Genomic DNA, 72,089 nt, shown 5'->3' with positions numbered 1-72,089 from the left:
CTCTACACTAAAGTGCCCAACTGAGGTAAGTATCTCTGAGATGGCGGAAGGTGTTAGAGACAGCTGTGACAGGAAATCTGTGTCAGCCCCAGACTCGAAATCCAGGGTGGCATGTGTCTCGGATTGTTGGCTCCCGCCTATGTCAGTATCCTTGTCGCTGCTCGGCACCCGGGACTCTGGCTCTGGACGGCGGTGGGGGACACCAGAAGGGCCCATCCCATCACCAGCTGGTCCTGCATGATACAAGGCATGGCGCATGATTAAACTGCGGGCCAGGTGGGGGAGTGGGGCTGGTGGGGGTGTGTGGAGCAGGGGTGAGGGTGGTGTGGGGGTGACGATGGTGTGAGGGTGGTATTGGGGTGATGGTGCTGTGGTGGTGAGGGTGGTGTGAGGGTGGTGTGGGGGTGAGGGTGGTGTGGTGGTGAGGGTGGTGTGGTGGTGTGGGTGGTATTGGGGTGAGGGTGGTGTGAGGGTGGTGTGAGGGTGCTGTGGTGGTGAGGGTGGTGTGAGGGTTGTGTGGGGATGAGGGTGGTGTGAGGGTGGCGTGGTGGTGAGGGTGGTGTGGTGGTGAGGGTGGTGTGGTGGTGAGGGTGGTATTGGGGTGAGGGTGGTGTGAGGGTGCTGTGGTGAGGGTGGTGTGAGGGTGGTGTGGGGGTGAGGGTGGTGTGAGGGTGGTGTGGTGGTGAGGGTGGTGTGGTGGTGAGGGTGGTGTGGTGTGGTGGTGAGGGTGGTGTAAGGGTGGTGTTGGGGTAAGGGTGGTGTGAGGGTGCTGTGGTGGTGAGGGTGGTGTGAGGGTGGTGTGGGGGTGAGGGTGGTGTGAGGGTGGTGTGGTGGTGAGGGTGGTGTGGTGGTGAGGGTGGTGTGAGGGTGGTGAGGTGGTGAGGGTGGTGTTGGGGTGGTGTTGGGGTGAGTGTGAGGGTGGTATGGAAGTAAGGGTGGGGTGAGGACGGTGTGAGGGTGGTGTTGGGGTGAGGGTGGTGTGGTGGTGAGGGTGGTGTGGTGGTGAGGGTGGTGTTGGGGTGAGGGTGGTGTGGGTGGTGTGGTGGTGAGGGTGGTGTGAGGGTGGTGTTGGGGTGAGGGTGGTGTGGGGGTGAGGGTGGTGTGGAAGTAAGGGTGGGCTGAGAACGGTGTGGGGGTGAGGGTGGTGTTGGGGTGAGGGTAGTGTGAGGGTGGTGTGGGGGTGAGGGTGCTATGGAAGTAAGGGTAGGGTGAGGACGGTGTGAGGGTGGTGTTGGGGTGAGGGTGGTGTGAGGATGGTGTGGGGGTGAGGGTGGCGTTGGGGTGAGGGTGGGGTGAGGACGGTGTGGGGGTGACACATGTGTCACGGGCAACTGGAACTCAGCGGGATCTCACTTCCTCGCCCGTCGCCGATCTCCTTCCCGGCGACTGCCCCTTCCTCAGGCCCACCGACCACATCGAGGGCCTGCTGCTCTGCTGCGGTGAGGGGCCTCAGGTCCTGTGACCCCCTTCAGTCTTCTCCCGCTCCCGGCCGTTATGGGCGCCCTTCTCCGGGGGTGGGGGGTAAACAGGCAACGCACAGTGTTCGACAGTCTGATGCAAGCAACCCAAGAGCACCCAGCCATGGCAGCCGGTATGGGTGTCGACATGTGGTGTAGGACGGGGGTTCAGCCGCCTTCCGGATGGGGGGATAGTTTTACGGGTGTGTGGGATAAAGGTTAGTGTCAGGGGCACAGTGCTGCCTCCTCACCCTGCTTGCCTTGAGGAGGTCATGTAGTTTTTCCTGCACTGCTGGCCGGTCCGGATGGCGTTGCTGATGGCGCTGACGGCCTCTGCCATCTGTGCCCAGGCACGGCGGAAGGCGGCAGCTGGCACCCTCCTTCCCAGGCCGGGATACAGGGTTGTCCGCCTCTCCACCTCGGCATCCAGCAGCGCCTTAAGCTCGTGTCTGTGAACCTTGGTGCCACTCTCCTCGCAGCCATCTTGCTGACTGGGATGGTGTGTGTGGGGAGTGAAGTGTGTTTCTGCGGCTGCAGCTTGTCAGCCTCCTGAGTATCAATCGCAAATCCGGAGAATCCGGCACCGTTTTGAAATCGATTGTGTTCCACGTGGAAGCTCGTGAGTGCTAGCACTTCAACGGTCGCTGAATTGGCCCAAATGCGATGCAGTTTTGCTCTCGTAGGAGTCTGCGAACCTGCCCCGGCAGCAACACTTAGTCTCAGGCACGGAGAATAATTCCACAGCGAATTTCTCCCTCCTCGAATTCATTCCTGGCATTATGCTGCTGATTGTGGGCAAAGAGAATGCTGATTGTGAAAGGCTGCCCCATTGACACATTTAATGTCAAGGAAGAGTTTGCAGAGGTACTGAGGATTCTGCCAGGTACAGGTTATGTGACAATCTCTCATTTCACTCTGGGTCTCAGGGAGTGGGATATAGAACAGTGAAATGGTGGGATCGAGCTGTTAATTTATGAAAGTGCATGTGATATTTTGTGAGCGTTCGTCCTTTTAATGACTTACACTGTTAAGGCACAATGGTTACAGAAGTGAATCATGCAAGATGTGCATGGATAATCGTGGCTTCACGAGCATTGATCGCACTCATCAGATCATTGAATTGATCCAGTTCTATCTGTGGTATCATCCTGGTGGAACTGGCAAGCTGCAAGAATTCTCCCAGAATGCCTGCACCAGGGGTCTGCCCTCTACCCAACCTCCTCACTACTATATTATTACACCAAGGCATTTGAAAATCAAGTGCTCTTCCCATGCAGATGCCTCAGTGCTGTTCCTCCATCTGCTAACTCAAACTGCTTTTTCTCATTTGTATGTTCAATATTTTATTTCTCTCGTTAGTTTTCTCTCTCACACAGACGAGGAGCTGCAGCTTTTCAAATGCTGCCACTGAAGGACAATTTCTTGACTGACAGCAACAGTAAATTGGTCAGGGATGGAAATAGTGCAGGAAAAGCATGCTGCACAGGCGATGAGTGCCAACTCATGATTTAACTGAGTCACATTCTAACTCTAACTCTAACTCTGTATCTGTACTTGCAATCCAAAAGAACGCTCAGCTTGTCAAAATGCAACATCTTCATTGAAAAAATCATTTTGAAAACATAGAGGGCACAATTTTCCCATAAATGACAGAGTGTAATTTCCGGCCTGAAAATCCGTGCGGTTCCCGTTGGCTGCGGCGGCGCGATCTGGATTGCAATCTTCAGGCGCTGAGAAAGAAGTTTTTTTCCACACATGAAAAACACCTCACCTGAGGTGTAAAGCATCCAATTCGGCCACACTGGGGGGTCATTGGAGCACTACATTTAAATGGCTCCACAACACTTACTCTCATTCAAGCCAGGAGGGAGGCAACTAGATTTTCCCATATTTTTGGAGGGGCTTTCAGTCGATTGCTGAATGCCATGGAGGAGAGATGGGCCACAATCTACCTATGGTTTGGTAGGAGATCCTTCAACAAGGTCACCAATCCCATCTGGGAGTCGGTGGCAGCACTGGTCAGTACCAGTTACCTGACCAAGAGGACGAGGGTAGAATATCGAAAACAAATGACCTAGAATGATCTGCAAGGGTATGTGCCCCCGTCTCTCCATTCCATCAACCCCCAAAATGTCATGTTGAACCAACATGTTGCTACTCGCAGGGCCCCAGCACACAACCTTTCAGCATCAACCCAAATCCAGCACCTCTCGCCGCCACCTCCCCCCCCACCACCCCCCCCCCCCCCCCCCACCCCCACCCCCGCCGCACCCCTGATCAGAACTCCATCCTGCATAAGCACATTGCCCACACGTGCCAGTTGTCATTGACCTCCGTCCCCCCGGCACCTGGTTCACAATATCTCCTTTTGTGTACCTGCAGAAGAAGATTGGCCACCACCGGAGAGAGAGAGAGAAGACAGGCAGAGGACTGCCCAAAATAAGGATCCTGACTCGTTTTGAAGAGAGGGCCATAGACACACAGGGGAGGACCTGCACAGAGAGTAAGTTTGGCCTGCAACAGAAAAGTGAGAATCCTCTGCACCTTCATCCAGATGACCAGTCTCAAGTGAGTTCTTTGTTGTCCAAAACCTTCACCAGGCCATATGATAAAACCATATCCCTTGCCTTGCAGGAACATCAACTGATGAGCCATGGCAATGCCACGCACCCCCCTCCCCCACTGGCTCCAGAACAGCACTTCAGAGGAGATTTCCGAGGAGGACATGGTTGGTGCATCACAGGTATCGCCTGGACCATCCACCATTGCCATCTTGGTGGGCACACTTAGCAGCCAGTCTTCTGGGTCACTTTCTGGTAAGCACTGCACTGTTTCTGATGCACATCAGGTGGAGACCGGAATGTCCCAGGGATTGGACAGTCGGAGTTCTGCTGGATCCCAGGACTCAGCTGTGCCCCAGCCAGGTGCTGTGCCTCTGGATATGATTGTCCCTCAGTGGCTTGAGATGCAAATACAGAGCTGGGTGTACCAGGAGGGGCTATCAGTGACACTCCTGTGACTGCAAAGGCCGAAAGGAGGCGTTTCAAAGCCTTCAGCCTCAGGAGATGTTGCTGGCGATGCATGGCATCCAGGCCAACACTTGCGTCCGCATTGCAAAGCCTGGGGCAAGATGTCACAGCCATGAATGGAGAACGCCAAAGCATGGCTCAGTCCCTGAGGACCATTGCAGAGGCATTTAACACCATGGTGCAGACGTTGAAATGACTCCAGGACTGGCAGCACCAGATGATGTTGAAGCTTCTGGAGCTTGCTCCAGTTGACTCTCCATCCCATGGAGTAATCCACAGGCCCACTAGCACCTGGCGGGAGAAGGGAGCACTGGATCACATCCCAGGACCTTCCACCCATAAGAACCTGGGAGTCCCCCCTTCCTGAGACCGGTATTTCTCAGGAGCAGCAGCCAGAACAGGGTGATGCGGCAACATCAGTGCCACCCGAGAGGACTCAGCCCTCCAAAGGACGCCTGCCAAGGGCATCTCAGGCAATGGGACGTGGAAAGTAGCAGGCCATCTCCACTCCTGATGTGCCGACTGGTGACACACCGAGGTATTGTGGCTTGGTTTGCAAGAGTAAGAGTTGTAGAGGCACAGAGTGGGCATGAGTGGAGTTAGTCACAGATAGTTGGGGGTCAAAATCAAATTGCATATGTCACCTTATTAAAACCTCTTTTTGTTCACAACCTTAAGGCCTCACTCTCAGTAACCCTCCTCCACTGGGATAGGTCTTCACCCCATCTGGGCACAGCTTTTCTCACAGGCACTCAAGGTAAGGAAAATGGTTAGGCTAACTCCAACGGAGCATAACATATATCCTAGATGGAGGCCGGCACTGATCAATGCCCCTAGTTCCCCTCTAGTGCTAAAGGACAAAGGGATGTAGGCCCGACTCTCACTCACTGGGGAGTCAGCATGCTGGCAGAAGACAGACATGAGTCAGGCATAAGCAAAAGCTGAGGACCATCAGAGCTCTCCTCACTTTGAGTAATTCTCACCCTCCTGCATTGATGGGCTAAGCAGGTACAAGGCTCATCAAGTCCAGAATCTTGATGACATGGTTTATATATGGACCTCCTCCCTTGGTCAGGGAAGGGTCACAAAAGATCTTGGGAATTAGGGGGAAGGAGATGTCAGACAACATGATGGTCCCAGTGTGTGAAACTAGAAGTGATAAGAATATCACCGGTCCTCCTGACCAAGCGATTCCTCACCCCGCATGGTCTTCTTCCTGCAGCTCCTCTTTGGCCTCTCCCTCTATTCCCTCCTGGACAGGCTCCTCATCAGAGGAGGTGTTCTACCTCCACTTGGTTTTCAGCATCGAGGACATTGTCCAGCTGGTGCGCTAAGGGCACAGCAGACAACCACAATGCAGGAGTCCCTCTGGGGACTGTACTGTAGGACCCTACCAGACCTGTCGAGGCAGAGGAAGTGCATCTTAAGCGGCCCGATGCACAGATCAATCACAGACTGAGTGGCATTGTGCGCCTCGTTGTAATGGACCTCTGCTTCGGTCTCCGGCCTCCGCATTGGCATCATCAGCCAAGACCTCAAGGGTAGCCCTTGTCCCGAGGAAGACATCCCTGCAACCTGGGGTAAACCTCGAATATTCACAGATTTGAGATTGCCCAAGGATGAAGCTATCATGCTCACTACCTGGAAAATGTGCACACATTTGCATGATCTTCATCGGGTGGCCACACAACAGTTGCACATTAAGGGAGAGGAACCCCTTCCTATTAATATGTGGGAATTCCTGATCCCATGGGCCGTGTAGGGGCACCTGAGTGCCATCGATGACTCCTTGCACCTGTGGCAGAACAGTGATGGTGATGAATCCTGCAACCCTCTTTTCTTGATAGGCCTGGTCCAGATCAAAATTAACGTAGTCCGATGCCCTGGCACAGATTGCATCTGTGACCTCACCGGTCAACCGTTGAGCCCTGGACCAATCTCATGGCATAGAAGCTGAGGGCTCCCATGATCTTCATGGCCACAGGGAGTGGGTGCCCCACCTCCACCTGGCATCAAGTAGAAAAGAATGGGCACGATTTAACGGGACAGAAACAGAGTCCCGGTTTGGGTGTGTTTAGCTGGATGTTTCTCAGTGTCCACAGCGCCAAGAAAGACCCCGCTAATTAATGGCTTTGGCAAGGAACGCCCCGCTGAGGCTGCACTTGCATAATTTCCTGCACTGATGAGCTCAGCTCGCCAGTACAGGAAGGGTATTCATGGTTTGGGGCATCAGTTTTAAATGCCGCCCCTATCTTTAGATCCCTCTTAGCCACCCCACGCGGCCTCCAGAAGCCCCACTGCACCCAACTTACCTCTTTTGGGGTCCTTGAATCTCCCCTTCGCCCCATCTCTTCAGTGGAAGGCACCCCCAGGCCCGATCCCTGGCATGGGAAACCTGGCACCCAGGCACCTTGGCACCACCAGCCTGGTGGTGCCAACCCCGACACTGCCAGGGTGCATAGGTGGCACTGCCAAGGTGCCAAGCTGGCAGTGTCAAGGAGCCCGGGTATCAATGGGAGTGCAATGGCACCACACTGCCCAGAGCCTGACCACTGAGAGGTCTCTAATGGTCTGGGGGACCGCCCTCCCCCCCACCGCAGAGAGCGCAAGATCCAGATAGCGACATCTTGTGTGATTCCGTTCAATCTCCCGAGACATTTCGAGCATCAGGAATCTCACGAGCGGCCTCTCTTGAGATTAAACAGTCTCATCTTGTCCCCAAGTCGGGCATGAGGGGGCCATTAAATAGCGCCCATGTCACAAGGGCATCCCCTGAATCCAACATTTGATCTTTGTTACCTGAGTTATCACCCATACCCTTTACTTTGAGACTGTGGGCAGCTGACATTGTTCTGGGTTAACCCATGAAGGTCAATTAGCTTGATGAGCAGGAGTCTCAAGAATGTTACTGGGCACAATTATTCTCTGAATCAGAGATAGACAAGACTGTGGTGCACCGTTCTTACTCCGGCTGCTTCATTCCGAGGTGTCATTGCTGTCACACCTTTACATTTAAAACTCTTGGACAGGCACACCATGATCTCTAAATGCTAAAGACCTGAAGATTCGACTTTAAGCTTGCTGTTGATACTGAAATGCATTCAAATTCATTCAAATCAGGTTCTCGCCCTTCCTGGGCATGAACCTGATCTCATCATCGGGGAAGGCCTGTGAACATTGCATTCTGAAATCTCCCTGGTGCAAATCCCGTTTTTGACCTCTTGCGATATTTAGCTGCCATTATGGAATTTGCGCCGGTGGCTATAAGACCTACAAAATCGTGCTCATAGGGTCAACATTGTACCCATTTTGCCAACACAAAATGGAGGCTAAATATGGCATTATATTGAAAGGCAGCTTCCATCTAATCTGTCCCAGTGTTAAATTCTTGGAGCCTTCTATTAAACATCCAGTGGACACGTAAAAAAGGCATTAATAAAACTAGAAATGTGTAAGTTAATGGCTTAATGGTTGTTGACGGAACCGCTGGTGAAATTAGCCATCTGTGAACAGAGAAAGTGTCAGGCCTGCACCGCTTAAGATTCTTCAGCAGTCCCCATGCCTGCGAACTCCAGTTAAGCTGAAAAAGAATCATTATTGTGGAGCCAGGGGGAGCATGAGCGCTTCTCCAACTCAGTGGGTGGTAATGACAATAGCCTATTCCAATTCCCCGCTCCCAGAACTTACCTGAGGATCACTGGAACCTTAATGTGTTTGTTTGGGCAAGCTGCCTGTGGTGGCACGACCAACACTGGCAGCTCACTTGGAGTACACTGATGAGGATCCATCAGTACCCTGGTCTCTTCGCTCGGGTGCATACTTTTCACAATGCAGCAAAATGATGCCCAAACTATAATCTACCCCATAAACAGCATGTTTTTGGATCCTGCCAAGTGAGCATGTTTATTAAAGTAATTTAAGACCGTAATTTGCTCACTATACCCAGTAACGTCACTGCTAATTTTTCAGATTTGCCATTTCTCAGGAGCAATGACCCATGACTAATATATTCAGCATCGTACAGCTGATGAAGCCTGAGCTTTTGAGTATTACATTGTCTGTGAAACCTCAGGTGCCTTTACTTACGAGCAAGGAATGGTGCCACCACTGGAGACTATTACGTTTCACAATAAACACAGTAGGAGTGGTAACTAAATTAAATTTAGCAACTTTACCAACCTCCAGCTTGTTGCTCAGCCACTGTGTTTTATTTAGTGATGGTTTTCAATAAATATGCCACTGGACCTTTGACCATCGTTCAAGATGCCGCACTGCCTTTCCCAGTCATTAATCATTTCAGTAGCAGGATATAAGTGACAAACATCACCATAAAAATAGTGGATTAATTTTAATGAGTAGTCCATTTAATTGCTAATCACTATGCAGCTGGGTGCACAGCTGGACACTCAGAAATGATGCTTCTCATTCAGACTTAAAGCAATTGTGAATAGTTAAACTAAAACAATGTGCTGATATTAGAGCATTCCACACAGTGAAGATAATGGGCGTGGTTAATAAGTCTGTCACCAGTAACTGTTAACAATTTAAAAAAACAATAATTGGCCAGAAGTTCCTTATTACATTACATTTATCTCATGGGTCATCTCATAAAGCCATATGCTTTTGGAAGAATGCACAGAGGAAATTCTATGCAAATGCGTTTCGACCACTCTAAACATACAGATATAAATCCGGGATTCTCCCCTACCCGGCGGGGCGGGGGGCCCTGAAGGGATGGAGTGGCGTGAACCACTCTGGCGTCGGGCCACCCCAAAGGAGCGGAGAATCCGCACCTTTAGGGGCCAAACCCTCACCTTGAGGGGCTAGGTCCACGCCGGAGTGGATGGCGTGCCTCCGGACGGCGGGAAAGGCCTTTGGCACCACGCCAGTCGCGACCGAAGGAACCCCGCCGGTCGGTGGAAGTCCGTGCATGCGCGGGAGCACAGCGGCTGCTGACGTCATCCCCACGCACGCACAGGGAGGGGGAGGTCACTTCCGCATCGGCCATCGCGGAGGCTGTGGCCGAGATGGAAGGAAAAGAGTGCCCCCACGGCACAGGCCTGCCCGCAGATTGGTGGGCCCCGATCGCGGGCCAGGCCACTGTGGCGGCACCCCCCGGGGCCAGATCACCCCGCCAGGGCCTCGGAGCCCGCCCGCACCGCCAGTCCCGCCGGTAAGGTAGGTGGTTTGATTCACATCGGCGGGACTGGCATGACAGCAGTGGGACTTCGGCCCATCGCGGGCCGGAGAATCGCCGGGGGCGGCACGCCGACCGGCGCGGCGCGATTCCCGCCCCCGCCGAATTTTCGGTGCTGGAGAATTCGGCGGCCGGCGGGGGCGGTCTTCACGCCGCCCCCCAGCGATTCTCCGACCCGGCGGGGGGTCGGAGAATCCTGCCCTCTCAAGAAATCTCTTGCACCATGGTATACAAAAGATCAATTGGCCATTTATCTCATCCGATGTTTGTGCACAAATTAACTTGCTGGGTTTGTCTACATAAATAAAGTAACTAAATTCCTAGAATAACTAATACATTGTGGGCTGCAGAGGATGTTATAAGTCTCTAAACAATGAACATTCTTTCTTTATGAAACCCATATCGATATGAGACTTCTAAATTTTTACAAATAACATAACAAAAGGAGCAACGAACAATGCAAAACAGGTCCAGAACAAAACAAGAATTGTTGTGAATGTAGGAAAAGGCAAACAACATAAACTTCCTCCACCTAAAATCCCGAACAACTGAGTGTGCAGAAAAGGAGAGAAACGGCTGCCATCTCAGGTAAAATCTCTTGACAGAACCCCGATAGTAATTTACATTTTTTCCAAAGGCAAAAAGGACATTAAATCCCCGACCCAGCCAGAGGCACTAGGCGAAGTGGGAGACCTCCAGCCCAGCAGTATCCGCCTCCGGGCTATCAGTGAGGCAAAGGCATCCGCCTCTGCTCCAGAGTGAACTGCCAGAGAGTCTGGGCAAGACTTGTCCATCATAGCCTTGCTTTTTTCTTAGCATATTTGTATTGCCACTATTTATTGTCTCCCTAAACTCCCAAGCCCATATTTTTAAACGGCCCATAGTACACATGTGGTTAGGTGGATATCTACACAGCACAGCACTAATCCTTCTGGCGTTTCCAAGGTCAGCTTAATTATAACATTGTGATTGTTTTCCAAGCATTGTGAACACTATTGTGAGTTCACCCATTTGGGGTGAAACATGCCATGCTTTTGCAGCATTTAAATACCTTGTTTTACTTAGACTTAGGGCGAGTAATGGGAGTTGGGAAATCTTCCAGCTCGGCATGCTCACCTCTGGAGAAACCGCCTGCAAAAAAAGTGCCTGCAAACGTGTGGTTGGGGAGGGGCGGGTGCAGAGGTGTGTGGAGTCAGACCTACCATCCCTTGGAATGCTTTCGAAGGCAGCCTCAGGGACTGCCGGGTGCCGATCTCAGTAGTACTTTGAATCTGTTGGAAAATGTCACTTCCACTAGCCACTTGGGAGCAGAGGCTAAAGAATTGGTATTGAAAGACACCTTGGGTGGGATTCTCCGTTCCTGCGGCCAAGTGCTGGCTCAAATGGAGAATCTGCAGGAGGTTTACCTAAAAGAAAATCGGCACGCCCCCTCATCAATTCCAGTACCGGTGAGAAGCTAGCACCGCCGCTGACCAAAACTCCCACCTCCCGCGCCAAAAACGGCCGGAGAATGGCCAGGTCCCGGGCCGCGGATGCGCACGGCTAACGACTTGCAGCGGTTGCACCATACAACAACATGGCGGCGGCCGTGTGCAGACCCGACCCACCATCCGCGGCCCCACAGCCCACCTCCCAGTCCCCACAGCCCTTGCAGAAGCACCCCCTCCCGGCCAACGGCATGGATCCCGGCCGGGTGTGGTGGTGCTGGACACAGCCCACAGCCGCCACGCCGGGCTCACGATTTGTGTCAGCACACATGTCCCACACCGACGGGAAATCGGTCCATCGGGGGCGGAGCATCGCGAGTGGACCGGTTGATGAGGCGCCAACAGCATTGCGACTGACGCGGTGTGCGTCATCATGATGCCATTTCGGAAGGGGCGGAGAATCACAAACTGCTATTAAACAGGCTTTGCTCCTAATTCCGGTGTTGGAATCGATTCTCCGCCCGATCACCGATTGCGGCATCGGCGTCGGGCAACAGAGAATCCCGCCTGTTCGGTTTTTCAGGTCGCAATGGAGGCTCTGTTGAACCAATGAGGTCCTGTTTGAAATGGAGTGGCAAAGTCCCAAAGGCATTTACTCAGATCTGAAACGACCAGAACAATGACTTCCAAATCCATGTATTGCAATGTATTTACTCTGTGCTACAAAAAGGTTTACTGACCGTACCAAATGATGCAAGGTAATCAAAGCCAGCCATACCTTTCAGAAATGTATTATAGTCAGCGTGTCTGCTACCTACAACCAACTTGCTCTCTGGCCTCTTCTTTCTCTCTAAAGTTTGCCACCTCAATGCCTCACAATTACACTCCCAACTCATTCACCACTTCTGCTTCAAGATAATCTACTGTAGTTTCCGTCCTAAATTCAGACTGCACAGTTCAAGTTACTCTGTGACTTTGACCATGGTTCTTTATATTTCTTTAACTTCCTTACATTTCCTTAACGTCTCTCCTCCAAAGTCCATCTCTGTGGTGCACCTTGCTCATTACAACATCAACTGCGAAGATATTAAGGTCCATTTTTTCTTTCAGTCAGTGGTAAACTGGTGACGGGAATAACTCACCCTTTATGGAACTCACTTGATTTTTCTTTCTACTGATTTCAATGTGTATGAACATCAGAATTGTTCTATAATGGGCTTCACCAATTTCCTGCCAAAGCAATGAAGGAAAACATTACTCTCAATACATCACTTCAAATGTTTTTCTCCATCTGTCTGTGATCAACAAAACTTCAGATTATTGTTCTTCCTTTAGCAACATAATTTAGAGACATGGGGTGGGATTTTCCCAAAAAATGGCAAGTGTCAATTTTGGCACTAAAACCGGTGCAATTCCCAGCGGCTCGGCTGTGCGATCTGGACTGCAATTTTTTGGCACTTTGAGAAAACAAATTTTCTCCATGTGTAAAACAACACGCCTGAGGTGCAAAGCATTGGAGTGATCCATTCCGGGGTCCTCTCAGCACTTTAATCAAGGGGGAGCTGCATTTAAACAGCTCCACAGCACTTGCACCCATTCAAATCAGGAGGATGGCAGCGTGGAAGCCAGCTCCATGCTTCATGGAGGCTTCCCTCACCTATATGTTGGATGCCGTGGAGGAGAATTGGGCTCAAATATACTCTTGGGTTGGCAGGAGACCTGTCAGCAGGATAACGAACCCCACCTGGGTTACAATCACAGCACTGGTCTGTGCCAGCAGCCTGACCAAGAGTAGGAGGGTGCAATGGTGCAAGAAGATGAAGGGCCTATTCCATTTTGCCAGGGTGAGTGCTCCCTGTCTCCTATTAGCACTCCACCTTGCCGCCACCATTCGGAATATCACCTGGACCTCACACACCACCATCTAGCAGAGACCCAGCACTCGATCTCCCACTAGCTTCCTCATACCCCCTGGCACCCGCCTTCAGAACCCCTTGCTGGTTACACACGGTGCCTGCACATGCCAGGGATTAGCGACATCTGACCCGCCAAACGGTCAGCTCACACCATCCCCATTTATGTTCCTGCAGGGTATGCTTGCTCACAATCACCATGAGTGCGAGAAGATGGGCAGTGGGATGCCCAAGCTGAAGAACCTGACTCCCTTTAAGGAAAGAGGTCTGGAGTTTGCAGGGGAGGGGCGAGAGTGGGCATGCACTGAGAGCAAGGTGGGCCTGCAAGAGAAAAGTGAAGAGTCACTGCACATTCCAATAGCAGTGTCCCATAGCCCACCCTCGACATGGAGGAGATGTCAGAGAAGGGTAGCGAAGAATTGTCATGGCTATCACCCTTTGCATCCAGCAGCGCAAATACACACACCTTGGTGAGCGTTCTTGGCAGGCAGGTTTCTGGGTCACTATCTGGCGAGCACCACACTGCCTCTGATGCACATCAGGTGGAGGCAGGAATGTCCCAGGGATTGGACAAGCGGGGCTCTGCTGGATCCCAGGACTCAGCTGTGCCCCAGCCAGGTGCCGTGCCTCTGGACATGTTCATCCCTCAGCTGCTTGAGATGCAAAGTCAGAGCCAGGAGTATCAAGGGCGATTGTCAGCAACACCCCTGCAGCTGCAGGCCGAATGGAAGAGTCTAAATCTTCCACCGCAGGAGATGGTGCCATCAATAAGTGACACCCTAGGCTAACACTGTAAGGGTGGCATCTACAATGGAAAGCCTGGAGGTCAGATCCATGGTGGGAGAACCCCAAAGCGTGGCGCAGTCGCTGAGGACCATGAACTGCATAGTTCAGACAATAATAGGCCTCCAGGACTGGCATCACCAGACGATGGTGAGGCTTCTGGAGCTCATTCCAGCTGCCTCTTGTGGTAATTTAAAATCATACTGCAGTCAAACCTCAGGACGTCTGTCGTTCGTAGCTCAGATTTAGCCAGACTTTCTGTCACCAAGAGTATTTACTGTTACCTTATATGGGACTAGGTCATGTGCAGCCAACACCATCAGATATGGGACACCTGGAGTGAGCTCAGGTGGCCTGTCAAACGGTCATCAGCCGACCATTGTCTGCTGGGACCCCCTCCCGAGACCTCATTGGCTGGAAGCCAGAGAAGTTTCTGGAAAAGCGAATTGAGGGGGCTAAAAGTAGGTATCTCAGAGACACCAGAAGCAGAGGAAGCAGAAGAGAAGAAGACAAGCAGAAGACTAGCTAAAGACTCAAAGCAAAGACTCAAAGCTTGGTGTGTGAAGTGACCCTGACCAGACCAGAAGGAAGCAAGCAGGCAAAAAAACAGCCTGCGAGAATCACCTTTGCAAAGAGGAACCAGAGGGACTCAGGGATCGGATCTACAACTTACCAAACCACCTTTGCGGTAGTATAGTCGAATCCTGGGTGTTTCTTGCATGTATAGTGGGCAATTTACGGGTTAACTATATTTAATAAAGTGTTGCATTGTATCCGTGTCCGTACTTTGTTCTACTCATAAATAAAGACATTTGGGAAAACGTTAATTAAGGAGCTGGTTGAAGTATCTGAATTGGACAGATACAACACTCTTCATACAATGGAGTAACCCAGGGGCCCACGAGCACCCGGAGGGAGGAGGATCCACTGGAGCATGGCCCGGTGTTTTACATCCAGGAGGCCCGGGGCATGCCCAGCCAACCTGAATCCCCTCTTCCCGAGACCGGTGCAGCAGACACAGCGGGTAGAACCGGGTAACGTTACAACACAAGTGCCACCCGGAAATAGGCCCGGGCCCCTGAGGACCCGGCTCTCCCGAGGACACCCAGCATGGGAATCTTCGGCAACGGGCATGGAAGGCAACTGACCGCTTCCACCTCGGATGTGCATCCTGGGGACACACCTAGACATAGTGAGGGGGGGATGCAAGGCTAAGGAGTGGTAGGGGCACAGCATGGGCACGTGCAAAGTTAGGCACTAGTAGTTGGGGGACATTGTTACTTGTCACATTGTTGAATGTCACAAAATTACATGTTATTGTTGTTCATCACTTTATCACCTCAGAATCTTTAACCCATCTCACAGTGGCATGGCACTTAACCCCATTGAGATTCAGGCTTTCTCAGTGGGCCTCTGTGCCCACCAGATGGTTCGGCCCTCTAAGAGGGCAGCACGGTAGCCAGTGGTTAGCACAGTTGCTTCACAGTTCCAGGGTCTCAGGTTGATTCCTGGCTTGGGGCACTGTCTGTGCGGAGTCTGCACATTCTCCCCGTGTCTGCGTGGGTTTCCTCCGGGTGCTCCGGTTTCCTCCCACAGTCCAAAGATGTGCAGGTTAGGTGGATTGGCCATGATAAATTGCCCTTAGTGCCCAAAAAAGGTTAAGTAGGTTTACAGGGATAGGGTGGAGGTGTGGGCTTAGGTAGGGTGCTACCTGTAGACTCGATGGGCCGAATGGCCTCCTTCTGCACTGTACATTCTATGATCTATGAAGAGTGAATGTTTAATTTGCAGTGATAGTACTCAGACATAATTCAATGAACCCTAGATACTCGCCGCTAATCCCGGTCTAGAGCAAAGGAGAAAGGAATATAGTGCAGAACCTCACTCAAATATGAGCCAGAGAATCAGCATGCTGGCAGCAGACAGACAGGAGTCAGACATAAGCAGTAGCTTAGGGGCATCACAAACCATTCCTCACTAAGAGTCGTCATCACCTTCCTGCAGTAACTGGGCAGCAGGCAGTCACAGACTCCTAGCCCCAGCACCCTGATGATCAATATCTCAGCCTACTTCATCCCGTGTCACAGAGGGGTCATGATGTCCTGAGGGGCCCCCCTGAGTGGGGATGGTAATGCTGTAGGACAGCGGCTAAGTCTTCCTCCAAGAAGCGGGAGGTGACGGGGGTGTCTCGACTGCTCCTGCCCATGTACACCCTCGCCCCCATCCTCATACTCCTCAGTGGGCTCTTCCTCAGGCAAACGCACCTCGTCCGAGGACCCATTTTGCTCCTCGAGGTCATCTTCAGGAAGCTCCTCGCCCCACTGCAGAGCCAGGTTGTGGAGGGCGCAGCAGACCACAACAATGCGGGAGACACTCTGGGGGCTGTATTGTGGGGCCTCACCGGATGTGTCAAGGCACCAGAACTGTACCTTCAACAGACCTAAGACAGCTTGATGACAGCTTGAGTTGCACTGTGTGCCTCATTGTACCTGGTTTCTGCAGCGGTTTGTGGTCTCCACACTGGCGTGATCAACCACAACCTGAAGGTATTCTTTGTCTCCAAGAAGCCATCTCTATTGCCTGGGGTGTCCTTTGAAGGTTTCAGGGATCTGCGACTGGCCGAGGATGTAGCTGTCATGCACACTCCCTGGAAAACCGGCACACATGAAACGCATTTGATGGTTGCAATCCAGCTGGACATTGAAGAAGTGGAACCCCTTCTGGTTGATGAAGGGAACTCCCTGGTTCCACGGGACATGGAGATCAATATGGGTGCAGCCTATAGGCCCCAGCAACTATTGCAGATCAGCTGTGTATCCAAACCCCATAGCCCTCTCATCCTCCTGGGCTTGGTCCAGGTCAAAGTAGATGTAGCCCAGTGCTTGTGCATACTGTTATGACACCCTGGGCAAGTGCGCAGTCAATTCCAGCTCCACCTGTCCCGGAGTCACAACACAAGTAAATTAACCAATATTACTCATATAAATTCCCGAAGTCTTTGACCATTAGCTGCCAGTAATTACAGTCAATGGGTTTGTAAGTTGAAGCACAATTACTGTTTATTTAAAACAGGAATAATGATGAAATGTACAGTACATACAATGGGATAACAACAAGCTGGCCCACTACCCACTTTTATTGTCACATCCTCTACCCATAACACAAGACAGACAAACATAGAGAAGGGGGGAAGGGTAAAAATAATAAGGTTGAAATGGTGAATCCTCAACACGCTTTGCTCACAGGACACTGGTTAATCAAAGACCTTGGGCTGGATTCTGCACACCCTCACGCCAAAATCGTGGCCAGCTCAGGGGCGGAGAATCCATGTTCCCGCAAGAAATTGCCACTCGCGTGGCGGTTGCGGACTCAGTCCGCGGCTGCTCTGGTCGGGGGCGGGCGGATCGGAGGACAGGGGGGCCTTTATGGCGGCCGGGGAATGTTCGTGTGGGGATTGAGGGTCGGGCGCACGGCCGATCGGGGGCGTCTACTTTGTGCGTCTAGCTCCACGGTCCAAGTCCGCCATGGAGCACGTGCGGCCGCCACCGTACACATGTACAGCCTCTGGAGGTGCGGGGGCCCATATCTGCAGCAAAAGCTGCGAGATCTACTTTGATCCAGCATTTTCAGGAGTAAAACTCTACCATTTTGACGCCAGTGTGGGGACATAGTCCCAATAATGGAGAACCAAGCCCCTTGTTTTACAGCCTGTAATGATCTTTTCTGTCATTTCAAAATGTACCACTCACTTTTCCTGGGGAGGACGCTTTGCTTTACATCAACTCTGCTTTCAGTTTGTGGTTTATTTCCAGGCCTCTGCCTTTTCTGGAGAGAGAGTGGGTTGGTTCTCCCCTGCTTGCACAGCCTCGCCTACTTCTAATAATAATAATCGTTATTAGTGTCACAAGTAGGCTTACATTAACACAGCAATGAAGTTACTGTGAAAATCCCCTAGTTGCCACACTCCGGCACCTGTTCGGGTGCACTGAGTGAGAATTCAGAATGTCCAATTCATCTAACAGGACGTCTTTTGGGACTTGTGGGAGGAAACAGGAGCACCCGGAGGAAACCCATGCAGACACGGGCCGACATGCAGACTCCATACAGACATTGACCCAAGCCGGGAATCTGGGACCCTGGCACTGTGAAGCAACAGTGTTAACCACTGTGATACCATGCCGCCCATACATAGAGTCTCCTGTACATAGATTCAACCAGGCTCCTTGCCAGTTCAGAAACACAGCCTTTTGGGAGAAAACGGAGAGGGGAGAGGACAGCAGTCCTTCCTCTGAGGTGCCAGGAAACAAACTGAAATGAACAACTCCCCCCTTGAAGCTCTAACACAGTCCAGTGGGATTAGATCCAATCACCACCTGTTACTGGGCAGAGCAGAGCCTTTCGGACCAATTCATTGGCCACCAGCCAAATCAATCAAACCGAGTCATAGAACATAGGACATACAGTGCAGAAGGAGGCCATTCGGCCCATCGAGTCTGCACCGACCCGCTTAAGCCCTCACTTCCATCCTATCCCCGTAACCCAATAGCCCCATCTCACTTTTTTGGTCACTAAGGGCAATTTAGCATGGCCAATCCACCTAACCTGCACATCTTTGGACTTTGGGAGGAAACCGGAGCACCAGGAGGAAACCCACGCAGACACAGGGAGAACGTGCAGACTCCGCACAGACAGTGACCCAGCAGGAATCGAACCTGGGACCCTGGCGTTGTGAAGCCACAATGCCAATCACTTGTGCTACCGTGCTGCCCAAGTCATCACTGATGTCAGCCAATCTCTGTCATTAGTGCCAGGCCATCTGCGTTCACCAATTTAAATCAGTACAGCCTTCTCATAGAATCATACAGTCCTGACAGTGCCGAAGGAGACCATTCGTCACATCAAGTCTGCACTGACGTCCTCTAAAAGAGGACCCCGTCCAAGCCAAATCCCCCCCGCTTTTTCCTGCAACCCCACGATTGAGGGACAACTTAGCATATCCAATCAACCTAACCTGCACATCTTTGAAGTGTGGGAAGAAATCGTAGCACCTGAAGGAAACCCACGCAGACATGGGAAGAATGTGCAAACTCCACACGGACAGTCGTCCGAGGTTGGATTCGAACTTAGGATCCTGCAGCTGTGAGGCAGCAGTGCTAGCCACTGTGCTACCATGCCACCCATAATCCTGGATTCACTGTTTGAATTAAAGGTACAGGCTGCTTACAGTCTGCTTTGCCTTAAAGTCACAGGTCCATTAAATATCCATGGATCAAAAATGTAACTGGAAAAATAAAAGAAAGGGGAAATAAGAGATTAAGCAGGAACAAACAGGAAAGACCCTTACAGTACAGTGCATTCATCACCTCAGGGTAGATTAGATGCCGTGCAGTAATGAGTGGACGCCTGTGAAATACCACAGAGGTCTGCCGTGGTATTGAAATTGAGGACTGCCGTGATCTTGTCGGCTACAGGGGGAAGATATCCTCCATCACCATGTTGCACCAAGATCAAATGGCACATATGCCACACAGTCTTCTTCATCAGGCGGCGTCAGTGCCTTCATGCTCGCTGCACTGCTCTTTCAGCCTTCGGCCCTGGATCCTGCCCTGTGGCCCCTGGTTTTGTTCTGTAAGCTCTTCCCTCTGTGCCGCTGGACGCTGCTGTTGGGGTTTGTACTCTTAAAGATCGGTGATTAGTAAGATAGCCAGCTCCACTGGCTCCAAACCGATATCGCTCGGAATCCTGCGAGGGATGACAGACAGGGAGTCAGGTTGGTGTTGGAGCTGCTCACCATCGTTATCTCCCCTTGACCCATTGGCCTTCCTGACAGGGAAGCAGCCAGTCCCAGAGTATTGCCAGCAGCGATCGCACACTCACAGCTCAGGTGCCCTTCCATCTCCAGAACATAACTGGTCCGGCCTATTCCCTCGTTTACTTAGACTCACCTCTCGTGTTCAGTCTGGGTTTTCTCTCCCTTAAACTCACTACCACTGGGGTTCTTGCAGGAGGTTCCTGTGCTCCCTCATGCTGACTGGCAAAGGTCAACTGGACGATTGACCATTTTGAGGGAGCTGCTGGATCCTGACTGATGGTGTTGGGGGTCCTGAGAGAGAGGTGACGCCATGTCCTCTTGATCCAGTGCCACCAAGCTTTGAGCCTGAAACCTGAAGATTCATCCCAGTCATTGCTGGGGTTAATTCTTGATGAGCAATTTGAATCATGAGCATGAGCCTGGGGAATGTAACATGGCCCAATTACTTTCTGCTCCAGTGAGAGTCAGAGCGAATGGGCACCCTTCTTAGTCAGGCTGCCTAATTCAGAAAGCTCATTGCTGTCATGCCAGAACACTTAGGCCTCCTGGACAGCTATTCCAGAGGTTGTTCACTTTGACACGTTTGCATTATCGTGCCGGCACAGGGCGCGAGCTTCATTCCTGTCACCAGTGGGGGACCGGAGCACTGGAACGGGATTGGCGCCCGACAATGCTGGATCCTCAGCAGTATTGCGAACTCCGCTACCAGTGGTGGGCGGAGGACAATCCAGCCCAAGGTCTTGACAGGGTGGATGCGGAGAGGGTGTTTCCTCTTCTGGGAGAATCTAGAGCTTGGGGTTACTATTTACAATCAAGGGGTCACGCATTTAAAGTGGAGGTGAGGCAAAAAAATTTGAGTCATGAGTCGTTGGAATGCTCTTCCTGAAAATTGGGCAGTGGAAGCAGAACCTTTGAATATTTTTAAGGCAGAGGTGGATGGATATGCAACGGGGTGATAGGTTATCGGGAGTAGGCAGAGTTTGAAGTTACTATCAGATCCGTCATCAACTTATTATTGAATGGTGGAGCAGGCTCAAACAGTCGAATGGCCTACTCCCTCCTTGTTTGTATATTTTTTTGTCTGAAGACTTGGTAAACTGCTTGATCCCATGTTGCACAAACCTTTCCAAACTTGACCCGTTACAAAGACTGCTTTCTTTCATTTTAACCTCCAACACATTGCCAACCCTTACCTGCATCTCTCGCACAATGGTCAAAATCCTTCCAAGCTTTCAGTAGGCTGATACTCACTTTACCGTGCTCTCCTTGAGCTTTTCCAAAATCTACAAGTCTTTCTGCATGGTGCAGAGCATTCTGTCCTGCAGTGTCTCACATTCTTGACTCTCTCATCCTTGTCAAACTGCCATGCCCCAGTGGCTTAATGTTATGACCATTGTCGTCATTTTGAAATCCCTGCGCAGTCTTGCCTCACCCTAGCCCAGTTCTGTCCTCCAGCTGTGCAATCCTGCATGCATCCCCTGTTCCTCCAACACCAGATTAGTCCTGGTTTCTCTCTTTTTCCACTCTGCTAACGGTGGCCATTTTCTCAATCATAATGCCCGCGTCTTTTGAAATGATGGGCCTTTATGCTATGGTGAAAGCAGAAGAAATCGGTGTAGAATTATCAAATGTACTAATTGTTGAAAATCATGAGAGTATTCTAAAATACATAATGAACAATTATGAGATTGTTAAAGAATATTAAAGAAGCAGGTGAATGTTCTGTGGAGAAGTTGTTGATCTGGTATGAACCAAAATTGAAATACGATTCCATGTTACTGGCATTCTCTTGGTTGAAGAAGGACAATTGTACAAATGTTCTCAGGGAGACTTTCCATTACAGCATAAGGAATGTTTTGTGTTGCATAGATTACAGCACAGAAACAGACCACTTAGCCAAGCTGCTCTCTGCTGGTGTTTATGTTCCACATGAACCTCCTCCCACTTTACTTCACCTAACCTTATGTGAAAGCTGGATTAATGTAGGTCTGCTGCATAATGTTCCTTTTATTAATAAGTGATCCATTAACTAAAAAGATAGTGGTACACAGAGGGGTAACAGAGGGATATTGCACTGAAACATGACATGGTATGTTGAAGTAACAAATTAGATGTAGATTATTGAAGAACAAAAATTAGAATTTACAAACTTAGCAAAAGCAATCAGGGAAAGAATACACCAGAGCAAAAAATAAAGCATGAGCTAACAACCTTATAAATCTTGGTAAGCATATGTTTCTGCCCAAAGGGCACTGGGAGATAGCTGATAACCTGTATTTTAAGAGGCAGGGAGATGAGGTTAACTGTCTGTGCCAATTGCTATTGTACAATTATAGTGATTAAGACAGCACTGAACTTTCTGAATTCTGTCTGCTTAGAGAAATCAGAGTAGCAAAAAGCCTTAGGATATAAGATGCAATTTCTAGACTTTACAAATATGCTTAATTGTTGACTGACAAGTCAGTGTTGATGAAAACCTCTCAGTACTTTGCCAGGTTTAGTCTGAGGGGTACTGTTCATTAAAGATCTTTGTATCGCTCTTGCACTAACTGAACTTTTAAAGTCATTATAACAACTATTTATTGGACTGACTCCCTTTTATGTGCCTTTTATTCATTGAAAGTACAATCAATAAAACTTCACACTTGTTTGGGAAAGAAGGAAAATAGCAGTGCTGTTAATTATAGGTTAACACTCTGCTAGAGGCACTTTTTTCCAGACATAATGCATATATGATTTTGTTCAGACATATTTCCTATCTCTTTCTCTGTCTGGAGTTCATTGAAATGTAACATTTCACTGGACAAAAATGATATTTATGTAACAGAAATTTCAACGTAGAATAATGCACCATGCTTACATTGGATTTGCATAAACACATTTGACCATATAAACACTGACATTTGAATAAATTAAATTCTAGCAGATTTGTATGCTTGCATTTCCTCCATTTAAAATGGCGAAGATGCCAAATATCATTAGTGTGAATCGATGCCTGTTGGCATTTGATTGTGACAGTAAGACTTGTACAGTCATATGATTATATCAGAGTTAAGTTCTGAGAATTTATTCCAGTTCAATTAGAATAGGTTTTAACAGCAGCATATAAGGATTTTGTTCAGCTCTAGTCAGTTAACAAGAAGAATCAGCAATGTTTGTTGTATATGCTTCGAATTGGCTACAGGAGCTGGATTTGATATCTAATTCTTATCTGGCCTGCCCTTCTGGTTAGTGCTCCTTGTACTTTATTATGTTAGTCATACTGTGAGTAAAGCAGATCCAAAAAATGCATCATGCCGACACTGAACTGAACATGTACTGTAGATCCAATTCCCATATATGTGTCAGCTTTATATTTAGAGCTCTATTTGGGAAAAGTGATAAGGACTATTTCTTCACATTCTGCTTTTCCCTAAACCTCACTTGCTCTGTCTGTTAAGGAACAGGCCCTGCCTGAGCACAGATGTCTGAGATTAAATTGTATCACAGTCCTTACAGCACTCAGCACTAGACAAACTGCCAAAAAGCCCGTAGGCAAGAACTAAATTGCTTTGGTTTCAGTACACAGTGAAGTTGGCTCAGACTACCCCAATCAGTACATTAAATGTGAATCCCTCGCAGATTTGAAAGCTGCCTTTAGCACAGTTATTGACTGTGAGTGATGATTTTGTCTAATTGGAGGAGACTTTTGCTACCTGTAGCTCAGCTGGAGTCCACCGGACCCATAGTGAGATGCAGTGTCTTAATTCAATGTTTCAGCAAAAGAAGTGATTGCCCCTAAATCCTGAAGTGTGTACATGGGCAATAAACTTTAATAAACTGAGACGCTCAGTACTGAGCCTCAGCAAATATGACTCAATTTTTTAAAACCAGGAAATGAGACGAGCCAACAAGTGTATTCGGCACTGATAATGTGTAAATTCATTCAATGCGGAAATGGAGCTACACTTGAATTAGAAAAGAAATACAGCTGCAAATCATATGAGTGTCAACTCCTCGCCCTTGTCGTTAGTGGAACAAGGTACTGCATACTGATATGATCAATGCCAACGGTGTATCACTTGCCGATCTCTGTGCTTCATCAGAAAAGCCTGTATTAAATACTCTGTGGGACCACCGTCCTGATTTAAAAAGAAAGAAGCCTAGTGCAGCAGGTTTAAAAAAAAGGTGATATTAAAAAAGCAATGATTCATTTTCAGGAGATGAGGAATTGATGGAAGGTGAAAGTTTGCTTACTATGCCAGGGATACACATAGCCTTACGTTGTGCGGCTTTTATTTCTTGCATTTTACCGAGCAAATGAACTTGACAGATGGCTGTGTCACCCAAACCTCTACCAACCTGATTATGCAGAAAACAATACAATAGAAAAGAAAAGGAACACTTCTATTCCACCGAGGACTGAATGATGCAGAGGAGCAAAATTACAGTTGTGAAATTGAACAGCTAGAATGCGTTTAACATAAAGTGGGCTACGGCAAAGCAATCAGTCATGGCATAAGCTATTGTCTGGACTTGCTTGCATGGTGTATGAAGTAATCTGTCATCTCTCACTGTACCAACATTCGGTTTATCGTAGAAAACTGTGGAAGTTTCACAAGAGCATGCTTTCAACACAATAAACCTGCCTGCTGTTCGAACCATCTCAAACTAATTGGACAGACTCAATCAAATTATATCATCAGCTGTCCCTTGATTCCAGGCTAACGTTTACTTGGCATTGTGATTTTATGCCATGGGTCCTCATGAGCCTGAATAGGCCAATTCTCCACCGGCAGATTTTTGGGAATGCGGGGCATGAGTCCCTGTGAGGTAATGGGATCTGGAGCGCAGGATTTGCTTCCTTTTCTTTCCTTCTCTGTCACCACAGGGCCTTCTCATTAAGTTGTTGTGATTTAAGGTATGATGCAACTTGACGGACAAGTTGACGCCAATCTGAATGACTGGCAGCAAGCTCCTCCCAGTCATTAATGTCAATGCTGCCATGATTCAAGGAGGGTAAATCAAGTAAAGCAAGAGGTCCAAAGTGTGTAAAATAGAACTTGCAAAAATAAATAACTGCATTTAACCAGTCTCTTTTGGATCAACAGTAATTTTAAAATAAAATCAGGATACTCTGGCTGTCAAAGAGTTTAAAAAAGTACACCACAGAAAACTTATCAAACATAGATGTCAGCTGACAGATTCTTGTTTATGGTATTGTGCAGATACTGAAAGGATTGGCATCTGCCATCTGTGACAATATGTATATTGTATGCTTCCAACCACTAGATGGTGATCAAGAGCACACTCATGGACCACGTGATACCTTGATTCTGGGAGTAGGTGATTAGGCGGGATAGAGAGCAGTTGTGTTTTCAGAAGCTCTGTAGATAGAATCATAGTTAAGTTAATTTATCATCCTTTGTATCTTAGTAAGAAATTCAAATCTATTTAGTTGTAGTATTAATAAATAAGCTTTGTTAAAAACATAGCTTGATGTTCTTTGTAAGACACGACACATCAAAGGCATCCTCACCCAGAAAGCAAAGAACATCACACCATCTTGTTCTTGCTTCCACGGTAACAATAAAGTCTGGGTTAGGCAAACCATCTTCGGGAACATTCATTTTGAAAGGCCCTAATTCACGAAGCTACTAGCCATCCATCAGAATGTGTAATTGCAAATTTGCCAAGTAATTTTCTTGCAAAAACTGCAGAAATGTCAAATTAGGTGTGGAGCTTTTTTTTGCTGAACAACATTATTCAACATTACAGTGGAGCCATGCTCCCTTTGATTAGTATCCCTGTGTGGTTCACTAAACTGCGCTGCAGTGCAATTTCCATTTTGTGGTCAGTGGAATTACAGGGTGTCTTACACTGCTGTTAGTTGCCTCAAAGCAGATAAAGTAACAACCTGCATTGTTATTGTTCACAAAGTAGGAAATTATCATGTTGACCTACTCACTTCATCCTAGACAGAGGTTTGATCTCAGAACAACCTTCGAGAACTGTTGGAGCCCCTTCACCATCAGAAAGCATAGACCAAGTAACCAAATGCTGCTGGACCTCTGGTCTGAGCAGGAATCCATTTACCACAATTTAAATTCAAGGAAGTTGGCACTATCTCTGCTACATGTATGTCAGGAAACATAAACTCCTGATATATGATCATTAAAACGACTAATTTGGAGCCCGCTCCATTTACAGCACATTCTGAAAACATCTTGCATTTATCCCAAAAATGCAATTGCTGCTTGAACTCCACAATTTTGCAGAAAAGAAAGGCCAACAGGCAATAAGCAACTGCTTTAGGAGTGGAAAACAAATCATTTGTTGCAATTCATTCGCCAAAAATTTCATCTCCAGACATCGGTTTCCTGGGTCAACACAATAACAAGATCAGTCAAATTAAGATTTTATCAAATGAAATATTCTGCCCCCAGCGTAATTCATTGGACATATGTGAATATAGGTCTGACGATCCCACAATGAGAATACATTCAGAATATCTGGGGTGACAAGGCCATGAGATTCTGGAAGGGGTATCAGTGACATTCCAGCACATGCATAGCTGATTGGAGGAATACCAAAGGCTAAGGGCACAGGGGATGCTGCTGGCAAAGCCTGGCACCGAAGCCAACACTGCTAGAGAGGAAGGCGTGCAGCACAATGTCAGCGCCATGAGTAGTGGTGTCCAAGGTGTGGCTCAGTCTACGACGACCATGGCTGAGGGCCACAAAGCATGTCCCAACCACTGGGTGACGTGTCCAGACACAGGTGGACATCACTCAGGCCATGTAGAGCATGTCCCCAGACACAAGTGGACATCACCTGGGCACTGCAGATCATGTCCCAGTCACTAAGTAGCATAGCTGAGGGCGTCGACACGATACCGCAGACAACAGGGAGGCCCTGGGGCCGGCTGGGCTGGATGAAGCAGGGGTCACTGGATCTCACTCCAGCCACCCCTCAGTCCCATGGTAAACCCCAGTGCCCCACAGACACCATCCGGGAGGAGGGAGCCGGATGTGCACAATAAAAACTTGTTTAACACGATACATGCAATGCCTCTATCATGTTAATCCATATGGTGGGCCAACAACACCCCGTTACCCTCTCTCAATCCCTCCCCCCGCCCCTGTAAGCAGTGGACCACGTTGAGGAACCCTCAATGTAGACCGAGCACAGATGATGGGTGTGAGCATGATCACAGCAGACAGACAGGAGTCAGACTTTGGCATAGACTGAGGAGCACCAGAGCTCACCTCATTGTAGGTTATCATCACTCTCCTGCCTTGTATATTGATCTGCATACAGTGCCAACCCAGGTCCATCACCCTGGGCTGACGTTACATATACCCTGGGAGGGTGGAGCAGGGTGGGTCAGTGTGCTGAGAGGTTGAGGGAAAGTTCTGGAGTAGCAGCAGATGGGTGGGACGGACAGGAGTGTGGGTATGGGGTAGTCAGTGATGGATGGGAGTGATGGGCGGAATGTGGGGTGGCAGTGGAGGTGGGTCCGGGGACGAGGTAAGGATGATGATGATGGACGAAGCCTCATCGTATGGGAAATGTGCAAAGTTGAAGACGTCCTCGGCCCTCCGAGCATGCCAGACCCTCGCCGCCTGTCCTCCCTCCTGCGGGTCTCCTCGAGCTCATCCGTCTCCTCCTGCTCTGGCTCATCCTCATTGTCCTCAAACAAGGCCGCATGTCCCTCCTTCTCCTCCAACATGTCACCCCGTTGCTGTGCCAGATTGTGAAGGGCACAGCAGACCTCCACAAAGTGCATAACGCTCTGGGGGTGCACTGCAGGGCACCACTGGAGTGTCCAGGCGTCGAAACCGCAATTTGAGCATTCAATGCACCACTCAATGACAGCACTTGTGGGCTGTGGCATGGGAAACACCGCACAAGTCACAGAGTTACGGAATAATACAGTGCAGAAGAGGCCCTTCGGCCCATCAAGTCTGCACCGTTGCATGAAACACACCTGACCTGTCTACCTAATCCCATTTGCCAGCACTTGGCCCATAGACTTGAATGTTATGACGTGTCAAGTGCTAATCCAGGTACTTTTTAAAGCGAGGCAACCCACCTCGATCACCCTCCCAGGCAATGCACTACAGACCGTCACCATCTTCAGGATAAAAACGTTTTTCCTCAAATCCCCCTTAATCCTCCTACCCCTCACCTTGAACTTGTCTCCCCTAATAACTGACCCTTCAACTAAGGGCAACAGCTGTTCCCTATCCATCTTGTCCATGCCCCTCATAATCTTGTACACCTCCATCAGGTTGTCCCTATGTTTTCTCTGCTCCAGTGAAAACAACCCAAGCCTCTCTTCATAACTTACATGTTCTCCAGTTCTTGAAAGTGCATGACATGCGAGCTGATGTTTGGGGGTTGGTGGGAGGATGGGATCGTTGTTATTGTTATGGGGATTGACATATCTGTTGCTGATTATTGTTTATTGTTGATGGGTGTAAATGCGAGAGAAAATGTGAAAAAGGAGGAGAATAAAAATATTTATTTAAAAAAACACCAAAACTTGAATGTTCCATCCAAGGCACCATCGCCCGTCCCCGAGTACCGGAGGAATAGGTGCGGGATCCCCAACGCGGTGACGCGCGACTCCATCGCTGGGGCGCGACTCGTTGCAGTATAGAAATCGCCAGATTCCCGCAACTACATGTAAATGGCGGCCCCGGATCCGAAACGGCACCCGTTTTTAAGAGCCACACGCATTAGGATGGGATCGTTGTTATTGTTATGGGGATTGACATATCTGTTGCTGATTATTGTTTATTGTTGATGGGTGTAAATGCGAGAGAAAATGTGAAAAAGGAGGAGAATAAAAATATTTATTTAAAAAAACACCAAAACTTGAATGTTCCATCCAAGGCACCATCCTGCACCCACTCCAGTGCAATCACATCCTTCCTATAATGTGACGTACTTCAGCTGGGGCCTCACCAGAGTTCTAAACAACTCCAACAAGACCTCCCTGCTTTTGTAATCTTTGCTCGATGGATAAAGGCAAGTGTCCCATAAACCTTTTTCACCTCCCTATTAACCTGCCCTTCTGCCTTCAGAGATCTATGAACAAACACTCCAAGGTCCCTTTATTCCTCGGAACTTTCCAACGTCTGGCCATTCATTGAATACTTCCTTGTCACATTACTCCTTCCAAAGTGCATTACCTCACACTTTTCAGGGTTAAATTCCATCTGCCACTTTTCTGCCCATTTGACCATCCCATCTAGATCTTCCTGTAACCCAAAACACTCAATCTCCCTGTTAACCACCCAGCCAATCTTTGTGTCATCCGCAAACGTACTGATCCTAACCCCCACATAGTCATTTATATAAATGACAAACATGAGGGGGCCCAGCAAAGATCCCTGTGGAATGCCATTGGACACTGGCTTCCAGTCACTAAAGCAGCCATATGTCATCACCCTCTGTCTCCTACAGCTAAGCCAATTTTGAATCCACCTTATCAAGTTACCCTGTATCCCATGTGCATTTGACTTCTTTATAATCTCCCATGTGGGACCTTGTAAAAGGTTTTGCTGAAATCCATGTAAACTACATCAACTACCCTCATCTACACACCTGGTCACATGTTCAAAAAATTAAATCAAATATTTTAGGCATGACCTCCCTCTGACAAAGCCATGCTGACTATTCCTGATCAAACCCTGTCCCTCCAAATGGAGGTAGATTCTCTCCTTCAGGATTTCCTCCAATAGTTTCCCTACCACTGACGTGAGACACACTGGTCTGTAGTTCCCTGGCTTATCTCTACAACCTTTTTTAAATTGTGGGACCACATTAGCTGTTCTCCAATCCTCTGGCACTCCCCTCGTGGCCAGAGAGGAAATAGGTAAAGTCACCATTGTGCCAGATGACCATAGGCTGCTTTCCCCTTTTGACGAGGGCAAGGTTGAGAAGGTGGGGCCTTCATAAATAACCCCCGCTCATGAAGTCCCCACTCGGGCCCTGGAATGATCCCGAAGCATAAAGGTTCAGGACTGCGGTGACCTTCACGGCCACCGGGCGCAGGTGTCCTCCTCCTCCATGTGGTGCCTGTTATATTACACTTTGCTGTAATATGTCGTTATTCTTTGCCTTGAGATCCAGAATGGTTTGATGAGTAGATGATAAAGAAACCAGAAACCTTTAGATTGAAGCAAAACGAATTTATTGAATAATGATTAAATTAAATAGAGTTTGCACACTCTGCAGAGCTATAACTATTAATACAGTAATCTATAATCAAATATTAACTAATGATGTACTCGTGATACTTCTCTCGAATCTAAATTACTCCCTGAGCTGTGATCTCCTCTGCTAACACTTAACTGACTACCCAGCATTCCCTGAGGCCTAATATTTATACTGGGAACTGATAGTGCCCTCTAGTGTTTGAGTTACACTGAGATGTAATAATTAGCCCTCCACCGGTATACCTATATTCATATCATTACAGTGCCAAGTCTACAACGACATGGCACAGGTGCTACACAGTCTCCTTGTTGAGACACAGCCTCCTGCAGCACATGTTGTCCAACATCGTGGGATGTGGATGTTACTAGCAGGCGCAGCATTTATTGACCAAACTGCCCTTGAGAAGGTGGAGATGAGGGCTTCTTGAACCGCTTTGGTCTTTGTAGTGTAGGTACACTCACTGTTAGCGAGAGAGTTCCAGAATTTTGATCTAGTGCTGATGGAGGAATAGCTGTATATTCCATATCAGCATGTTGCACAACTTGGAGGTGACAGTGTTTCCATCCAACCGCTGTCCTTGTCCTTTTAGTTGGTTGAGGTTGCGTGTTTGGTGAATGTTGCTGAAGGAACCTTGCCAATTGCGGCACAGTGGCAAAGTGGTTAGCACTGCTGCCTCATAGCTCCAGTACCTGGGTTCAATTCGGGCCTCACTCAGGTGACTGTGTGGAGTTTGCACGTTCACCCCGTGTCTACGTAGATTTTCTCCGTGTGCCCCGGTTTCCTCCCACAGTACACAAATGTGCAGGTTAGGTGGATTGGCCATGCTGAATTGCTCCTTCGTGTTCAAAAGGTTGCTGGGAATACTGGGTTATGGGGATAGGGTGGAGGTGTGGGCTTAAGTAGAGTGCTGTTTCTAAGGGTCGGTATAGACCTGATGGGCCAAATGGCCTCCTTCTGCACTGTAAATTTTATGGTTCTATGAATCTATGAAGGGCCACTGACTCCTATACATCTTGGCTGTGGTCGGCACAACATCGAGGGCCGAAGGGCCTGTACTGCGCTGTAATGTTCTATAGACGAGATTAACGAGACCTTTGCGACATTCTACCAGGGTCTGTACACCTCCGAACCTCCGGAGGGGGACTTGACGATGAAGCGGTTCCTCAACGGACTGGACATGCCAGTCGTGGGAAGGAAAGGAGATGCTAGAGCTGAGGGAAGTGATGGAGAGTATAAATTCCGTGCAGGCAGGGAATGCGCCGGAGCCGCATGGATTTATGGTGGATACCTACAAAAGATTTGCGCCAGCACTGGTCCCGAACCTGCAGGAAATGTTCATTGACTCGCTATAAAGGGGAACCCTGCCACTAACAGACTCAGGCGTCGGTATCACTGCTCCCTAAAAAGGAAAAGGACCTAACAGAGTGTGGATCATAGAGACCAATCCCACTTCGAAACACTGACGTCAAAATCCTGGCGAAGGCCCTAGCGAGGCGGTTGGAGAACTGCGTACCAGAGTTGGTTGCGGAGGATAAGAGGGCTTTGTCAAGGGCAGACAACTAACAGCAAACCAGGCGCCTGCTGAACATGATTATGACCCCACCCAGGGAGAGAACACCAGAGGTGATCATCTCCCTGGACACAGAGAAGGCCTTTGACAGAGTCGAATGGAAGTACCTCCTGGAGGTTCTGGAACGGTTTGGGTTTGGGCCAGAGCTCACCTCGTGGGTGAAACTACTGTAGAGTGCTCCCATGCCGAGCATATGGACAAATACCACCAGCTCTAAATACTTTGGCTGCACAGAGGCACAAGGCATCGATGCCCTCTAGCCCTGCTACAATTTAAAAGGCTTTCGGAGGGGAGACAGAGAGCATAGAGTCTCACTCTGCATAGATGACCTGCTTCTCTACATGTCAAACCCCCCAGCCAGCATGGAAGGAATAATGGAACTCCTGAGGGAGTTTGATGCCTTCTCTGGGAGAGGGAGATGGAGCAGAGCTGGGGAGGTTGTCTTTCAAGCTGGCCCAGATCAAATTTCGATACCTGGGGATCCAAATATCCAAATTGCCCACGACTGGACACAGATCCACTAATTGAACCTGAAGAGTCTGGTGGAAGAAATAAAAAAGGACCTGCAGAGGTGGGACTCGCTCCTGCTCTCCCTAGCAGGGAAAGTGCAGACGATTAAGATGAACGTATTGCCCAGGTTCCTTTTTCTGTTCATATTTTTAATAATAATAATCTTTATTGTCACAAGTAGGCGTATATTAACACTGCAATGAAGTTACTGTTAAAAGACGCGAGTCGCCACATTCCGGCGCCTGTTCGGGTACACTGAGGGAGAATTCAGAATGTCCAAATTATCTAACAGCACGTCTTTCGGGACTTGTGGGAGGAAACCGGAGCACCCGGAGGAAACCCACACAGACACAGGGAGAATGTGTAGACTCCGCACAGACCATGACCGGGAAACGAACCTGCGAATCTGGAGCTGTGAAGCAACAGTGTTAACCACTGTGCTACCGTGCCGCCCATACCCCTCCCGATCTTCATCTCCAAGCCTTCTTCACCAAAGTTGATCAGCTAATCATGCTGTTTGTAGGGGGGGGGGGGGGGTGACTTGGGAGGCCTGGCCCTCCCGAACCTCCAATTCTTCCACTGGGCAGCTACCACAGAAAGGGTGCGGGGATGGATCAAGGAACCGGGAGAAGAATAGGTCAGAATGGACAAGAGTTCCTGTCTGGGGATATCCCTCCAGCCACTGGCCATGACCACACTCCCATTCCCCCAGCCAGATGCTCAAAAAGCCCAGTGGTAGTAGCCACGCTGAGAACGTGAAACCAACTGCGACACCACTTGGGTCTGACCGGGATGTCCACAATGGCCTCCATCTGCAAAACCCACAAATTCACCCCTGCAATAATGGACGCCCCCTTCAAATTGTGGAGCCTGGACGAAGGGAACTGATGGTAGGAGAAATGTACGTAGAAGATAGAAAGTTGGAAGAAGACCAACGACAGACACCAAGCTACAAGGGTAAGTTACCACCTTTCTCCTGGCATCAGTTCCACCTGCCACCCCTCAAGTTCACAATACCGCCCCCCCCCCCCCACCCCACCCACAAAATCACTGGCTGACACCTTGCACCCTCCCCACGTCCAGTTTTAGTGCTTGATCCTCAACACCCCCTGGCACCCACCAGTATAACCCCTTCACATCTATTTGAGGTGCCCACGCATGCCACCTGCCATTGACCACCCCCCCCCCGACCCATCAAGTGTGCAACTCACTGTGCCCTCTCTCTGTGCCAGTCGGATAAGTTGGCCCATAATAGGCTTGAAAGGGCCAAGATGGGTGGCGGAGTAGCAGAGTCAAGAGTCCTCATCCCACTATGAGGAACGGGCCCTGGAGATCACGGGGTTCACTGGGGAGAGAACAGTCACCAACAGTGAAGTCAGCCTATGCTGCAGAGGTGTGGATCCACTGGCCCTCCACCCAGATGACCTGTCTCAAGTGAGTTGTTCACATCAGACAAATAGATCCTTCCCTCTCACTGACCACATGTCCATTCTCTCGCATGATCTCCATCTGATGGGACTGGGCCACCCGGAACCACCCCTCCCCCCCTGTCCACCCAAGAGACCACCTCAGAAGAGAGCTCCAAAGAGACCACAATCGAGGTTCCACAGCTATCACCCCCACCTTCCACCAGCGCAGAGACACACACCTCGGTGGGTGGCATCATGGATAGGCTTCTGGGGCACATTCTGGTGAGCACCACACAGTTGCTGATGCACATCAGGTGGAGGCAGGAACATCCAAGGGAATTAGCAGTCTAAGGTCTGCTGGATCCCAGGACACAGCTGAGTTCCAGCCAGATGCCGAACCTCTGGACAGGGTTATCTCAGAGCCGATGCAGATGATAGGACAAGGCCATGAGATTCAGGAGGGGGTGTCAGTGACACTCTGGTGAGTACACAGCCGATTGGAGGAGTCCTAAAGGCTACAAGCCCAGGAGATGATGCCGACAATACGTGGCACCAAGGCACCAAGGCCAACACTGCTAGGGTGGTGACCACAGTGGAAGGCCTGGAGCACGCCATCCGCATCTTGTGTGGCATCCAAGGTATGGCTCAGTCTATGATGACCATGGCTGAGGACCTTGACATCATGTCCCAGTCGATGAGGGTCATGTCCCGGATGCAGGTGGACATTGCCGAGGCACTGCAGAGCATGACCGAATCATAGAGGGGCATCGCTGATTATGATGTCCAGAGAACACTTGGAGTGGCAGAGTTGGATAATGCAGAGACTCCTGGAGCTCACTTCATCCCATGGTGACTCCCAGGGCCCTAGGGAAGAGGAAACACTGGAGGCCAACCTGGTGCCTGCCACCGGGGAGACGACTGCAGTCTCTTGTTCCACCGATTTCCCCCTCTTGACACAGGCACATCTCAAGGGCAGCAGCCAGAACAGGGTGACACCGGGGTCCTCCGGATCCAGGTCCTCCAGAGTTCATCCACCAAGGGCATCAAAGGCCAGGCAAGCTGCATCCACCTCTGATGTGCACCCTGGGGACACACCTAGACGTAGCAGTAGATCGCATAAGATCAAGAAGATTGAAGATCACTGTGCAGGCACTGGGTGGGGTGGGGAGTCACAATCTGTAGCTAAGATGAATGGAAATGTCCAACGTTGACTATTGTATCAGGTTACACCTGATACATGTGAAGCTTTTGTCACGTTCATCTTCACAGCGGACCTGCCTGCACCCCCACGCCCTGTTGCCCACCGCTGCCCCTACACCCCCCCCCCCCCAAACCCCCTGCTAGGCACAGTGGTCCAGGCTCAAATGCCTCCAATGCAGGCCCTGTTCAAAGGATGGGTGTAAGCGCACTGTCAGCATAAAGACAGGAGTTAGACTTTGGCATAATCTGAGGAGCATCAGAGCTTTCCTCACAGTGCGTTATTATCACATTCCTGCCTTGTATATTGACCCGCTGACACTACTGACACAGGCCCATCACCATTGGATAGTGGAATACGGTAGTCAGGGGATGAGGGGGAGGGGGAAGGAAGCAGATTGGGGAAGGGCTGAGCTGACAACAAGCCTCGTCCTATGAGAAGTGGGTGAGGATAAGAGGTCCTCCTGGCATGCTGGACCCTTGTCACTGCCTGTCCTCCACCTTCCTGCTCCTCCTGTGGCTCCTCCCACTGCTCACCCACTATCCCCTCCTAGTTTGCCTCCTCCTCCTCAGACGAGGTTTCACGTCCCTCCTCCTCCAGCATGTCGCCCATGCTACTGTGCCAAGGTACTGTACTGTGGTGGGCACAGCAGACTACCACAAAGCAGGAGACCCTCTGGAGATGTAGTGCAGCGCACCACTAGAACGGTCGAAGCACCGGAGCTGCATTGAATAGTCCAATGCACCGCTCAATAACAGCACGGATGGTAACATTGTCCTTGTTATATTGGATCTCCGCCTCTGTCTCCGGCCTCCACACTGGTGTCATCAGCCAGGACGTCAGTGGGTACTCCTTATCCCTCAAGAGCCAACCCATCATCCTAGGGTGGTCCTCAAAGACGTTGGGGATCTCCAAGTGTCCCAGGATGTAGCTGTCCTGCGCGCTCCCTGGGAAGCGTGCAGACACGTGCATGATCCAGAGGCAGTGATTGCACATGAGTTGAACATTCCTGTTAATGAAGGGCACTTCCTGATGCCCTGGTGTGGACAAGATGACATGCATTCCATCAATTACCCCTATACCAAGGGCATCATGGCAATGGCAGAGAATCCTGCAGCCTGGGTATCTTGGTGAGCTTGGTCCAGCTCTATGTTTATATAGTCAACTTCCTGGGCATCCAGGGCATCTTTGACGTCACGGATACACTTGAGGGCTGGTGGAATAAAGGTTCAGGGCAGCGGTGACTTTCTCGGCAACCAGGAGCCAGTGTCCTCCTCCACAAGGTGCCACGTCCGCGAGGACCTGGCACAGGTGCCACACTCTTTGTTGAGATGGAGTCTCCTGTGGCACATGCTGTCCGTCATCTCCTCGAAGCACCAATGACATCTGTACACCTTGGGCCATTGCTGGTGTCCCCTCTGGGTTCTTTCTCGGCCTGATGGGCAACCAGGGTGTGTGCTGCCTCCAGCCTGAGTCAACGCTGTTGCCTTCTATGGAATCTGGCCGCTTGGGCTGCTACCAGCATCGTGAGGGCATCCTCTGCAGGATCAACATCAGCATCCATTCTGGTCTTTGTAAGGAATTGGAGAAGGGGAGAGACAATCAGTTAGAGCTTCCACCCAGGGACCACAATCTTAGCCCACACTTATGTCTCGCGCCTTCTTTCAGTGCCATCCATCGAGCTAGTTGTGCTGGAAAAGCTCACTCTGCACATTCACCCACAGCTGCAGCAGGAGACTCGAGACTCCAGGCCCCTGCTGGGAACATTAGGGAGACTGCTGAGGTGCCTTCCGTGATGCACACACTCATCCTTTGGTCCCGAGGATATCCCCAGTGCTGAAGCGCAGCTCCTGAATGTTTAAATTTTTGGTTGCTGCCTATGTGGTGCTGACACCTCTCGAGTTCAGGCACATTGTTCAGGCTTCAAGGTTTGATTGAACTGCGATGCAATAATCATCGTCTGAGACATGGCACGTGTACCCACGAGAATGCACTTGAGAATATATTGTTTATTATACAACCAACACTACCATTATACAAAAAAAAACCTGCTTAACAGTCCATATATCACATTAACCATTAGCTGACAAGGAAAAGACAACGTGCCTTCCTTCAGGCACCTTTTCACTCCAGATCATCGCTACAAACACAAAGCTAGAATAGTGTATTTGTGCAAGTAAAACCCAAATACACATTAACCAATAAACAGTCAACAGTGCAATCAAGTCACTTGCATTCGAACCAACCTGCCACACTCTCTCCCTCTCACACTCCTAGCAGTAGGCTCGCATCAGTGGAAAGATATTTGGGGTTTAGCGTAACAGTACACTGGAAATTCACACTGACGCAGGGCATGGAGGAAGAGTGAGAGAGCATCCCTTCCTATACGGCCCCCGACCGGCATGGCGGTAATCCTGCTGGCGCCCGAAAATGGCGCCGGAGAATAGGGAAGCCACGTCAGGATGGGATTCGTGCCTCCCCCCGGGGATTCTCCAACACGGCGCAGAGAATCCCGGCCATGGTTTCCAGACATAAAACATAGAACAATAAAGGCACCAGCAATCTGCAAGAGCATTTCCTCAATATCTTCAGAAAATGGCATGGTCAAACCGGTCCACCAACCCTTCCCCCTCCCCAGCACTGGTAGGGAACATCCCTCCCTTGCCATGCAAACCAGGCCACAGAAACAAAAGAGGCAACAGCAGACGGACACACGGTTTCCAAATAGTAAACATTGAACAGTCAGCAATAAATAAAGTCACCAACAAAGAGCAGTTCTTCAATATGTTCAGCTGAAGCTGGTCACCACCCTTTCCCTTCATAAGCACTGGCAGTCGGTCACTTGACTTCCACCCAGTCCCTTGTCCAGGCCACAGAAGTAAAAGAGGCGGTCGCAAGCAAACGCACGGCTTCCAGACATTGAACATCGAACAGTCAGCAATACAACAAAAGCGCCAGCAAGCTGCAAGTGCAGTTCTTCATATCTCCAGCAAGTTGCTCAGTTGAATCGGGGCTTCACCTTTCCTCTCCGGCAGCACAGGCAGTAGCTTCCTTACTCCAGGCCGTGGAAGGAAAAGAGCCATAAGCAACCAGACACACAGTTTCCAGGTAGCTAAAACAGCATTCAGTTCACTCCACCTCTCTCTCCCACTCTGGTAGTTCCCAGCAGCAGACTCTCAAAGGCAGGAACAATCATTACCTGAAAGTCACACCAACATAGAGCACAGCAGAAAAGTTGAAAGAGTATCGTTTGAACTTCTTTCAACTGGTAGTCGGCCCCCTCCGAAACCAGGCCACAGACAAAAGAGTTGTAGCTCACAAGCACACGGCCTCGAATATTAAAAAAAAAATCATTTACGAGATGTGGGTGTCGCTGGTGACGCCAGCATTTATTGTCCATCCCTAATTGCTCTTCAAAAGGCCACAATGTGGCTAGTCCAGTTCAGTTTCTGATCAATGGTAACCCCCAGGATGTTGATTGTTGAGGTTTCAGTGATGATAATGCTATTGAAGAGACGGTGATTAGATCCTCTCTTGTAGATGGTCATTGCCTGACACTTGTGTGGCGCGAATGTAACTTATACCTGTCAGCCCAAGCCTGGATATTATCCAGGTCTTGCTGCATTTGGACATGGACTGCTTAATTACCTGAGAAGTTGCGAATGGTGCTGAACATTGTGCAGTCATCCACAAACATCCCCATGTCTGACCTTATGATGGAATGGAGGTCATTGATGAAGCAGCTGGGCCTCGGACACTACCCTGAGGAACTCCTGCAATGATATCCTGGAGCTGAGATGATTGATCCCCAACCACCTGAACCATTTTCCTTTCTTCCAGGTATGACTGCAACCAATGGAGAGTTTTCCCCGATTCCCATTGACTCCAGTTTAGCTATGGATCCTTGTTTCCATACTCGGTCAAATGCTGCCTTGATGTCAAGGGCAGTCACTCTCATCTCATCTCTGGCATTCAGCTCTTTTGTTCATATTTCAAACAAGGTTGTATTGAGATCAGCAACTGAGTGACCCTGGCAGAACCCAAACTGAGCGTCCGTGAGCAGGTTATTGCTGAGTAAATGCCGCTAGCACTGTTGATGACTCCTTCCATCACTTTGCTGATGATGGAGAATAGACTGATCGGGCGGTAATTGGCTGGGTTGAATTTGTCCTGTTTCACGTTTACATACATAGATACGTAGATACATAGAACATACAGTGCAGAAGGAGGTCATTCGGCCCATCAAGTCTGCACTGACCCACTTAAACCCTCACTTCCACCCTATCCCCATAATCCAATAACCCCTCCTAACCTTTTTTTGGACACTAAGGACAATTTAGCATGGCCAATCCACCTAACCTGCATGTCTTTGGACTATGGGAGGAAACCACGCAGACACGGGGAGAACGTGCAGACTCCGCATAGACAGTGACCCAGCGGGGAATCGAACCTGAGACCCTGGTGCTGTGAAGCCACAGTGCTAGCCACATGTGCTACCGTGCTGCCCAGGACACATCTGGGCAATTTTCCACATTGTTGGGTAAATGGCAGTGTTGTAGCTGTACTAGAACAGCTTTGTTAGGAGTACAGCCAGTTCTGGAGCATAAGTCTTCAGTACTATTGCTGGGATATTGTCAAGGCCCATTGCTTTGGTTTTGCAGTATCCAGTATCTTCAGCTATTTCTTGATATCATGTGGAGTGACTCGTATTGGCTGAAGACTGACATCAGAGCTACGGGGAACTTCTAGAAGAGACCGAGATGGATCATCCACTCGGCACTTCTGGCTGAAGATTGTTGGGAATGCTTCAGCCTTGTCTATTACACATATGTGCTGGGCTCCTCCATAATTGAGGATAGGGATATTTGTTCAGCCTCCTCCTCCAATGAGTTGTTTAATTGTCCACCACCATTCACGGCTGGATGTGGCAGGAGTTCAGAGCTTAGATCTGAAGCGTTTGTTGTGGAATTGCTTAACTCTGTCTATTACTTGCTGCTTATGCTGTTTGGCACACAAGTAGTCCTGTGTTGTAGCTTCACCAGGTTGACACCTCATTTTTCGGTATGCCTAATGTTGCTCCTGCAATGCTCGCCTGCACTCTTCATTGAACCAGGTGATCCCCTGGCTTTGTGGTAATAGTAGATGTCGTGATATCATGGTTGTGTGAGAATTCACCGAATGATCACTAGGAGTCTCATTGTATATAAGTGAATGTTTGAGTTAGTTGACCCCAGACTGACGAGGGAGCTGGGAGAGAGGTTGCTTGTGCATGTTCATACTGTTATTCTGTTGTTTTGTACATACTTGACCCAGTTAATGTTAATATATCGTTTATAGCACTAAGAGTTGATAATACAAAGATCTGTAGAGGGGTAGATAGTATTGAGGAAGCAGGGGGCTGCACAAGGACTTGGACAGGCTAGGAGAGTGGGCACAGAAGTGGCAGATGGAACACAATGTGGAAAAGTGTGAGGTTATGCACTTTGGAAGGGGAAATGGTGGCATAGATTATTTTCTAAATGGGGAAATGCTTAAGAAATCAGAAGCACAAAGGGACGTGGGAGTCCTTGTTCACCATTCTCTTAAGGTAATGTACAGGTTCAGTCCGCAGTTAGGAAAGCAAATGCAATGTTAGCATTCATGTCGAGAAGATTAGAATACAAGACCAGGGATGTTATCTGAGGCTATGTAGGGCTCTGGTCAGACCCCATTTGGAGTATTGTAAGCAGTTTTGGGCCCCGTATCTAAAGAAGGATGTGTTGGCCTTGGAAAGGGTCCAGAGGAGGTTCACAAGAATGATCCCTGGAATGAAGAGCGTGTCGTATGAGGAACAGTTGAGGACTCTGGGTCTGTACTCATTGGAGTTTGGAAGGGTGGGAGGGGGGATCTTATTGAAACTTACAGGATACTGCGAGGCCTGGATAGAGTGGACGCGGCGAGGATGTTTCCACTTGTAGGAAAAATGAGAAGCAGAGGATACAATCTCAGACTAAAGGGACGATCCTTTAGAACAGAGATGAGGAGGAATTTCTTCAGCCAGAGGGTGGTGAATCTGTGGAACTCTTTGCCGCAGAAGGCTGTGGAGGCCAAATCACTGAGTGTCTTTAAGACAGAGATAGATAGGTTTTTGATCAATAAGAGGATCAGGGGTTATGCGGAGAAGGCAGTAGAATGGGGATAAGAAAAATATCAACCATGATTGAATGGTGGAGCAGACTCGATGGGTCATGTGGCCTTCTTCTGATCCTATGTCTTATGGTCTTATAAGAGTTGGCTCCTGGATGGAGTCAGTGTTGTATTTAAGGTACAGGCTAATAATCCAGGGAACATGAGTTCAAACCCCGGTTTGAGAATTTGAATTACTGCAGCATGGTAGCAAAGTAGATAGCACTGTTGCTTCATAGCTCCAGGGACCCAGGTTCGATTCCCGGCTTGGGTCACTGTCTGTCTGGAGTCTGCTTGGGTTTTCTCCGGGTGCTTCGGTTTCCTCCCACAAGTCCCGAAAGACGTGCCGTTAGGTAATTTGGACATTCTGAATTTCTCCCTCTGTGTACCCAAGCTGGTGCCGGAATGTGGCGATTCGGGGCTTTTCACAGTAACTTCATTGCAGTGCTGTGTAAGCCTACTTGTGACGATAAAGATTATTATTATTAAAGCTACAAGTGTAATATAAGTCAGGCCATTTAAACAAGAACATTACATGGTTCCAGGGCTGGATGGTATTAAACACTGAGAAAAAACAAGCCTGCCACGAGGTCCACAGAAATTTGAAGATTTTGCCAACTGCACAAATGAGTTACATGGAGTCGTTGAAGCCACCAATGAGTCTCAGATTTCACAGTGTCCAATGTAGACAGCAACTGGTGTGTGTTTAAGCAACAATTTAATCTGTTCCTTACTGCAGTAAATTTAGGAGATTAATCAGATTCGCGTAAGGTCGTAAGGTAGCAATGCTCCTAAGAGCGGCAGGGCCCAAAGTAATTGCTGTGATTAATACATTTAAATTTGCAAACGACGAAGATAGTAAAAAGTTTCCTGAAGTAATTCGAAGATTTGATGAACATTACACCCCCAGAAAGAATGAAATATATGAACGCTATGTGTTTAGATCACGTTTACAGAAGGCAGTAGAGTCCATAGATCATTTCATCACTGATTTAAAGTTAAAAGATTTGCGATGGAATCTTCCATGATTGGGGACCAAATTGTGTTTGGTGTGAATGAAAATAAGCTGAGGGAACGGTTGCTGAGGGAATCGGAGCTGTCCTTGGAGCAAATAGTTAAGATTTGTCAGGCTCACGAGCTAGCAGCACAGCATTCTAACATGTTTCTCAGTAATGGTGGTATCTTCTTGGACGAAAGCACTCCGGTTGCACCCCTTTTTCCAAAAAGGCGGGAAACTTTAAAAAAAAGGTGGGAAAGTTCCTGCAGCTCCTCGCACACCAAGGAACAGGCTAGAGATCAGGACAAAATGTTTCTGTGTAAAAGATGTGGTCAAAGGCACAAATTAAGGCAGTGTCCAGCGTTTGGCAAGTTTTGTTCCAGATGCAAAGGAAAAAAACACTTTGCTCAGAATTGTTACTCTAAACTCATCCCCAGATCAGTCAGCACAGAGGAAGACACAATCTCCAGCGATGAAACATCATTGTTTGTTGGAGTATTAACAGAGAAGAATAATTTTTGGGAGACATCAAAAATTTCTCCAGCATTTAAAAAAAGCAAACTGATGCTCCATTTAAAATAAATGGGGTTGATGAGGACAATTGGCTGCTACCACTTGAAGTGAATGGTACATGACTGGCAAAACTTGACTTGGTATGCAGCATTTCACAGTTTGCCGATATGCTTGACAGTAGAACAATTTCGGGATAGTTTGAAAAAAAGTCTTTATTCATTAAATAATCTTTCCCTCGTCGGTGAAAGAGATCCATAGCTTTTTTCTGCTATGGTGCCGTAAATAAATCAGATACTTGCATAGGTTCTCTTGTTTGCTTGCAACGATGGGTTTGGCATGTGTCACAACAACTGACCATCCTGTCAATATCCTGGTCTATACCTGGCCAGTAAACAGAGTCTCCATTTACACTGCTCAATCCTGAGATTACCTTCATGTATCCTGTTCAGTACATCCTTGCAAAGAGACTGGTATAACTATGGTGTTCAAACAAGTACCATTCCATTAATGATACTGAGTTCAAATCTTATATTGCAGAACTCCATACATTGACTTCTGGGCCAATGTGTCTTGATGTTCCTCATCATCTCTTGAAGAGTTTGATCCTTCCTGGTTTCTTCTTGGATCTTTTCGTATCTGATGCTGATAGTAGTGTGGAAATAAGATTGGCATGCAGATCTACACCTTCAGCAATTTCACGACAAATATTTTGTATCAGCGCTCTCGATAATGCAGCTGCTAAGAACAAATAATTGTAGTAATCTTTATTAATGTCACAAGTAGGCCTACATTAACACTGTAGTGAAGTTGCTGTGAAAATTCTCTAGTCGCCACACTTTAGCGCCTGTTCGGGTACAATGAGGGAGTATTCACAATGTCCAATTTACCTAACAAGTATGTCTTTCGGGACTTGTGTGAGGAAACTGGAACACCCGGAGGAAGGCCTTGCAGACAGGGAGAGAACGTGCAAACTCCGCAGGCAGTGACCCAAGCCAGTAATCATAGATTATCATAGAATTTACAGTGCAGAAGGAGGCCATTCGGCCCTTCGAGTCTGCACCGGCTCATGGACAGAGCACCCTACACAAAGTCAATACCTCCACTCTATCCCCATACCCCAGTAACCCCACCTAACACTAAGGGCAATTTTGGACACTAAGGACAATTTATCATGGCCAATTCACCTAACCTGCACATCTTTGGGCTGTGGGAGAAAACCGGAGCACCCGGAGGAAACCCACACACACACGAAGAGAACGTGCAGACTCTGCAGGCAGTGACCCAAGCCAGTAATTGAACCCGGGTCGCTGGTGCCACACTGTGTATATTCGACTGGCGTGTCAATGAGATTGAAATCATAGCGTTGTAACTTCATCATCAACCTCGGAATGCACGGAGACATTTGGTTGAGATTCTTCTTGATAATGTTAACCAATGGACGAAGATCTGCTCAACTGCGAAAGTTGGAAGCCCTTACACATAGCCGTGGAATTTCTCCAGGCCTATAACTATACCTCGGCATTCTTTTTCAATTTGAGCGTACCTCTGCTCTGTTGTTGTTATGGATCGTGATGCACATGCAACTGGTTTACAATCATCATGCTCGAGTTGCAGAAGAACTGCTCCTTGACCATTTTTCGCCCCGTCTGTTGACACTTTAATCTGCTCAGATGGGTCAAAAAATGTGAGAACTGGCGTGGTTGTTCGTGAATTCTTGAGCTTCTTCCATTCTTGCTTATGCTGTTCAGTCCAAGTGAAATCTGTTGTCTTGAGCAGGAGATCAGGTAGATGTGTTGTTTTTGCTGACAGATTTGGAATGAATTTCCCTCGAAAATTGATCATACCCAACACTCTTCAGATGGCTTTCTTGTCGTGTGGTTTTGGCATGTTGAGAATTGCTTGGATTTTGTCCATGTCAGGTTCAATGCCACGCAATGAGAGCTTGTCACCTAGGAATGTGACCTCATTACTCCAGATTGGCACTTTCGCTTGTTGAGCTTCAGCCCATTTCTTCTGATGTTTGTTAAAACTTTAGGCAACTTCGTATTACGCTCTTCTATGCTTGAGCTCCAAATGATGATATCATCCACATACACACACACACTTTCGATGCCTTTGATTATGTGCTCCATGGCACAGTGAAAAATATCTGATGCCAAAAGGCATTTTCAGAAACCAATAACATCCAAATGGCATTTTAAAAGTGTCGTACTTTGTACTCTGTTCCTCTAGCTTTAGCTGCCAGAAATCTTGAGATGCTTCATGTTTTGTAAAGAATTGTGCACCAGCCATCTCAGATATAATTTCATCATGCTTTGGTATTTGGTAATGCTCTCTTTTGATATTCTCGTTAAGAGCTTTGGGATCCATCCATATGTGAATATCACCATTCTTTTTCTTTACATATACCATGGAATTTCACCAATCAGTAGGTTTTTCCAACTTTCTGATTACTTTTAATTTTGTCATTCTGTCCAGCTCCTTTTTGATGCGATCCCGAAGAGGTACAGTTACTCTTCTTCATGCCTGTATCACAGGTTTTGCGTCCTCTGTGAGTTATACCTTGTAGGTGAATGGTAGTGGACCAAAACCTGTGAACACATTGTCAAATTTGCTGTCTGACACTGTTCTCAGAATCGTTGGAGTGTTGATCCAATCATTTATGGGTGCTACATACCAACTGCTGTAGACCTAATTCTTCACAGGACTGATCACCGAATAATGAACCCAAGTCGTCTGGTACATTACGGAATGGGACGGACTAAACTGTCTTCTCCACTACCACACTCAGGTCACAAGCACCATAACATTTAATGCTTGAACCATTATAATTTCTCAGAGATCTTTTGTGAGTTCTTCTAATCGGCTAAATTTTTAGATTTTAAAAATCAGTCATGCTGATTAAATTGGCTTTGGCACCAGTATCTAACCTCAATTGGACCAATTGCACCACATCACTTTGTGACTGTGCCACTACCTTTTGGGTCTGTACCACATCAGCCAGTGACTGCGCCATTTCCCTCTGTCACTGTGCAACCACCTTCTGGGACTGCGCCACATCACCCATTCATTGTGCCACCACCTTCCGGGTCTGTGTCACATCAGCCAGTGACTGTGCCACCTTCCTCTGTGTCTGTGCCATGTCAGCCAGTGCTTGGCCAATGCCGCTGATGTTCCTAGCCATGGCCTGTGGTGGCTGGGCCACTCTCAAAAGCGCTGCTGCAATGTCCAGGTGGATTGGCACATGGCTGCCTGTGAGGTGGCAACCCTGTCCTGGGCTTCAGCCAGCACCTGCACAGAATGCCCCAGGCCTTGTAATTCATAGCCAAAACCCTCGCACCCAATGCCTCCACCATGGATGCCACCTGCAGTGTTGGCCTAGGTGATACGCCTGGCCAGCACCACCTCCTACTCCTGCACACGGTTGGACTCCTCCACCTGTGCCTGCAGATGATGGATGGTTGCCGACAACCCATCATGTAGTCCCTGTCTCTGCAACTGCATCTCCATGACCGATGGGACTGTCCTTTCCGGAAGCCCCAAACCCATCTGGACAGCAGCTAGTCCCAGGGGTCGGCCTCCCCTCTGACCGTCCGCCCCCTCGGTAGTTCCCACCTCTACCTGATGTACCGGAGCAGCTGTGTGGTGAGCACCAGATAGTGCCCTGGGAGCTCTTCACTGAAGTGCCCACTCCGGCGACCTCCCTTTCTTTTGGACCACCGACCACGTCCAGAGCCCTCTGCTCTGCCATGATGAGGAGCCACAGGACTGGTGGTCCCCCACCAGTTTTCTCCCACTCCTGACAGTTTTGAGCGGCCTACTCCAGTGGGGGAGGGAGAAAACAAAAAATGACAACATTAGACAGTCCGACGCATGCAACCCAGGTAGTGGGTATCTGGTGGCCCCAGTGGCCAGGCACCCGACCATGGCAGCCGTTATGGGTGCTGGCATGTGGTGCAGAGTGGGGTTTCAACCTCCCTCCGGTTGGGGAGGGTGGTTATGGGTGTGTGGGACGAAGGTTGGTGCCGGGGCATAGTGCTGCCAACTCACTTTGGCCGCCCTGAGGAGGGCATGCAGATTCTTCCGGCACTGCTGGCCGGTCCGGATGGCGTTGCTCACGGGGCTCACCACTTCTGCCACCTACTCCCAGGCCCAGCGAATGGTTGCGGCTGGCAGCCTCCTTCCCGGGCTGGGGTGCAGGGTTAACTGTCTCATCTCCACTGTGTCCAGGAAGATCTCCAGCTTTTTGGCTGGGATGGTGTGTGTGGGGAGTGAAGTGTATATATGCCACTGCAGCTTGTCAGCCTCCTGCGTGTCAATCTCGGACCTGGTGAATCCGGCACCGTTTCTCATTCAAATCGATTGTGTGCCACATGGCGTCGGTGTTAGCCCCTTTGCAGTAGCTGATCGGTCCAGGTGCGGCACCAGTTTTGCTGTCATGGAACTCCACGAATCCTACGCCGGCATCAACACTTTGTCTCAGGAATGGAGAATCCCACCGCATGTGTGTTATATGCAGGGAAGTACTGGCAAATGAAAGCTTAAAACGTTCAAAACTTGAAACACATTTGAAGACATTTGAAGCATGGCGAGTCCGAGGATAAATCTCTTGGTTTTTTTGAACGGATGCAATGAGCTGATGTTATTATCAGAAATGTATTATTGAATAGCAAAGCAAGTGAGATTCTGAGTACCAAGCAGGCGCTCCTGTCACATTAAACTTAAGTGAAAATGGTGGGTCACGAATTTCAGGCAGCATTGGTCATGAAGTTCGGCGAGCGAGGGTTCTGAAGAATAGCCAGCTGGTAAAAATGGGTCCTGGGCAAAAAAGTTTAAAAAACACTGGTTTGTTGGATGAGGCATGGTGTATTAACCAGTTTACTAAATGTGTAGTAATATGTTGCAAAGAGTGTGATGCATTCAGGGTGTATTGGAGAGGCCACTGCAGATGGCAGTGGTTGCACAAGAGACCTTGGGTTGGATTCTCTGCTGCCCATCACCAGTAGCGGAGTTCCCAAAACGACAGAGAATCCAGTGTCGGCCAAATAAATGCTCGGGCATCAAGGTTCGCACCCCATGCCAGCGGGAGGATGCAAATAGTTCAAATTGACTCATTTGCAACCCATTAACAGGCTGGACACTGGATTCCCCAAGCCCGCATGATGCTCCAGTCCTCTGGGCTGTGACTCACGTGGGCGAGAATTGATGCAAGTATTTCCCACTGTGGCCCAGACACCGTGATCCTTGTGGTGGGCCAGGGGGGTAATTTTTAAAGGGAATGTCTTCCAAAGTCCATCGTAGGGTCCCCTTCCCTTGACAATGCAAATCCCGCCTACCCCACCCCCATCAGATAGCCCCCACCAAAGAACCCCCATAAGAGAGACCCCTACCAGAGACCCCACCAGAGACTCCCAGAAGAAAGACACCACCAGAGACACCCTCAAAAGAATAAGAGAGACCCCCACCAGAGACTCCCATAAGAGAGACCCCCACCAAGAACCCTCATAAGAATTACAGCACTCAAGACCCCCATTAGACAGACCCCCACCAGAGTCAACCCCTATCAGGGAGACCCTCACTAGAGACCCCCCCATAAGAGAGACTCTAACAGAACCCCCCCATTACTGAGACCACCACCTGGACCCCTCCCACCCTGCCTGGAAGATAGAAAGCAGTCCAGACAGAGACAGTGAAAAAGCACTGCTTTAACACTCACCTGTCACTTTCTCTTTTTCTCTGCAGAAAATACTTACCTGCTTTTGATGAGGTCCAAGAGCTGTCAATCATAGCGAGACGTTTATAATCATTGTGGTTAGCTTCACAGCTGGGTACTTAAGAAATATTCATATGTGAAGGGAAGTGAAATTAAACAATCCAGACAGCTGGGTGTGTGCAAGCTGTCAATCACAGCCTATTAAAACCAATTCCCATTGATGTGAATGAAAGACTTGCAGATCAAAGATCTGAAGGGGTCTAAATAAAGCTGATGTGGTTTTTGTTTTCTTGGAATTTGCAGGTGCTGCTTGCTCAGTCTGAGCCAGAAGGTGTATTGCACAGGTGAGTTTTAAAGCAGTGCTTTTTTTTATTTCTCTGTCTGGACTGCTCCCTAGCTTTCAGGCAGAGGTCTCTGTAATGGGGGGAGATTTCTGATGGGGTTTCTCTTATTGGGGGGTTTCTGGTGGGGGTGTCCCTTATGGGATGGTCTCTGGTTGGGGCCTCTGTAATTGGGGGGGGGGTGTTCTCTGGTGGGCAGGTGGGTCACCAACTTACTGTGGGGTGGGAAAGTGACCTGGAAATCCCGTGGTGGGGTTGGGGGCCGAATGCCGTTGTGTGTGGGGAGGTGGAGGTCATTGGGGGGGGGGGGGGGGAGAGTGTGAGGGGGGGCGTGGCAGCCACCAGACCATGGTGTCGGGCACCCGTTCAAAATGGCAGCCCAATAACGGGACTCGTGAGAAAATTCCTCGCAATCCCCACCATGCTTCTGGATTCATTCCGAGCGCAAGCACAATTCAGTGGGAGAACATAGGGTAGAAATCTCCATTCCAGCGGCTAAGTGCCTGAGCCAACGGAGATTCTGCAGGTGGTTCACAACGGGGAAATCGGCATGAACACCTCACCGATTCCGGTACCGTCGAGGGGAAAGCACCAATCCATTCTCCACCCGATCGCCGATCCCAATTTCGGCATCGGGCTATGGAGAATCCAGCCCACAGTCTCCCAAGCTGAGAATTCAGCCCCATATTGAACAGTTTATCGGAGAGTTTATTAGAAGGTTTAGTGGTGGTGTATATTGGGAAGTTTATTGGAGTATTTGTTGGAGGGTTTCTTGGAGGTTGTATTGGAAAATGTATAGGACGGTGTACTGGATAGTTTATCAGAACTAATATTCAAGATCAGATTGAACTGTGTATTGGAGACTTTATCAGACAGCTCATCGGAGAATCTATTGGTGATTGCACAAGAGTTTATTGGAGAGGTTCCCATCCCCCTGTCATATTAGTTTAAACCCTCCCCAACCACTGGAGCATGTGCCACCCCCCCCCCCCCCCACCCCCCCCCCCCCCCCCCCCCACCCAGGACATTAGTCCTGGTCCTGCCCAGGTGTAACCCATCCAGTTTGTAAAGGTCCCACCTCCCCCAGAACCTGTCCCAATGCACCAGAAATCTGAAACCCTCCCCCTCACACCATCTCTTCAACCACGTACAACAAATACATCCGGCTATTTCTACTCTGACTAGCACATAGCACTAGTGGTACTCCTGAGATCATACCTTTGAGGTCTGACTTCTCAACTTTCTTCTTAACTCCCGATATTCTGCTTTTCGGACCTCATCTCTTTGTTTTTACTTATGTTGTTGGTACCGATGTGTACCACAACCACTGGCTGTTCACCTTAGCCCTCTAAAATGTCCTGTAATCGCTCCAAGACATAATTGACCCTCATACCAAGCAGACAACGTACCATCCCGGAATTTTGCTTGCAGCTACAGAAACATCTATCTATTCCCCTTACTATTGAATCCCCTAAAACCATTGCATTCCCAAATGTTTTACTCCTCCCCTCTGCAGCTATGGAGAGAAACAGAATTAATGGCTACATTTATGTTTTACTGAGGTTCTTTCCCACTTCTACCCATGAACAAAACAGTAACAAACATACACTGGCTCCAGCATTTGGCTCTTCAGACAAATAAATGCTTGGAGGGACGTTTGTTGGCTGAGGCTGAGAATTCCACCTCCATCTGGGAAGGGTAGACCATCTCCAAGAGTTGCTGGCCAATCAAAAGTCTGGGATTCCTGTGCCCTGCCATCGGTGATATTTACCTGAGTTGGATGGGGATGTAGTTTAGGTGAGGATGAGGTTGGTGGGGTCATACTAGTATGTGAAGGGGTGGGGGCAGGTGTACAGAGGCCAGAGGGCAGGTATACCCTGGGTTGACCAGAATATGTGTGGGGAGGGCACTGATTGTCTTATTGGGTTGTAAAGGAGCATGTAGCTTCTTCCTGCCAATAGCCTGAGGACCTGGCAAGCTTCAAACTTGGCTCCGGCCTCTGCCTGCTGGACCTGAAAACACTGTGGGTGGGAAGATGCCATCAAGTGGCCATATGGCCATTTATGTCATCTCAATTGTCCCAAGGGTGGGTGGGCCACAAAATTCCTACCCTCCATGCTGATCTTGCAGTGGACCGGGAAGATGGGGCTGGTGCTGGGACTGGCACCCATAACATTATGCCCAATTTGGCATCCACTGACTGTCAACCAACCCACCAAGAGGTGGATACAATTCTGCCCAATATTTCAGATCTGTGACAGAATCCATTATCAGTATTACTTCTGCAGCGCTCATTCGAAGTTTTATTGAAGAACCTAATCGTGGGTTAATTGATGGTTTTATTGGAGCGTTTATTGGAAGTTGTACTGTAGAATTTATTGGAGCAGTTATTGGTGGTTTTATTAAAGATTTTAATGGAGGGCTATTGATGTTTTGTGAAAATGTAGTTGTGGCTGTATTGGAGAGCTTATCAATGGTTTGATTGGAGAATTTATCAACAGTTAAATTGGAGAGCTATGGCATGGCCTATTGGACAGTTCCTTGGTTGGTGTATTCAAGAGGTTACTGAAAAGTTTATTGGAGAGCATTGGGTCTTTTGGAATTCATCCGGAGTTTCATTGGAAAATGTATTGTACGGTGGATTGGAGAATTTATTGGAGAGGTTTTTTCAATACATTTAGTACCCAATACCCAATTCTTTTTCTCCCAATTAAGGGACAATTTTAGCATGGCCAATCCCCCTTACCTCAAAAGAGTGGCCACCTCAAAAAAGTGGCCATCCATCTACCTGCACATCTTTATGTTGTGGGGGTGAGACCCACACAGACATGGAAAGAATGTGCAAACTCCGCACTGACAGTGACCCGGGGCCGGGATCAAACCTAATTTATTGGAGAGTTTATTGGAGTGTTTTTGAGAGTTATTGGATGGTGTTTTGATTAGTTTATTGGAGAATTTATTGAATGGTGTATTGGAGAGTTAATTGGATGGATTATTGGAACATTTATTGGATGGCATATTTGTGAGTTCATTGGAAAGTTTATTGGAGAGTTATCAGTTGTTTAATTGTAAAGCTTACCAGTTGTTTAATTGGAGAGTTTATGGCATGATATATTGGACACTGCTGTATTGGAGAGATTATTGGAAAGCTTATAAGAGAGTTTATCGTTGATTTTATTGGAGAGTTTATTTGTGGTTACATTGAAAAGCTTATTGGAGAGTGTAGCAGTTGTTCTGTTGCAGAATCTTTTGTGGTTGCATTGAACAGTTTATTGGAGAGTTTGTCAATGGTTTTATTGGAGAGTTTATCAGTAGAGTTCATTGGAGTGTGTATTGGAGAGTTTATTGGAGGTTTTATTGGTAGAGTTCATTGGATTGTGTATCGGCAAGTGTATTGGTGGTTGTATTGGAGAGTTTATTAGATAGTTTATCAGTGGTTTTGTTGGAGAATTTATTGAATAGTATACTGGAGGGTTTATTGAAGAGTTTATTAGGGAGTTTATCGAATGGTGTATTGGAGAGTTTGTTGGAGAGTTTATTGGATAGTGTATTGGAGAGTTTATTGGATGGTTTGTTGGTGAGTTTAGTGGCAAGTGTATTGGAAAGTTAATTGGAGAGTTTATCTGTGGTGTTATTGGAAAGTTTATTAGTAGTTTATCAATGGTTTTGTTAGAGAGTTTATTGGCTGGTATAGTAGAAAGTTTATTGGAGAATTTAGTGGAAAGTTTATTGAAGTGTTTATTGGATGGTATTGGACAGTATGTGATTTAAAAATCTTCTAAATGTAGCACTGTAAATAAAGCAAAACTATGATTGATGTTGTGCACCTGCAATCAAATTGTTGTTTATTCAACAATTTTAATTATATTTTTGAATATTTTTGCTTTCACAACAAACATCAGCAAAGGAGAAAGATACATGCTGGCTAATGGAACGCTAGATCCTTCATTTGTGATTCTTCTGAAGAAAATTATTAATGGTCTTGATTTACCTTCCTATTAATTAAACAATCTACTTCATTTCTCAGTGTGTATCCAGGTTTGTGTGTTTACTGGTGTTTCTGAACTTTTCTGCTGATTCTTCTGGATTAATTGACTTAAATTATTGATCTACCTTTTTGTACAAGTCTTTACCTTAGATCGTATCACAAGTTACATCTTTCTTTTTAACACGAACATAACTGATCAATTTGTGCAAACTACAAAGCCATGTATTTCATTTATACATCCATTAGCTGATTAAACAACAACACATTAATGATTGTCTTAACTGAAAATCTCTTTCCTGTTTGGATAATTCATGGTACTTCTGATGCTCGTACATTGGGATGTAAAGAAGCAAATTCAAACAAATAGTTTTATTTAAATTGTTTACTATGCCAACACCTTGGCAGTTTTATTTTAATCCTGCTGTTGTTGGTTACTTTTCAGCTTTATTTTGATAACCTGTTTCGGTGGATGGTATTTCTGTCTTTTGAGGGTTGTGCCAATCCTTTAGGGTCCTAATCATAGAATCATGGAATTTACAGTGCAGAAGGAGGCCATTCAGCCCATCGTGTCTGCACCGGCCCTTGGAAAGAGAACTCCACTTAAGCCCTCACCTCCACCCTATCCCCGTAACCCAGTAACCCCACCTAACATTTTTGACACTCAGGGCAATTTATCATGGCCAATCTACGTAACCTGAACATCTTTGGACTGTGGGAGGAAACCGGAGCACCCAGAGGAAACCCATGCGCACACACAGGAAGAACGTGCAGATTCCACAGACAGTGACCCAAGCTGGGGATTGAACCTGGGATCCTGGAGCTGTGAGCAACTGTGCTAAACACTGCACCACCGTGCTGATTCCTCCAACTAAACCAACTGTTCAGAAGTGTCACATTATAAAAGGTCACCAGAGTGAAAGAAGAAACTGACATCTTTAAGATTTGCATTCCTTTGGGCTCATGTCTAGATCTCATAATACAGTTCCTCAGTTGTAATTCAACATTCTCACCACCCACTATCATAATCTGCTCCAATTCTACATTTACCTCAGAGTCCTCTGACTTTTATGCACCATCCTCCTGCCTTTGGCCGCTATTGGAAATCATGGCTTCAGCCAACTAGGTTCCTGCTTTCTGGAATTTTTCCACTAAACTTCCATATTTTCCTTTTTTCCATTAAGACTCTCCTGAAAACCACCTATTTTGTCTATTTATTCCCTGATAACATTTCCTTCTATCGCTTGCCATCTGCTTTTTTCTCACACATTTTTGAAATCTCTTGGGACTTGTTACAGCCAGAAAAGTGATAAACGTAGCGATTGTTTTCTTGAGGACAATGTATTCTTGGAGTTTACTTTAATAATTTAAATGACTTAGCTTTGCAAATTCAGGCCAGGTTAAGGCAGAGTACTAGTAACATGCACCACTCACAAGGAATAGCAGTCCCACTGTCGTTGCTAAAACTCCACAGTTGAACATTGCATGCTAAATGTTTCTCTTTCTGGGAAGTAAAGTGGTTAATATTGCCACATAATACTTTTTGTAGGATGAGAAAGATTTAAATAGCTTGAATCTGTTCTAATAGGAGAGAAATTTACAGCAGAGAATCAAATATAACAGAGATGAAACAGGTCATTAAAAGAGTCATGCAGGCGTGTTGACTGGGCAAAATAAAAAGCATCTCACCGCAGTCCATCCTATGTTGTCAAAGCAGATAGGGATAACAAAGGCCTCACACAACAATAACTAAACAGAGTTATTCCCAGGAAATTTATTGTGAAAAGAATCTAAATTTACTCTGATAACTAATAAGACAGTGCAGTTTCTAATGCACAGACCACAACAGGGACTTGCAGATAAGCTGAAATGTGATGTACCCTTTGACGAGGCAGTCTGTCTTGTATAAGAATAAAGTTTCATATAAAATCCAGATGTTTAGCTTATAATAGTAGAGATAATCAAATGATGTGTCAAAATGTCTGCTGCAAAATAATCTAAACATTACCGCCAAAAGAATGTGCATTAGTTGGTTCAAAAACAAATACGACTTTTTTATCGATTGGAAATAGGCCAGAGCTTGAGATCTAAACAGGAGCAAAATAAAAGATACTTTCAAACATTAAATGTAAGATAAAATATGATGCTTCAAGCAAACACAAATGATGCGATGAAGCTCTGATAAGATCGCTTCCATTTTATTCAACCGAAAGTTGAACTTATCAGATAGTGATATTATCTAAGTGAAAAATAATTCAAAATGTGGCATTTCAAGGATTTCAACTCAATTGGAATTTTATCTTATCATATTCCACCTTAAGTAATTGCTCATGGATCCAAAGTATAATATGTGTCATATTCAGTCATAAATAAAAAAATTATTTTTTAGAAAGGAAGATTTGGATCCATTAAACACCTTTAATGACCTTGGGTTGTACTAAAAATTTTACAGCCTCAGAAGTACTTTTAAGGTGTAGCCACTGTTATGATGCTGGAAAGACAGCTGCCAATTTTGCACAGTAAGTTCTCACACACACTTCCAGTGTTGGGATGTGCTGAGTAGTCGAACATCAGGTCGCTCTCCTCCGTAAGACAGAAAGATAGGTACTTTTGACTGAACGTAGCCCGCAAAACGGAACTAAAACATCCCCTCACCCTCAACGACAAGATACACAGTAAAAAAGCAGCAGCTCCAGAGGCCCAGGGATACCAAGAACTGCTGCAAGGGACAAGAACAGCGAGCAAGTGGGGGACCAACGATCCGAAAAGTGAGCCCCCCCTACCCCTCCCTTCCCCCCACCAGGTGATGGATGGAAGACATTCCACAACCAGAGAATTGAAGGAGAAGAGGGATGACATCAAGGCCAAACTAAAGGCGGCAGTCAAATATGTTACCAACAACCAGAATGGGAAAGTCTCACCCTCCACATTCTGGGAGGAGGGCTGTGATCAGAGGAGAGATCATTACCTACAAGGCACACAGAGGGAGGGAAGGGAGGCTGGTTAAGCAACAACTAATCAACTCCATTCTGGAGATCGACAGAGGGTACTCTGTGGCCCCAACCGAAGACCTTCTGGCGGAGAGGAAAAAGCTACAGATGGACTTTAACCTGCTATCCACCAGGAAGGCAGTGCACCAACTCCACTAGACACGGGGGACCTTCTATGAACATGGAGAGAAGGCCAGCCGCCTGATAGCTCATCAGCTGAGAAAGCAGGCAGCCACGAGGGAAATAGCGCAGGTGAAGGATAGCAGAGATGGACTGGTAGCCGAACCAAGAAAGGTCATGAAGCGCTCGAGACCTTCTACCGGGGGCTGTACACCTCTGAGCTCCCCGACGGGGTCTTGGGGATGAAACAGTTCCTTGATGGACTGGACATGCCAGTCGTGGATACGATAGGTGGAGGGAGATGAAAGCACCACTAGGACTGGGCGAGGTCATGGAAAGCATAAATTCCATGCAGGCAGGGAAGTTGCCGGGACCCAACGGGTTCCTGGCAGAATTCCACAAAAGATTTGTGATGACATTGGTCCCGCACCTGTAAATAAACTGTTTGCATGATTGTTAGCGAGGGGTACCCTGCCTCCGATGCTAACACAAGCCACCATATCACTCATACCTACAAGGGACAATGGCCCAATGGAATACAGATCATACAGACCCATGTTGCTGCTCAATGTCGATGCGAAAATACTCGCAAAAACCCTGGCTAAGCGGCTGGAGAACTGCGTACCAGAGGTGGCCGCAGAGGACCAGACAGATTTTGTTACAGGTAGACAGCGAACAACGAACATCAGACAGGTATTGAATGTGATAATGACCCCCATCTGGGGAGAGAACACCAGAGGTGATCGTCTTCCTGGACGCAGAGAAGGCCTTTGACAGAGTCGAGTGGAAGTACCTCATTGAGCTACTGGAGAAGCTTGGGCTAGGGACAGGGTTCACCTCATAGCTGAAACTCCTGTATAATGCCCAAGATGAGCATACAGACCAACATCACCAGTTCTCAATACTTCCAGGTGCACAGAGGCATTAGGCGGGGATGCCCACTGTCCCTGCTCTTATTAGCCCTGGCAATCGAGCTGCTAGTGATCACTCTCAGAGCAGCGAGAAATTCGAAGGGAATCCGGAGAGGAGACAGAAAGCACAGAGTTTCGCTCGACGTGGATGACGCGCTCCTATACATCTCGGACCCGCAAAGTGGCATGGGAGAAATCATGGAGCACCTGAGAGAGTTTGGAGCCACCTTGGGCTACAAACTCAACCTGAGCAAGAGCAAAGAATTCCCTGTGAACCCGAGAGGGAGAGAGGCAGAGCTGGAGGGTCTACCATTTAAACTAGCCCAAAATAAATTCTGCTACGTGGGGATCCAGATAACCCACCACTGGACACGGATCCATAAGTCAAACCTGACCAGTCTGGCAGAGGAGTAAAAAAGGACCTACAGAGATGGGACACACTCCCGCTCTCCAAGTAGGGGGGGTGCAGATGATCAAAATGAATGCACTGCCCAGGTTCCTCTTCATGTTTAAGTCCATACTTATCGACATCCCCAAGGTCCTCACATACCTATAATACGACCACTGGGCAGCCACTGCGGAAAGAGTGAGGGGATGGGTGAAAGACATGGAATAGGTGAGGATGGAAGACAGCTCCTGTACAGCCCTCTGGGCCCTCACCATGACAGCGCTCCAATCCACGGCATCAAATCACTCAACAAACCTAGTGGTGGTAGCCACCCTCAGAACCCGGAACCAAATGAGGCAGCACTTCGGCCTGACCGAAATGTCCACCATGGCCCCATCTGTGGTAATCATAGGTTCCCACCAGCCATGCTTGAAGCCACCTTCAAGAGATGGAGACAGGACAAGGGGACATTGACAGTTCAAGACTTCTGCACAGAGGACAGTCCAGTGAGCCCAGAGGAACTGACGGAGAGACTGGAGCTACCTAGCGGAAATTAACTCCGACATCTACAGTTTAAGAACTTTCTCCGTGAAGAGACGACAGCACACCCATGGACCCCGAGACATACAATGTTGGAGGACCTATTGGACGTGGACAATCTCGGGAGGGGAAACTGCACGGTCATGTACAGATGACTATTAGAAAGGACGCGCTTCCCACTGGCCGAAATATGGGGAAAATGGAAGGAAGAGTTGGGACGAAAATAGGGTGGGGACTCAGGAGCGAAGCACTGAACAAGGCCAACTCCACCTCCTCCTGCGCAGGGCTAAGCATCATTCAGCTGAAAGTGGTGCTCAGAGCGCACCTGACAAAAATTTGAATGAGCAGGTTCTTACCGGAGGTGGGGGGACAAATGTGAACGGTGCCAGGGAGGCCCGGCCAACCATGTTTTGGGCCTGCCCCAGACTTGTCGGGTTTTGGACAGCCTTCTTCGAGGCAATATCGAAGTTTGTGGGGCGAAGGTGGAGCTGTGCCCAAGAGTGGCTGTCTTCGGGGTATTGGAGCAGCCAGAACTATTCATGGGAAGACGCCCGACGTCCTAGCCTTTGCTTCCCTAATTGCATGCCGGAGAATCCTGCTCAGCTGACCACCCACAGCTGCAGACTGGTTGGCAGTCCTGGCGGAATTTCTCCTCCTGGAGAAAATCAACTTCAATGTCCAAGTGTCAGAGGATGGCTTCCACAAAGCGTGTTCATCAACTTGTTCCAGGACCTGTTCAAGGCCAATAGCCAATAGAGCGGGGGTAAAGTGCGGCACATAGGAGCCCATGAAACTGCAAAGAATGGATAGGGAAGGGAGGCCAGAGAGAGAGGAGGAGGAGGCCATAAAACCTCCAAAACAAATGTCAGGAGGCTTGAGTGAGGTCACAATAAACGGAACGGAAAGAGTGAGCAACATGGATAGGCTCATGGTTTTGAAAGGAGTTCAGTTTACTGATAAGGATACCTTATTCGAACAGATGACAAAAGCTTTACAAAGATTTCTGGGGAAACATTCGATTCCGATGGCTCTGATGACTCAAATAGGTCAGCCTGCAATAAGGCAGAATATGGACGATACACTACTAACAGGATGGCGAAATTGTACGGCTACGAACAGGGCTCAAGGCTATAGAAGGAGACCGAGACATGAAACTATGAAGACAGAAACCGAGTTAGAACCTACAATAGGAAGATGAACCCCAGAAATGCACGGGGCATGATAAATCGATGTTTTCGATGTGACTCTCAATACCATTATGCTTTCAACTGTCCAACTTGTTATGATAGAGTGTTTGAAGCGAAACATGACACGGAAGAGTCAGAAGAGGAAAAAGATAGTGACCAGAAAGAAAGCATTGTCCTATTGCCATGACGAGGAACCAGAGTCATCTGGTACGCATGTGTTACAGAACTATGAGGACCAGTTAACTGATACAGACAGGGGGCGAAATTCTCCTACCCGCCCCGCCACATTTCTGCCACGACCGGCCGGCGGGAGTCTCCGTAACACCGGCCGGTCAATGAGGTTTCCCATTGTGGGGCAGCCCCATGCCGTCGGGAAACCCCCGGGCGCCGGAAAAACGGAGACTCCCGCCGGTGGAGAATGACGCCCAGGGTTTCTGTAGAGGAACACAACACTTCTGATGAATTAGAAGAGGCCATTTTTCCAAAAGGGCAACTGCCAAACGTTGGTACAAAAGTGACATACTTGCCTGAAGGGTCTAGTCAATGGAAGGATGCAACTGTTATTAGTAGAGCAGGGAAGGCCACTGGAAAGTATAAACATTGGTTGAATGTACAGCATTCAGGGGAAGGAGTCAAGACAATGGATTGGGAAAACAAAGTTCAAAAATGGAGGGCACAGAAACGCAGTGCCAGTTCAGATAGTGAAATCAAAAAAATGAAATGAAATGAAAATCACTTATTGTCACAAGTAGGCGTCAAATGAAGTTACTGTGAAAAGCCCCTAGTCACCACATTCCGGCACCTGTTCAGGGAGGCTGTTACGGGAATCAAACCGTGCTGCTGGCCTGCCTTGGTCTGCTTTCAAAGCCAGCGATTTAGCCCTGTGCTAAACAGATAGTACATTGGATAGTGAACAGGTCCACAGGAAAAGGTCAAGAACTATTGAAAGGACATCCCACAGCATAAGGGAAAGATCAAGCAGTAGCAGTACAGAACGAGATACCAGGCGGGAGAGGGGACGTAGTTTATCAAGATCTCGGAACATGAGTAAGACTACGAATACTAATAGGAGTAGAAGCCCACATGCACGTGAGATTTTGGTGGCTTCAAATAAATTAGATGAAAAAGTATCAAAGGTGCTAAACAGCAAGAATTGCATAGTAGGAGTGAATTTGGGGTTTACACAGAAGTACCGGAGAGGGGACAAAGAGCTCTATCCCACAGATGGATTTGCACGGAAAAGGTGCTTCCGGATGGAACTTATAAGGCAAAGGACAGGCTTGTGGCAAAGTGATTTGAAGAAAACTTAGAAGATCAGGATTTAAGGGTAGATGCACCTACAGCAGGAAAGGTTATTTTAAAGATCTTCTTGGCTCTATTAGCCACAAAGGCATGGGAATGCAAATCTATAGATATAAAAGCTGTCTTTTTGCAGGGGCATCAGCTCCAGAGAGACATTTTTCTCCGTCCTCCTAAAGAAGCAGCTAACACAGAAGGCGTACTCTGGAAGTTGAACAAATGTGTATATGGATTAAACATAAGAACATAAGAACAAGGAACAGGAGTAGGCCATCTGGCCCCTCGAGCCTCCTCCGCCATTTAATGAGATCATGGCTGATCTTTGTGGACTCAGCTCCACTCTCCGGCCCGTACACCATATCCCCGAATCCCTTTATTCTTTAGAAAGGCATCTATCTTTTTCTTAAAAACGTTTAAGGAGGGAGCCTCAACTGCTTCACTAGGCAAGGAATTCCAGAGATTCACAACCCTTTGGGTGAAGAAATGCCTCCTACACTCCGTCCTAAATCTACCTCCCCTTATTTTGAGGCTATGCCCCCTAGTTCTGCTTTCCCCGACCAGTGGAAACAACCTGCCCGCATCTATCCTACCTATTCCCTTCATAATTTTATATGTCTCAATAAGATCCCCCCCGCATCCTTCTAAACTCCAATGAGTACAGTCCCAGTCTACTCAACCTCTCGTCATATTCTAATCCCCTCAACTCTGGGATCAACCGAGTGAATCTCCTCTGCACTCCCTCCAGTGCCAATATGTCCTTTCTCAGGTAAGAAGACCAAAACTGAACACAATACTCCAGATGCGGCCTCACCAACACCCTATACAATTGCAGCATAACCTCACTAGTCTTGAACTCCATCCCTCTAGCAACGAAAGACAAAACTCGATTAGCCTACTTAATCACCTGTTGCACCTGCACACCAACTTTTTGCGACTCGTGCACCAGCACACCCAGGTCCCTCTGCACAGCAGCATGTTTTAACATCTTACCGTTTAAATAATAATCCATTCTGCTGTTATTCCTCCCAAAATGGATAGCCTCACACTTGGCAACATTGAATTCCATCTGCCAGACCCTAGCCCATTCACCTAACCTATCCAAATCCTTCTCAGACTTCCGGTATCCTCTGCACTTTTTTGCTTTACCACTCATCTTAGTGTTGTCTGCAAACTTTGACACATTGCACTTGGTCCCCAACTCCAAATCGTCTATGTAAATTGTGAACAACTGCGGGCCCAACACTGATCCTTGAGGGACCCCACTAGTTACAGGTTGCCAACCAGAGAAACACCCATTTATCCCCACTCTCTGCTTTCTGTTAGTGAACCAATCCTCTACCCATGCTATCACTTTACCCTCAATGCCATGCATCTTTAGTTTATGCAGCAACCTTTTGTGTGGCACCTTGTCAAAAGCTTTCTGGAAATCCAGATATACCACATCCATTGGCTCCCCGTTATCTACTGCACTGGTAACGTCCTCAAAAAATTCTACCAAATTAGTCAGACACGATCTACCCTTTGTGAACCCATGCTGCGTCTGCCCAATGGGACAATTTCCCTCCAGATGCCCCGCTATTTCCTCCTTAATGATAGATTCCAGCATTTTCCCTACAACCGAAGTTAAGCTTACCGGCCTATAATTACCCGCTTTCTGCCAACCTCCTTTTTTAAACAGTGGTGTCACGTTTGCTACTTTCCAATCCTCTGGGACCACCCCAGAGTCTAGTGAATTTTGATAAATTATCACTAGTGCATTTACAATTTCCCTAGCCATCTCTTTTAACACTCTGGGATGCATCCCATCAGGGCCAGGAGACTTGTCTACCTTTAGCCCCATGAGCTTGCCCAATACTGCCTCCTTCGTGATTACAATCATGTCAAGGTCCTCACCTATCATATCCTTATTTCCATCAGCCATTGGCATGTTATTTGTGTCCTCCACTGTGAAGACTGACCTAAAAGACCTGTTCAGCTCCTCAGCCATTTCCCCGTCTCCTATTATTAAATCTCCCTTCTCATCTTCCAAAGGACCAATATTTACCTTAGCCACTCTTTTTTGTCTTATATATTTGTAGAAGCTTTTACTATCTGCTTTTATGTTCTGAGCCAGTTTACTTTCATAGTCTACCTTTCTCTTCTTTATGGCTTTTTTAGTAGCTTTCTGTTGTCCCCTAAAGACTTCCCAGTCCTCTAGTCTCCCACTAATTTTTGCCACTTTGTATGTTTTTTCCTTCAACTTGATACTCTCCCTCACCCCCTTAGATATCCACGGTCGATTTTTCCCCTTTCTATCGTCTTTCCTTTTTGTCGGTATGAACCTTTTCTGAACACTGTCAAAGATCGCTCGGAAGGTTCTCCACTGTTCCTCAACTGCTTCACCATGAAGTCTTTGTTCCCAGTCGACCTTAGCTAGTTCTTCTCTCATCCCATTGTAATCGCCTATGTTTAAGCACAAAAAACTAGTGTTTGATTTTACCTTGTCATCCTCCAACTGTATTTTAAATTCCACCATATTGTGGTCGCTCCTTCCAAGAGGATCCCGAACTATGAGATCATTAATCAATCCTGCCTCATTACACAGGACCAGATCTAGGACCGCTTGTTCCCTTGTAGGTTCCATTACATACTGTTCCAGGAAATTATCCCGGGTACATTCTATAAACTCCTCCTCAAGGTTGCCTTTACCAACCTGGTTAAACCAATCGATATGCAGATTAAAATCTCCCATGATAACTGCTGTACCATTTCTACATGCATCCGTTATTTCTTTGCTTATTGCCTGCCCTACCATCCTGTTACTATTTGGTGGCCTATAGACTACTCCTATCAGTGACCTTTTCGCCTTTCTATTCCTGATTTCCACCCAAATTGATTCAACCTTGTCCTCCATAGCACCAATATCATCCCTTACTATTGCCCGGATGCCATCCTTAAACAACAGAGCTACACCACCGCCCTTACCGTCCATTCTATCCTTTCGTATAGTCTGATACCCTTGGATATTTAACTCCCAGTCGTGACCATCTTTTAACCATGTTTCCGTAATGGCCACTAAATCATAGTCATTCACGATGATTTACACCATCAACTCATTTACCTTATTTCGTATAATACGAGCATTCAGGTAAAGTACACTTATGCTGTTTTTTATGTCTTTGTTATGAATCCTAACACCTTGATCGGTAACTTTTCGCAATTTATTTTTCCTCTTCCCCTTTCTCCTAATTTTCCTTGTCTTTGAACCCATATCTCTACATAGTAACCTGTCACGTAACCTGCTGCCTTGATCTCCATTAACCATTATACTATCCATAGCTTTACACTTCCCTTCCCCCCAACTTGCTAGTTTAAAGTCCTTGTGACCAACCTATTTATCCTATTCGCTAGAACACTGGTCCCAGAATGGTTCAGGTGAAGACCGTCCCAACGGCACAGGTCCCTCCTGCCCCAGTACTGATGCCAATGCCCCATGAAATGGAATCCCTCTTTCCCGCACCACTCCTTTAGCCACGTGTTAACTTCTCTAATTTTGGTGGCCTCATGGAGCGAGATGGCCTCATGGAGCGAGATGGCCGGAGGAGGCATGATGACATGCGGAGAAGTGCGGCCAGGCTGTGGGCAGGGAACTTTTCGTAGCGCCCTCCTGTTGCACCGTAGAATGGAGCCATCATCCATTTGGACAACGAAGGACCTGGGGGCAGCCTGCCTGACGACAATAGCTGGGGCTGACCAAACTCCCTCAGTCAACTGGACGCGAACAACACTGTCGGGTGCCAGCGCAGGTAGATCCTTGGCATGAGCATCATACGTGATATTCTGCTGGTCCCTGGATCATTGCACTTTCTGCAGCACCGTGAGGCGGTCAAGGTCTGGAACATGGATGGCTGGAACAGTCGTCCTCAGGTTGCGGTTCATGAGCAGCTGCGCAGGAGACAAACCAGTCGAGAGAGGGGTTGCCCTGTATGCCAACAGCGCCAAGTTGAAGTCCGAGGCTGAGTCTGCAGCCTTGTACAGCAACCGCTTGACAATATGGACCCCTTTTTTGGCCTTCCCGTTTGATTGCGGGTAATGGGGACTGGATGTGATGTGACTGAAGTGGTAGGATCGTGCAAAGTCGGACCACTCTTGGCTGTAGAAACATGGGCCGTTGTCACTCATTACTGTGAGTGGTATGCCGTGCCTGGCAAATGTCTCTTTGCAGGCTTTAATCACTGACTTGGACGTGAGGTCCGACAGTTTCACTACTTCCGGATAGCTGGATGTGGTAGTCTGTGTAGAGGTATTACGGTACCTGGTAATGCTGGAACACCATTGGTAGATATTGTATGTGTCCGATTGGTCAAGCTGTATGTTAGCTCTGCCTTGCAAGGCGGGGTATAAGAGCCCGTGCCGCCCCAGCAGCCTTCTTTCTGTACCTGAGCTGCTGGGGGAAATATCTCGCTTATTAAAGCCTTCAGTTGGACTACAATCTCGCTTTAGTGGTCATTGATCGTGCATCACTGGAGAAGTAGTCAACAAAGAGCACGTAATCACGCCCATTGCGTGAAAGAGGTCTATCCCCACTTTGGACCACAGAGAAGTCACGATCTTGTGCTGTTGCAGTGTTTCCTTGGGCTGAGCTGGTTGAAACCTCTGGCATGTTGAGGACCATGTTGGCAACGTAGACTGCCTGCCGAGCTCTGCGTCGATATTTTTTGACCCCAAGATAACCCTCATGGATCAGTCTGAGCACCATGGTTTGCATGCTTTGGGGAATGATGATTCTATCTAGTTTAAGAAGGATCCCCTAGACAACCGTTAACTCGTCCTTAATGTTGAAGAACTGGGGGCACTGCCCCTTTTGCCAGCCATGGGCAAGGTGTTGCATCACGTGCTGCAGTAGAGGATGTTTGGAACTTTCTTCACGTATCTGGACAACTCGTTCATCAGTGGCTGGGGGGTTGCTGGCACACAACTGCACCTGTGCCTCGATGTGGCGAATGAAGTCGCTCGGTTCACACGGGGTGGTGATGGTTCGGGATAGGGCATCCGTGACGATCAGCTCCTTGCCCGGTGTGTAGATGAGTTCGAAGTCATATCGGCGGAGACGAAGAAAAATTCGCTGCAGCCGAGGGGTCAATTCATTTAAATCCTTCTGGATTATGTGGACTAAAGGCCTGTGGTCTCTTTCCACCGTGAACATCGGCAGACCGTATACGTAGTCATGAAACTTGACTATTCCGGTCAGGAAACCCAGACACACCTTTTCGATCTGGGCATACCGTTGTTCAGTCAGAGTCATGGCCCTGGAGGGATATGCCACTGGAGCCCAGGATGAGGAATCGTCTCGCTGGAGGAGCACCGCCCCAATGCCGTCCTGGCTTGCGTCTGTGGATATCTCCGTATCCTTGGTTGGGTCAAAGAACGCCAGTACTGGGGCTGTGGTGAGCTTCGCCTTCAGCTCAAGCCACTCCGCTTGATGTGCGGGAAGCCACTAGAACACTGTCGACTTTTTAACGAGATGCCGGAGGGCCGTGGTGTGGGATGCCATGTTGGGAATTAATTTTCCGAGAAAATGTACCATTCCGAGGAAGCGGAGGACTGCCTTTTTGTCCTCTGGTGTCTTCATGGCATTGATTGCCAGCACCTTGTCGGCGTCAGGTTGCACACCTTGCTGTGAAATGTGGTCACCTAAAAACCTGATAGTGGACCATCCAAACGAGCATTTGGCCCTGTTGAGTTGGAGGCCATTTTCATGAATCCTCTGGAAAACCTGTTTGAGGCGAGCAATGTGATTCTCGGGCGTCGTGGACCAGATGATCACATCATCCACATAGACTCGCAGCCCCCTCGATGCCCGCCATCAGTTATTGCCCCATTATGCGATGAAATACTTCGGAAGCTGATATGATACCAAAAGGCATGCAGTTGCAGCAATACCTGCCGAATGGAGTGTGAAAAGTGCACAGCTTCCGACTGGACTCGTCCAGCTGAATTTGCCAGAAACCACGGGAGGCGTCCAGCTTGGTAAAGAATTTGGCGTGAGCCATCTCACAGGTCAGTTCTTCACGCTTTGGGATCGGGTAGTGCTCTCCCATGATGTTGCGATTCAGGTCTTTGGGATCAATGCAAATGCGGAGTTCGCCAGAGGGTTTCTTGACGCAGACCATGGAGTTGACCCAATCTGTGGGTTCCGTGACCTTTGAGATGATGCCCTTGTCTTGGAGCTCTCGTTGCTGCATTTTCAGACCATCCTTGAGAGGAGCCGGCACCCGGCGTGGTGCATGGATGACTGGGTGGCATTCGGCTTGAGCAATATCTTGTAGCGATATGGGAGCCTGCCCATCCCATCAAACACACTATGGTATTGCGTGAGAATGTCATCTATCTCAGCCTGTAGGTTCACATTGGGCGAGTGAGGCATGATCAATTTGACTTAAAGACGAAAGTTGAATCCAAATTGAGGCTTTATTGGTATCAGATGTGTGGCCTCCCACAGCAGCGCGAAATGGCTGCGAGCTGGAGGATACGCATATTTATACCCTGCCTCCTGGGCGGAGCCAGCAGGCAGGGGCCACAGGCGAACCTTAGTGTAGGTTCTACCGTACAACCTCTAATATAAGTACAACAGTGGTTTACCACATTCACCCCCTGTTAAAATTCAGTCCAGCGGGGGTGGTGGTTAACTATATACAATCATGATTTTAATATTTACAGAGCAAAACAAATATCTCTTGGCGTCCGGTGGACCGGTCAGAGGGGCCTTGATGGTCCTTTGAGAGCGACGAAGTGGTGACGGCAATGTTGGTGCTGACCTGGTTGAGGGTGACTCCGGGAGCGTACCGAAATCCTCTTCATCGACGGGCGTGGGCAGAGGGAAGACGGACGGTCCTGGGGGGGGGGGGGGGGGGGGGGGGGGGGAGGGTGCGGTGGGGGGGGGGGGTGATGTTGCGAGTGACAGGGGAGGGGAGGGTGGCGCCGGGGGTGGTGTGGAGGTGGAACCTGCTGGTGCCAGGTCCCTGAGGAAGACAGTATCCTGGCGGCCGTCGGGGAACGCCATGTAGGCGTACTGGGGGTTTGCGTGGAACAAGTGTACCCTCTCCACCAACGGGTCTGTCTTGTGGAGTCGCACATGTTTACGGAGAAACACGGTTCCCGGAGCTGTGAGCCAAGTCGGGAACGACACCCCGGATGTGGACTTCCTGGGGAAGGCAAAAAGACGTTCATGCGGTGCATTGTTAATGGCAGTGCAGAGCAACGAGTGAATGGAATGTAGTGCATCAGGGTGGACCTCTTGCCAGCGGGCGTGTGGTAGTACCAGGTATTGCGGTATCTAAGAGCTGGATGACCATTGGTTAGACCCAGGAGTCTACCATTGACTGTTGTAAATAGCTCCACCCTGAGAGGTGGAGTATAAGAACCAATGCCATCCCAGCAGCCTTCACTTTCTGTATCGAAGCTGCTGGGGAAGAGTTCTAGCAGATTAAAGCCTTCAGTTATGAATCACTTCGTCTTGAGAGTAATTGATTGCGCATCAATTTAATATGGAAGGATGGATTTCCGTATCAAACCGGAGTGCCTTCAGCTCAGCCCCCACGCGGACAACTCTGCTGCTATTTTTAAACATTGGCTGGCGTGCTTTAAGGGCGACCTCGACACGGCCGCCGACACCCCCACGGAAGGACAAAAGATGCATCTCCTACGCTCACGGGTCAGCCCTGGGATCTACCCTCTTATCGAGGAGGCGGAGAATTATGCTGCCGCGATCGAGCTGCTCGAAGGACATTATATCCACCTTGTGAACCAGGTCTACACTCGTCACCTGCTGGCGACTAGGCGGCAAAGCCCCGAGGAAACATTGGAAGACTTCTACCGGGCGCTGCTGGGGCTGGGCCGAAACTGTGGCTGCCCGCCAGTTTCGGGGAGCGAGCACATGGAACTTTTGATCAGGGATGCTTTTGTGGCAGGTATGACCTCCCCCGATATCCGCCGAAGGCTCCTAAAAAGAGACACGCTGGGACTTACAGAGGCACGGGCCCTGGCAGGGCCCATGGACGTTGCCTATAAAAACGCACTGTCCTTTGCACCCGATCGTGCGGCGGCCCCCTGGGCTGCGTGGCACACCGCAGCGGCAGCCCCTCAGACCTTCCCCCTGACCCCGCAAGCCTGCGCGGCGAGACAGCCCGCTAACGCCGCCAGACCCCGCTGTTTCTTCTGCGGGCTGGCGAATCATCCCCGCCCGCGCTGCCCAGCCCGCACCGCCACCTGCAAAGGGTGCGGCAAGAAGGGCCACTATGTGGGGGTCTGCTAGGCCCGTGCCGTGGCCGTGGTCTCCAGCGACTATCGGCAACCCCCCCTTAGGCCCCTACAGCCCAGCGCTCACCGCCACTCCCCTATCCTAAGGCCACGTGCGACCCATGGGCGTGGCCATTTTGCCCCCCGGATACCACGCTGGACGGGTGGGCGCCGCCATTTTGTCCTTCGTCGCCGCCATCTGCTTCATCCCCGGACTCCATGTGCAACCCATGGGTCTTGGATGGGGCCCCAGGCCCCCAGCACAGCCAACTACATGCTGCCCGACCAGAACCCTCAATTACTTCAGCTGGCCTCGGTGACTCTAGACCAGAGTCGGCCCCGGACGCTTGCAACAGCTACAACGACGATCTCCATCAACGGCCACGAGACGTCTTGCTTGATTGACTCTGGGAGCACGGAAAGCTTTGTTCACCCCGACACGGTAAGGCGCCGTTCTCTTGTCACCCATCCCGTAAATCAAAGGATCTCCCTGGTCTCCGGGTCACACTCGGTGGAGATAAAGGGGTTCTGCCTAGCGAAACTCACTGTCCAAGGCAGGGAATTCAACAATTTCCGCCTGTACGTCCTGCCGCACCTCTGTGCAGCCACCCTCCTTGGGCTGGATTACAAGTGCCATCTGCAAAGCCTGACCTTTAAATTTGGCGGCCCTAAACCCCCCCCTTACTGTCTGCGGCCTCGGGAAGGGGTCATCGAAGCGAGCAACAGTCCCTGGAGAGCTCAGGTAGTGGTGGTAAAGACCGGGGAGAAACATAGGATGGTCATGGACTACAGTCAGACCATCAACAGGTTTACGCAGCTGGATGCGTACCCTCTCCCCCGTATAGCCGACCTGGTGAACAGAATCGCGCAGTACAAGGTGTTCTCCATGGTGGATCTCAAGTCTGCCTACCACCAGTTACCCCTCCGTAATGGTGACCGCAAGTACACTGCCTTCGAAGCAGATGGGCGGCTCTATCACTTTTTAAGAGTTCCCTTTGGTGTCACGAACGGGGTCTCGGTCTTCCAGCGAGAGATGGACCGAATGGTTGACCGGAACGGCTTACGTGCAACGTTCCCGTATCTGGATAACGTCACCATCTGCAGCCATGACCAGCAGGACCACGACACCAACCTCTACAATTTTCTTCAGATCGTGAAAATCCTTAATTTGACATACAATAAGGAAAATGCGTGTTTAGCACCGACCGTCTGGCCATTCTAGGCTACGTAGTGCGAAGTGGAGTCATAGGCCCCGACCCTGAGCGCATGCGCCCCCTCATGGAGTTCCCCCTCCCTCACTGCCCCAAGGCCCTAAAGCGCTGCCTCGGGTTCTTCAGCTATTATGCACAGTGGGTCCCCAATTACGCAGACAAAGCCCGACCCCTGATCCAGTCCACAACCTTCCCCCTGTCGATGGAGGCCCGCCAGGCCTTCAGCCGCATCAGCAGACATTGCAAAAGCCACGATGCGCGCCATCGACGAGTCCCTCCCCTTCCAGGTCGAGAGCGATGCGTCCGACGTAGCTCTGGCGGCCACCCTCAACCAAGCAGGCAGGCCTGTGGCTTTCTTCTCCCGTACTCTCCACGCTTCCGAAATTCGCCATTCCTCGTTCGAAAAGGAGATCCAGGCCATAGTAGAAGCTGTGCGACACAGGAGGCATTACCTGGCCGGCAGCAGATTCACTCTCCTCACGGACCAACGGTCGGTTGCCTTCATGTTCGATAATGCACAGCGGGGCAAGATTAAGAACGACAAGATCTTGCAGTGGAGGATAGAACTCTCCACCTACATTTACGAGATCTTGTACCGTCCGGGGAAGCTTAACGAGCCTCCTGATGCCCTGTCCCGCAGTACTTGTGCCACCGCACAAGTAGACCACCTCCGATCCCTCCACGAGGACCTCTGCCACCCGGAGGTCACTCGTTTTTTTCATTTTATCAAGACCCGCAACCAGCCCTACTCCATCGAGGACGTCAGGACCGTCACCAGGGACTGCCAAATCTGCGCAGAGTGCAAACCGCACTTCTACCGGCCAGAGGGGGCGCACCTGATAAAGGCTTCCCATCCCTTTGAACGCCTCAGTATGGATTTCAAAGGCCCACTCCCCTCCAATGACCGCAACATGCACTTCCTTAACGTGATTGACGAGTACTCCCGGTTTCCATTCGCCATCCCCTGCCCAGACATGACCACAACCATCGTCATCAAGGCCCTCCAGGGTATCTTTACACTGTTCGGTTTCCCCACGTACATTCACAGTGATAGGGGGTCCTCCTTTATGAGCGACGAACTGCGTCAATTCCTGCTCAGCAAAGGCATCGCCTCGAGCAGGATGACAAGTTACTACCCCCGGGGAAACGGGCAGGTAGAGAGGGAGAACGGAACGGTCTGAAAGACCGTCCTGCTGGCCCTGCGGTCCAGGAATCTCCCAGTCTCCCGCTGGCAGGAAGTCCTCCCGGTGGCTCTCCACTCCATCCGGTCACTGTTCTGTACAACCACAAACCAGACACCTCATGAACGTCTCCTTGTTTTTCCCAGGAAGTCTTCCTCCGGGACCTCGCTCCCAACCTGCCTAGCGACACCCGGAACCATTCTGCTTCAGAAACATGTGAGGGCGCACAAATCGGACCCGTTGTTCGAGAGGGTCCACCTGCTGCACGCCAACCCCCAGTATGCCTACGTAGCGTTCCCTGACGGCCGGCAGGACACAGCCTCCCTTCGGGACCTGGCGCCCGCTGGAGCCCCACGCGCACCCAAAACATTGCCCCCAACCCTACCGTCCCCGCAGCACCTGACTGGAGGGTCAGTGCTCCGGTCTCTCCTGCCTTGGCCCGACCACACACCGACGCCCCCTACAGGTGCTTTCCCCCCTGTCCACCTTTTGCCCCAACAGCGCCGCCTTGGGGTGACAAAGCTGCCAGGGAGGACGACATCACGCTCCCGGAGTCGTGAACCTCGACAGCGTTCACAACGGCGTGGGCACTTCGGCGTGGGAGTGGAGAATCCTGCCCAGGGTCTTTTAGTTCTGGCATGTTATTTTTGAGCTTTTTCATGGAGCAGTCTTTATAGATATTCAAACTTTCCAAACTGAGCTTAAAGTTTTAAACAAATTTATAAAGAAGATCATGATTATTGAAGTAATGGTTCCAATGCGAATTTGAAGCTGCAACCCCTTTAAATTTCAAATAGCAGCTCAGAGATATTCACTGGAGCACCCTGCAAAGAATGGGTGCTGAAGTGGCCGAGTCAAGAATTGAACAACTTCCTAAGTATGTTGACTTCTCATGCACATTTGTTTACCATAGGCAGAATGGGCCAAGGGACAGCTTCATTAGGCAGGGCAGCTAGGTGCCACAGTGGTTAGCACTGTTGCTTCACAGCTCCAGGGACCCAAGTTCAATTCCCGGCTTGGGTCACTGTCTGCGGAGCCTGCACATTCCCCTTGTGTCTGCGTGGATTTCCTCCGGGTGCTCCAGTTTATTCCCACAAGTCCCGAAAGACGTGCTGTTAGGCGAATTGAACAATCTGACTTCTTCCTCAGTGTACCCGAACAGGCGCTGGAATGTGGCGACTAGGGGATTTTTACAGTAACTTCATTGCAGTGTTAATGTAAGCCTACTTGTGACACTAATAAATATTATTTTCCTTATCCATTGAAGAAATGTAATATTAAGTGCTGTCAGCGTATTTGAGCAATGGGGACATTATGGACATCTTGACCATACCTGACTTCCATTTGTACGTATTTCCACCAGGAGTAGATGAATAATGAACAGGAGTAGTATTCCTAACCATTCCTATGCCAATGAATTAAAGCCACTTTGAGTTGACTCCCAGCCTGAATCTGATGTGTATGAGACCAGAAACATGCACTAAGCAAATAGAAAAGCTGGAACTGGAAATGGGTGGAATACTTTGAATAGTAAGTATTTCCCTCTGGACATTCCTTTCTTTTAAAGCTATAATGGTTTGCAAATTGGTCTCAGGTGGTTCGTGATGACCTGGAATAACATGATGCCCAAATAATTGGAATAAATATAGAGAAGGTGGGATCATCAGAAATAACAAATGATAATTAGGGAGGATGTGAGAGCCGTTCAACTGAAAGAATTGAAAGACTGCTTTAAGGGCATAATAAATATTAACTCA

The sequence above is a fragment of the Scyliorhinus torazame genome, chromosome 6 (genome assembly GCF_047496885.1).
Source record: "Scyliorhinus torazame isolate Kashiwa2021f chromosome 6, sScyTor2.1, whole genome shotgun sequence".
Taxonomy (NCBI): domain Eukaryota; kingdom Metazoa; phylum Chordata; class Chondrichthyes; order Carcharhiniformes; family Scyliorhinidae; genus Scyliorhinus; species Scyliorhinus torazame.
This window is presented reverse-complemented; position numbering follows the sequence as displayed.